We start from the raw sequence: 64,761 nt of genomic DNA on the forward strand, positions 1-64,761 counted from the left end.
GATGACAGCCTAAGTAAAATGATCAACCCAGAAAGGGATAAAAAAAGGCAACATCCATGACAAAAATAATTAGGAATGGGTTGGTAGAAAAATTGACCAATATTGTAATGCTTATATAAAAATGGAAAATGGCTATATTTAAACTATGATGACATTTGGTTGCTTTTACTTAAACTATTGAACAGGGTTACCAAAAATAGTATCGAAAATGTTAAGCAGAAAGGATGGTTTCTGAAAATATATAATTATCCATCATATTATGCATTGCTAAATATATGGATTTCATTGTTCCAGAAATGACTATTTTAGATAGCGGAGAGTAAATTTATCAATACTGCTATGCATTTTCTTTCCTCAGAGGCCTTGTGCTACTAAATGCCATTTGCTGAGGAACAAGAAGAAGAAAATGGCTGTTTGTCATTCATTTCTGAAGATTTGAGACAAATTATTGGTAATTAGTAGAGAAGATGTTTATTTAAAATGGTTCCTGGGCATAATCAGCATGGCTCTGACTGTTCTAAGAGCTTAGGTTGCCTATCAGTCTGTGACACATCAAGAAAAGATGAGTGCTAAGGAAGTAGTCAAGTTATTCGATGGATTAAAGAGAAAAAGAAACACTTTTCTGAAATTAGCACAGCATTGCAACTCATGAAAATATGCTGATCATAGCATAGTACCTGTGTAAAATACATAATAGTATTTGTATGGAGAATGTACATTATAATATACCTTAAGAGATGTTTACTACAATATTTTAATATACTTAAAGGTACTTGTACTCCAGCACATATTTTCATGAGCTAGAAGTACGTTTGCTAGATAGTTCAGCACAAACAGCCTAGACACAGTAATGGGAGTGAAAAGTACAGGTAGTCCTTGACTTACAATAGTTCATTTAGTGACCGTTCAAAGTTGCAATGGCACTGAAAAAAGCTACTTATTGCCATTTTTTCACAGTTACAACCTTTGTGGCATCCCCATCATCATTGATCAAAATTCAGATGCTTAGCAACTGGTTCATATTTATGACTTGCTGTGTCCCATGAGCTTGTGATCACCTTTTGTGACCTTCTGACCAGCAAAGTCAATGGGGAAGCCAGATTCACTTAACAACTGGGTTACTAATGTATCAACTGCAGTGATTCACTTAACAACTGAGGCAAGAAAAGTCGTAAAATGGGACAAAACTCACTTAACAAATGTCTCCCTCAATAACATAAATGTTGGGCTCAATTGTGGTCGTAGGTCGAGGACTACCTGTATATCACATCACAAAAAATGAAATCCAGCCAGTGAGAAAAATGGTTTGATTGCACTAGGTGTAACCAAGTTCTGCTTGCTGATGAAGTACAGTAAGTAGCACAGCAACTTTCATGACTATCAAAGTATACCTGGTGAATAAGTCAGGCTATTTTGCAAGAGACATTGAAATCGCCATTACTTTAGCGAAACCATTTCAAAGGGCAGTTCTGGTATATTGCTGAGTTGGAAATCATTTGCATAGTTTGCACTACTGTAACCTGCTATTAGGCTTAACAAATTTGGCAGAGGATCTCATTATTAAAAATAATTATAGCATTGCTAATATTTAGGTACATAGTTCTAATACATTACACTTCGGTAACTGTCATGCTTTTATAATAACCTTCAGAATTGTTTTTTCTATTACCAGTCTATTACTATGCATAACTTCCTAGTGCATACTTCAATTATAGCTTTCCCAACTAGGTGAATTAACAGGAGAGTGAGCATATTTTTGTAAGTTTCTCAACAATAGCTCTGGTGTAATGTTTTGAATAATTAAAAAATGTAGTAATCCAATATGTGCCATATTGAAGGACATTGGTATCTGTATCTTTATCTCTTTATCAATCAATATTACATACATATACTGTATATACATAAACATTGGATATAGAAAGTCTACACACCCTTGTTAAAATGCTAGGTTTTTGAGATGTTAAAAAAACAGACCAAGTTAAATCAGAATTTTTTTTCCATCTTTAATATAAGCAATTAAATTGAAAGACAAACAGTTTTTTTTTAGGGAGAAAAATAGTAAGAAACTAGAATAAGATGGCTGCATAAAGATGCACCACTCTTAAACTTCGTTGAAGCACCTTTTGGTTTATGACAGCATTCATTCTTTGGCAGTAGGAGCCTCTTAGCATGGTGCATCTTGCCTTGGGAATCTTTGTGCAGTATTCCTTGCAAAAGCACCCCAAATCTCTCAGGTTACAAAGACATCTCCTATGTACAACCCTCTTAAGGTGACCCCATATATTTTCAATTGTTCAGGTCCAGGCTCTGGCTGGGCCATTCCAAAACTTTGATCTTTTATTGAAGCCATTCTTGTGTTGATTTGGAGGTGTGCTTTGGGTCATTGTCTTGTTGAAAGGTGAAATTTGTCATCTTCAGCATTTTAGCAGAGGCCTGAAGATTTTGTGCTTAAATGGACTATTTGGAACTGTTCATAATTCCTGCACTTCCATTTCTAGTTGAAGAAAAGCTGTCCTAAAATATAATGCTGCCACCACAATTCTTCACTGTGGGTATATTGTACATTTGGTGATGCAAGTTTTTGCGCCATAGTTTTGGAATTTAGTCAAAAACTTGGACTCACCAGACCATAACACATTTTCCCACATGCTTTTATCAGGCTTGATGTTTTGCAAAATGTAACTAGGTTCAGATATTTATATTTATAAGAAATGGCTTTCATCTTCCCACTCTACCTCACAGACCAGACATGTGAAGAGTATGATGCATGTAGTACACAGCCAGTATGTTCCAGAAATTCCTGCGTCTCCTTTAATATAGCTATTGGTCTCTTGGCAGCCTCTCTGACCATTTTTCTTTCTGTTTTTTTCATCAATTTTGGAGGGGCAGTCAGTTCGTGGTAGTATCACCATTGTGCCATTTTCTCTCTACTTGTTGTTGAATGTCTTCACTGTGTTCCATGTTTATCCAATGCTTTGGAAATTTTCTTATACCCTTCTTCTGACTGGCATGGCTTTTGTTCTAAGAGGCAACTGAGTAATGATTTCTACCAACAACCAGTTCACCAAACTGCTCAGAAACTTAACAAATGGTTCTCTCGAAGTGGTGCAAACTGGCTGAATCCCACCACTGTGATAGATGTAGCAATGCTAAGTGACAGCAACATCAGAAGGAGTATGAGAAGCTGAAAAAGTACCAGGCCTTTAGAAGAAACTAGAGATAATGTGGAAAATAAGGGCCAAAAGTGGCCCCAGGGATGGTAAGAGCACTCAAGATTGTGACTCCTAAGGCCAAAGAATGGCTCAAACAGACCCCATGAACAACATCAGAGCTCTCTGGTAGAGAACCTGAGATTGAGGAAGACATATCCATAGGGGTAAGAAGATAATTCTTAAAAAGATTTATATGGCCACCCATCTTAAGCAGATCTGGGTGGTTCACAGTACTGTAAACTTTCCTATTGAAGCCTGGATTTAAAATTTTGAACCTCCAGTATGATATTACATGGATTGACCCGGCAAATCCTGGTCCTAAAGATGACCCATGTTTCATCAACTGTAAAGAAATTTAGTTTTATTCTCATGTGATAATTGCCAGTAAATTACAACTCAAAGCTTTCATCTCTCCCTCAACTTGCAAGGAATCTGTCATGCACACACCTTTTGATACTGGAAAACACCAATACAGCAATGTGTCCCATACATTCTTGTGAGAAATGCCAAGCTTAATAGCAATTTCCTTTGACCCAATAAGTTTATCAATGTTTTGCACCTGAAACTCTTAGGTTGCTGACAGGTCATCTGCTTCATTCTGGATCACACAAATCAGCTATTCCCAGCATTATCTTTACATTTGGGGGAGGTGAGGTGTCAGCAATGCACAGTATTCACATCAACATGCTGATTGCCATAAACAACCTAATTCGGTGGTGAATTTTAACTGGAGGGACTCTTTCAACTAGTGAAAATTTAACCATGGTGTGTTGCTTAAATTCACTTATGTTTACCCACTTCGAGTTTTCATTTCATAAACAATGCTCACTCATTTTTTCTCACAGCAACTTCACAGCAAGTGAAATAACAGATGCTAAAGAAAACGCCAGTTTTTAGCATAGTGATACTGTCATCCATAAGTGCTTTATAACACTGAAGGCACTACTTTTCATTCAGCTTTTATAGTTCACATAGCACAAACCCCTCCCTGCCCAAGCAGACTCTCAACAATTTACAACAGTTGTTACAAAAAGTATAGCAACTGCTGTTCACAATTGGCTATCACTGGTTTTGTCATTATAAATTTAAATTAACCTTCTAGTTGCTTAAATAGCTTACTCAAGAGGGAACAGGAAGGAACTCAACTCCTTCTTTCTCCTCTTATATCCAGCAATAAACTATATTTCTATTATTTTACTTCCTCCCTTCCTATCTGAATTAATGAAGGATACAAGAATGAGCATAAATAACCATGTTTAAGGCTGTTGCATAAGATACATCAGTTGCTAAATCTACCTTCTTTGACCCTTTAAGTCAATTAGTCAAGGAAGAACAGTTTGCACATGGAATTGGTGTAACAATTTCTCTACTTCATGGAACATATTTATTTTGGGATGAAGCAAGCTGCTCTGTACAAGCTAGGAGCATAAAAGTCTCTTAGAATATAGAATCAACCATTAGAAAACTTTTAAATATTGTAAACCCAAGCATCTCCATCTGCTTTTCAAGTGCTATAAAAGAAACTTTTTCAACGACCAATTTTTCTTATTTTTCTTTAAAAAAAAAAACACAAATATGTCATCATTTGTCAATCATTAAAACATTGAAGTACAATTTTTTTTGTGTGTATACCCCTCCCTCCCTCCACCCCCCACCCCCCCTCCTCCTTCCCCCCCCCCCCGACTTCCCAGAACCCGTACACGGTATAGAATTTTAACTAACACAGTCTAAAATCTATTGAGAAAAAAGAAATAAAGAAATTAATAACATTCTAGATTGACCTTAGCTTCTTCTTACTGAACTAACTTTAAACAATTTAAATCATTTCTGATCTTAAGCATAGGCTAACTGGAATTTCTTAGTCCCGTATTTATTTTGTATATAGTCAATCCATTTTTTCCAGTCTCGTTTATATCTCTCATTTGAATGATCTTTGAGATATGCCGATATTTTAGCCATTTCAGCTAAGTTTGTTACTTTCAATGTCCATTCTTGAATTGTAGGCAAGTCTTCCTTCTTCCAATATTGCGCCACCAACAGTCTTGCTGCAGTTATCAGGTGCAGAGTCAACTTGGTCTCTACCACTGTAAAGTCAGTACATATACCTAGTAAAAATAACTGAGGACTAAACTTTATCCTTCTTTTAAAAACATTTTGCATGACCCACCATATTTTTATCCAAAATGCTTTAACCTTTTGGCAGGTCCACCATATATGATAATATGTAGCATCGAGAGAACCACATCTCCAACATTTAGGCTGTACATTCGGATACATAGAAGCCAACTTTTTAGGATCTAAATGCCATCTATAGAACATCTTGTAAAAATTTTCTCTCAGATTTTGAGCTTGTGTAAATTTCACATTTCTTACCCAGATTCTTTCCCATGTATCCAACATTATTGGTTCCTCAATATTTTGAGCCCATTTTATCATACAATCTTTAACTAATTCTGTTTCCGAATCCATCTGTATTAATACATTATATATCCTCTTTATATGCATTAAGCTTTGATCTCTTATTTGTTTAAACAGATTATCCTCAACTTGAATAAAACCAATTTTTTGATCTATTTTCCACCTAGCCTGTAATTGCCCATACTGGAACCATGTTTGAATTACCTTCTCCTCTTTTAATACCTCTAAAGATTTTAATTGTAATACCCCCCTTTCCGAGGTAAGAAGCTGTCTGTAAGTAAATCTGTCCTGTTTTTGTGCTGTATTCATATTTTCAATTGCATGTCTAGGAATTGCCCACATGGGTATCTTGTCATTTAATTTATATTGGTATTTCTTCCAAACCCGCAATAAAGCATTTCTTAAAATATGACTTTTAAAGTTCTTATCCAATTTTTTGTTGAATAACAGGTAAGCGTGCCAACCAAATACCAGATCGTGTCCCTCAATGTTCAATATTCTATCATTGGTTAAATGAATCCAATCACTAATTACAGATAATACCACTGCATCATAATATAGTTTTAAATTAGGTAGTTTCAGTCCTCCTCTCTCACGTACATCTTGCATTATTTTCATCTTTACCCTCGGCTTCTTTCCTGCCCACACAAATTTGTTGATACCCTTCTGCCATTCTAAAAGGTTCGCATCTTTTTTAAGTATAGGTAACATTTGGAAAAGAAATAAAAATTTTGGTAAAATGTTCATTTTCACTGCCGCTATCCTGCCCAGCAAAGATAAGTGCAATTTCTCCCATTTTTTCATCTCTGTCTGTATGCTATGCCAAAGTGGTTCATAATTATGCTTATATAACTTCCCATTTGAAGTTAAAATGTTAACTCCAAGATATTTGACTTTTTTAACTACCTCACATCCTAGCATCACTCCTAATTCTTCCTTTTGTTTAATATTCATATTTATAGCTAATGTTTTGGTTTTTCCTAAGTTTATTTTAAAGCCAGACACTTGACCATATTGATTAATCGTATTCATTAAAACCATACTGGATTCCTGCGGTTGTTCCAATATTATGACCAAATCATCCGCAAAAGCGCGGACTCTATATTCTTGCTGCCTAATCTTGATCCCTTTTAAACCATCCAAGCCCCGTATTTTATTCAACAATACTTCCAAAGTTATAATAAACAATAATGGGGACAAAGGACAACCCTGTCTTGTACCTTTTCCAATTTGAATAGAGTCTGTTAAACTTCCATTGACTATGATTTGTGCTGTTTGCTGTTGGTATATTGCTTTAATTGACTGTAAAAAATTATCTCCTATCTGCATTTTTTGCAATATCTTCAACAGAAATTGCCAGTTAACTCGATCAAAGGCCTTCTCAGCATCCAAAAATATAAACGCAGCAGGGATCTGGTTGTTCTTTCCCAAATATTCTAATGCATTAATAATTAATCTGACATTACTTTTCATCTGTCTCCCTTGTATAAAACCTGTTTGGTCCGTATGTATCAATTGTTGAATGACCAACATTAACCTATTTGCTAATATTTTAGTAAAAATTTTATAATCTACATTCAGTAATGAAATGGGTCTATAATTTTTGGGTTGAGTAGTATCTTGATCTTCTTTGGGTATCAAAGATATAAACGCTGTCTTCCAAGATGGAGGGACTTTACCTTCCGTTTGAATCATATTAAATAATTCTCTAAGAGGTTCTACCATTTCTAACTGTAAGTTTTTATAGTAAACCGCTGTCAAGCCATCTGTACCTGGTGCTTTCCCTGGCTTTAATTGCTTAATTACCTGCAGGATTTCCCCCGAGGTTATTGGTTGATTCAATTTTTGCCTGTGTTCTTCTCTAACTGAAGGTATTTTCTCCTTGTCTAAATATTTGTCTATGTCTAAACCATTAATTTTATCCCCTTTATACAGTTCTGTAAAAAATTCCCAGAAAGCCTTTTGAATCTCTTCCTGTTGGAACACCTCCTTCCCTCTGTAAATCATTTTAGATATATTTCGAGTTTTCCTTTTTTTCCTAATCTGATAAGCTAACCATCTGCCAGGTTTGTTTGCATTACAAAAAGTATTGTGTTTTGCATATAATAAATTAGTAGCTACCTGGTCAGAGATCAACATGTCAAATTGAGATTTTAATATGTTAATAGTTTCCTTAACCTTTGTATCGTCTGGTTTCCTTGTTAACTCCAGCTCTTTTCTCTTAATTTCCTCTTCCAGTTCTGTTCGTTTTAACCCTTGCTTATTTCTATGTGTTTTATTTATATTCATCAAAACTCCTCTCATATACGCTTTGCTTGCATCCCATACAAATTCCATAGATGTACCCTTATTCATATTCAAAACAAAATATTCAGATAGTAATTTTTTACAATCATTAATATAGTTTTCATATCTAAATAAATTTTCATTCAGTCTCCAAAACCTTCTTGCCTGCACTACCCTTCCCAACTCCATCCAAACTGGGTTATGGTCCGAAAGGACTCTAGCTGCAATCTTTGTTTTCTTGACCCTAGAAAGCAAATCATTAGTAGTTAGAATAAAATCAATCCTTGAAAGGGATTGATGCCTGTCCGAGAAGAAAGTGAAGTCATATTCCTCTGCATTTCTTTCTCGCCAGATATCTCTCAATTCAAAATCATCCATAATGTCAAAGAAGGATTTGGGTAACTTTGCTCGCATCTTGGTATTTAGGCGGGAAATCTTCTTATCTCTCTTAGTGTCTATCACTCCATTCCAGTCACCCAATAGTATACAGGAACTATAGTCCCACTGTACTAATTTAGCATGAAGATTTCTATAGAATCTATCTTGCTGTTGATTGGGTGCATAAATTCCCAAAAGTAATGTCTTTTTCCCTTCTAAGATCAAGTCTAAAGCAATATATCTTCCGAAGGGATCTGCTTCTATTAATTCAGCTTTCATATCTTTTCTTAAGTATACAACTATACCATTCTTCTTTTCCATAGCAGAAGCTGCAAAATGTTGACCAAGTTTTGAGTTGATCAGATATTTTTGATCAGTTGACTTGATATGAGTTTCTTGCAAACAAATTACATCGTTCTTAAACTGTTTAAGATAATGAAATATTTTCTTCCTCTTCTGTGGAGAGTTCAGTCCGTTGACATTCCATGTTAAAATCTTAGTTGTCATCTTTGGTTGGTTGAAGCATTTTTAGAGCTTCCTGCACGGCCTGTTTAACCTTAGGTTTAGCTCCTCCCACTGCTTCCAGATTTGTTGTTGTAGTTCCTTGATCGATGGCCGATAATTGTTGATACTGTTGCTTCTTAGCTTGTTTCTCCATACGTCTAGTAGTCATGCGGCTAGGTCTTGGTTCCATAGCACCTTGCACTTCTAGAGAAGAGAGATGCTCCATCTTGTCTGGTGGTTGTGTAGTTTGCTGTCTATCCTGTCCTTCTTGTGGTCTTTCTCTAGGTCCAGATGGTGCAGGGTGTCCAGCCTTCAATATATTATAATAAAAATCTCGGGCTTTCCATACAGAGTTGAGGCGGTACCTTTGCTTATCAAATGTAAATATGATGCCGAATGGTGCATCCCATCTATACTGTATCTGACGGTTTCTGAGTTCTTCGACCAAAAAAGCGTAGTCTCTTCTGGCTCTTAACATTTGAGGTGGTATCTCTTTCAAAACAGCCAGGTCTTGACCGCCAATTTGAAGCTTAGTGTTATAAGACGCTTGCAGTACCATATTTCTGAACTCTCTTGTAGTAAAATATATAACGATGTCTCGAGGAAGCTGCTTCTGCTTTGCCAGCCAGGAGTTAACGCGGTAAGCTTTGTCAATTTGCCAGCCTTGGTTGGTCCCTGGTCTTCCCATCAGGCGGTCAAAAGCTTCCGATAGGATCTGTTTCAGGTTCTCCTGTTTCTCCTCACGCAGCCCCCTTACTCTTAATGCAAGCTCCATTTGTCGGTACTGTATCATAATAATTTCTTTTTCAGCATTTTCCACTTTTTGTTCCACCACCTCTGTTTTCAATGTCAAGTTAGCATTGGCATCATTAAGAACCTCTAGAGTATCTTCCACTCCAGAAATATGTTCTGTTAATACAGTTACAAGACTCAGCATGTCGTCTCTAATTTTATCAACCTTAGCCTCAAATTTCTCATACAACTCCTGTTTAAGTCCTTTTATTTCACTTTTAATTTCACTTTTAATTTCTTCTTTCATTTCTTTTATTTCCTCTTTTCTCTCCTCTCTATTATCTCTAAATTTATCTTCCATTTTAATTGTCTGTGCATTAAGAGCCTCGCTTAGATTACTCAGAAAAAATTCTTTCGTTAATACATCCCCAGCAGGGGGCGTAGGAAGCGGAGGCTGCAGCTTTGTGCCAGGCACTGAGGGTGTACCCCTGGAAGTAGAGGGTGAAGACTTCAAGTTAATATTTGGTTTTGAGGCCATTTCAAAATTTGTCTGCCTGCAGTTAATAAAACTCTATCGCCTAAATATGCAGCTTTAAGTAAAGAGGCTTTTATTTTGAAGTTTAAGGCTTGGCAAAACTTTCAGTGAGTAAACATTGTAACAAGACCGTTCAACAGATTCATCACCATTTAACTTCCAAATAACAAAGTTAATGAAGGAGTAAAATTCTTCTATTGTGAAACCAAAACATTTGATAAGCTATCTCTTTTGTTTTGAATTCTTTTGAAGTCTTGTGAAGATTAGCAAAAAGTGTTCGTTATTACCGGAGAAACCAGCCTGCTCGGCGCCATTTTAAAAGCCTCTGAGTAAATAATTTTTCGGAGGAGAAAAAGAGAAGAAACTAAAATGTTGATAAGCAATTATTGTCCTCGCAGTAAACGGATTCAGCTCGTGATAAGATTAAATCAAACAAAACTTAGAGCAGAGTGGGAGAGACCTACTTTGTCCTGCACAAGGCAGTTTGAAGTTCCCAGCACGGACAGCCGTTCCGACCAATTTTTCAATAACCAAATATGATAGGGAAGGTCCCTGAAAGTATTTTCTAACCCTTTTCTTTGGTTAAAAATAGTTTTTTTTTTTTAAATCAAGGCCACAATATTGGGGGAAAGTTCATCCCATCTATTTTTATGATAGTTTTGTGATTTCTCTAAAACAAAATCAGCTATAGATGTGGAAAGAGATGAAAATGCCCACCTGTCTTTTTGCTCAAAACAGAATCCTATGAAAAGCTGCTGCCTAGTTGCCCATACACGTTCTGTCCCTTTTAAATGCCCACTCACAAATTTTATTTGAAGGAAATTACAGGGTCATTTTAGTAGGGTTCTCCCATATTACACTAAATTGATCAAGAGACATTGCTGAAAGCCTTACTATTCTTTTGCAAGCAAGACGAGGCAACAAAGAGCAAATCTTTCCCAACCATGATCCTTTTGCTTATTTTCCCCCATTGTTTCCAAAAAAAGCCAGATTATAATTCTCTATGATGTTTAGAACCAACAAAGAAGAAAATTAGATGGTTTTAAATCACAAATTTTGCCAGCATATTTGTAATGAGGTAGTGAGGTCAAAGAGAGCAAAGGATGTTAACAGAAGGAAAGAAAAATGAGATTCCTAGAAATGGCTTTATATATTCAATTTAAATCTCCCAACATATTTCTCCTTCCTCCTAGCAAAAATTAAATCTAGTTCTTTAATTAAACAAGGGGATGTGAAGGAAAAATCTCTACCTAGTAAGTGATTCTTGAAGAAAAGAGTTTTGCAACAATCTTGTCCTCTAATTCACAGATGATCATTTCCTATTGACATCTTTTACTGTATCATATATTTTGGTCAATACTTTGTGTTAGCTGCTCAGATCTACTCCTCACAAAACTAATAACATGGAAGTGAAATCCAACCTTATATTGTCTCTCCTGCCAATTTAAAATGTTGCCTTTTCATCTAGCCAAAATAGCTTAAATCACATAAGGTATTTTTTTATCAGACTACTTACCCATCCTACATCGCAAGAAAATTCTGGAATTTCTACCCCCAATTTATTAACTGCAAAATAATTCAGAACTGTTTGCAATACAACACAGGAAAAGTCCAGTAGTCAAGATTCCTTCAAATCATTAGCATCTCCTCCAACAGAGATTTAATTCAAATATGAGACAAACATATCCCAACTTAGTCAGGATCATATTTTTTTACAAAACACAAAACAATACACATAATTTCCATATAAAGGCATCAGCCTCCATGTCCCAAGCAAAGTCTGTGTTCTTTGTAGAGGAAGCTATGAAGTCCTGAAGCTCCATCCAATATAATCTTTTATATACTGCTCCAAAAGGTGAAAAGGAGATATACAAGGAAGCTGTGGTTTTCCCATCCTTGTTTCTCCTCCTTTTCTCAACATGTCTGTAGCATTTCATGGAGAACTCTCTTTAATATAATCTTGGGTAGGATCCTACCGGAGGCTGCTACTGCTACTGGCTTGTGAGCTGCCCACACCTGGATGTTCAGGGCTATGGCGGTTCTATTAAAAAAAAACACCAAGACACAAATAAGAAATTCCCGAGGCAATAAAAATAGCCATGTAGATTTTCTTGGCCCAAAAAGCTATCTTAGATCTGACACCAAACTCTAAGCAAAGTACTTAAATTTGTTGTTTTACAATGAACTTATAAATATCAAGATCAACAGCTGAAAACTATTTCCCAATTACCTTCTTTTTCTTTTTCTCTTTTTTCTTTCTTTTCCGTTCAGGATCATCTTCTTTCTTTTTCTTCTTTTTCTTATGATCAGAATCTGAGGGTGTTTCTAGTAAAATAAGAGAACAATTAAAAAAAATATTTGCTCTAGAACAGGGCTTTCAAACTCCGGCCCCACAGGCTGGATGTGTCATGTGCTGGCCACGCACATGCCCAGTTTAGCAAAGACGGGAAATGTCCTGATACGCCATCTGACGCCGCCATGACGACGTGAGTTTGACACTCCTGCTCTAGAAGCAAGGAGTGACTTAATTTAAGCTATCAGACTGAAAAATTCTATATCGGCAAGATGTTTGTGGGGGCATTATTATTATATGTCCTAAGAAATAGACTTCTCACCTGGAGGAACAGGGTCTTGGGTTCGGCTCTGCTTATGTTTATGCTTATTTTTTTTCTTAGGTGGCTGGATGTGCATTAAGCGACATTGTTCTGGCAACTGGTGTAACAGAAACAGAAAGGCACGTCAATACATGAACTTATGAAGAAAACATATATAATAGACTTACAGGTGTATATTTTTTTGCAAGACAAATAATATTCCCCATCAAAATTTCCATTAGAATAATTTCTACTACAGATAATACACAACAGTCCTCCCTTCACAATGGTAATTGGGACCAGAATTTCCATTGCTAAGTGACGTGTTTGTAAAACATGACAGCAATTCTGGCACTTCTGATTGCTGTTATCACTGGGTCGCCATTTGCAACTTTCTGCCAGCTTCTCCATTGACTTCGCTTGTTAGAAGATGGCAGTGAAGGTTGCAAATGGCAATCACGTACTGTGGGACATTCTGATGTCATAATTGTGAGCTGGGGGCCATGACGTGTCGGACACTATAAATATAAGTATGAGGACCAGTTGTAAGTAGCACTCATTCAGCATCATCATAAATTTGAACTGGTATTGAAGGAATGGTCATTAAGCAAGGACCACCTGGATGTTCACTTTGTTTAGTGTTTGTGTCTATTGCAAATTAAGGACTTCTGTGCTAAAGCAAAATTATCCCTAATCTAGATTTTTGTTGCTTCCAAAAATACAAATGCAGCACTGCAAAGCCTTCTGGCTTCAAAATGAGAACCAGCACAGTATAGCAGTCCAATATTGAAATAGAGCGAGGAAGACTCTGATGAGAACCTCCCCCCTCAGCTAGATAAATTTACTTGGGTGACCTTAGACTAATCGCTTTTCCTCGACCCAAACTTTTCAGATTGTTCTGAGAATAGAGAAAATCAGGATATAAATCTAATGAATAAATACATGAAATGCAGACACGAATCCTCTTATGATCAGATCTCTCATAAACTCTTAGGAATACTTACCACAGAGAATTACCATTTTTGACCAATCCAATTGCTATGACAAATATATCAACAAAGAAAGATTTGCTGGTTGTTTGAGATGACAATTTTAACAAGGATTTATCATTTTCTATTGCTTCTATTGTGAACCACAACTAGACATGTTGTGCTAATATAGCCACTGTGGTTACTGTTTCACTGTACTGTACAAACTTGATGGCTCAGTATATCATATGCTGAGACCCTCTTTGAGGGAAATAGGGTTTAGAAATAAGAAATATAAATATGTAGATTCTATAAATATAAATTTACCTTGGAGTTTAGCTAGAAATTTTTACTTGATACCAACTTTGCAACAGGTGAAAGAAAGATTCAAGAATTCCTTTTTAAGGATAATCTGTTTTATCCTTTGCCTGAAACTTCTTCCTATCTCCAACCTTACTTAAAAGTCTATTCTGATAGAGAAGTTATAACCCGTTATTTTTTGGGAGGGTGGACAGTGGTTACCTTTAAGTCAGTCTTTATTCCTGGTAAATATATAGATATTCTATACATATTTTCTGGCAACATTTTCAGAAGTTGATTATTGTTGCCTTTTTCCTAGGATTGAGTGGTCCCAACTTGCTTCCACAACTAGGGTAGAAGGAGAATTCAGGCTTCCTCGTTCCTAGTCAGTACCATAATCAATAGTCACATGCTATAAGCCAGTGATGGGTAACCTTTTTGGCACCGAGTGCCAAAAGTGGAGTGCACATGCGTGCAGGAGTGCCGGTATCCGGAAAAGAGCAGCTGGCTGGTGCGCATGCACCCAATGGAACCCGGAAGACCAGCTGGTGACATCGTGTATGCCCACACAGAGAAGGCTGTGTATGCCACCTCTGGCACGTGTGCCATAGGTTCGCCATCATGGCTGTATGCCATATTCTAAAAGATTCCAGTTCACTTGTTTTTGGAGGCTGGCAACATATCCATGCTGAATTCCTTTTTTAAAAATGTACAACATAGTCAATATCTCATAAAGTAGACAACGTATTCAAGATTTCTGCACTGTAGTCTCTTTCTGTCATTTAAATTACTTATCTGCATCTAGGTTGTAATGTAATTCCACAAAGATGTCCACTACCATATGGTTGATAATCAATATGCTTGGTGAATTTATATTCAGGTTCTAAACTTGATAATTGTCAGACCTTAACCTATAAACCTGTAATATTCTTAGTTACTAGTTTGGCAAGTTTCTTTTTCATTCGAGGCATCACTGTGTGTTTTGTTTATAATAATTAAAAATCTTCTTTAGTACAACATGTCTTTCATCCAAAGCATAACTCACCGGGCCAGCATGGAGACGAAACCCTGTTAGCATGGTACCAGTGATGGGGTTGAATGAGCTACCACAGATGGGAGGTTTTTCAATTAAAGAACGCAAACTGCTGTTATCATGTGAGCCTGGCAAATCAATCATTCCTGGCAGGTCAGGCAGAAAGTTGCTGAGTTTCTCTTTCACCTTTTTGCCACAGAATTTATTGTAGGCATGCTCTAAGTTGTAGTGGGTGATCAAATTTGTGCTTCCCGTTAGTTCTGTGGTACCTGGCAAGAAATGAACATTATAAAATAACAATGTTACTGATTATTTTGCTTAAATTAACAGCACAGATATTTCTTTTAAGAAACTCCTAAAGTTCGATAGAAGCTGATTTTGAAACCAGATCCTTTCTAACAACAATAATGATACAAATCATATTTTATATGTCTGAAATATTAGCAGTGAGAATGGAATTATTTAAAATATTTACAGTCTGGCCTTATCCATAAGATCGTTTGATGCATTATAATCAATAAAAATAAAAAATTAAAGCTAAAAAAAAACCCAAGTAAAACATACACCACCTTCCTCATTTAGTGAGGCTAACCTGTTTCTCAAATTGGAAGCAAAATGCTTACTAAGTGAGAATGTGACTTAAAGAGAGATGCTGTGAAGATCTCCAGTGGCTACCATATCGTTTAGATAAAGCTCTCCTGTGAAGCAATGCCAATGGTAATCTCACTCTGGAATGCATTGTTGTCAGGCACACAAAATTTGGTTGGATTTTTTTTTTTAATTGCCATCATATTTGCAAAAGGTCGCTGAGGTAGTCACTTAAATAAGTGGCTGCATAAAAAAGTGGCAATGACAGAAAAGCACTCTAGAAATAAATGGTCTAGTCCAGTTAGCAATTACGACCCAAATCCCAGAGTTAAAAATGGGTGGATGATGTCTGGGGAACTTCTAAAGCCAAATCCATTTTAAAGAAGTCTCCCCCACAGCCCTGGGACAATGAACCTGCTTCCCACTGCACAACCCATAATTGACCCCAATATCTATGTTGCTGAGACATTTGTTAAGTGAATTTTACCCCATTTTACGACTTTTCTTGCCACAGTTGTCAAGTGAATGACTGCAGTTGCTAAGTTAGTCATAGAATTGTCAATCCGGCTTCCCTGTTGACTTTGCTTGTCAGAAAGGTTGCAAAAGGGGATCACAGGACCCCAAGACACTGCAACCGTCATAAATATGAGCCAGTGGCCAAGTCAAGTTTTGATTATGTGACCATGGGGATGCTGCAACGGTCCTAAGTGCGGAAAACAGTCCTAAGTCACTTTTTTCAATGCCGTTGTAACTTTGTAACGGTCACTAAGTGAACTGTTGTAAATTGAGGGCTACCTGTAGTCCTGCTTACATAAGTGGATGCATCCCGAGAAAATGACTAACTTGGCAACCCAATGCACATTTACTTTCAGTGCTAGAAAATTTCATGGTGTCACGCCTGCCTACCAGGCATAGCATTTAAGGTGGATTGTACAATTTAGGAGGGCAGATTCTTGATGGGCCACGCAATCTTGTAGCCTAATGAGTCACAAAGAAGCAACAGTTGTAGGAGGAACCAAACGGCCACACTCTGCTTTTACCCTCCCTCAAATGACACAAAACTCTCCCGCCACGGTTCCCACAAGAAACCTCGATGGCTTTTAACTCGAGGACGCCGAAGATATGCAAACGAGGCCATCGCGGCTCGTTCAGTGGCCCGAGCAACTGCCAGTCGCGCGAGTTACCACCCACTTGGCACTTCAGCCCAGCCGTCAAGCCTCTACAGCGGCTGGGCCCGAGTTCCCGCAAAGGCGGGGCAACTGCCCATCAGTCGCAGCGAGCCATTCCATTGGCACATTCCGTCGTGACGTTTAAAATCCGTCAAGCAGCACTGACCAAAAAAAGCAATGCCCGCCTCTAGGCGGCGGTTGGTTACAGAGCTCCTGAAGCCCCGCCCCTACAAGCCACTACCTGGTAACTCGCGCATTAGGTAGAAAGGACCGCTGGCTGCCGCCGCTTTGCGTGCTGTCTCTTCTCCGACCGGAGTCACAGTTGGTACAGGAGGCTGTCCAGTACCGGGTCCTCCTGGTTTTCCAGGGCCAAAGCCTAGCGCGGCAGCTGTTGTCGACGGAGGAGGTTCTGTCCCTCCGAAGAGAGCAGAAAAATTCTCCATCATCCCGGCGTGCTTTGCGCAGTCTCCTCCTATTGGCTTCGCATCCGACGCTTTTCTACGTTTGCTCTGGCGTCATTGGAAGGCGGAGACCCATCCTCTGCGTAGGATTGGCTAACTTACCTGGAATTCGACTATATGATATGATAGGTTGCTTAGCAGAACGACACATTTTTAAATGGCGGAATTACGTCAATGCGTCACGTCAGAGAGCGAAAGCAGTCCCTTGGTTGCCATTCTGAAGAGTTTCAGTGCGATATTCTCCTAGCCAATAAGGACGCCGCGTTGTCCACGTGGCTCCGCCTTCCCTTTGATTGACGTTGTCACCCACCGCTCAGTCAAAAGCAAAAGAAGGGGACTCGGTGGGTGGGCGGGAGGCCGTCTTGCGACGGGATCTCGGTCGGCGTGAGGTGAAGATGGCGGTTTTGGCCCCTTTGTTAGCCCTATTCTATTCGGTGCCCGGGCTCTGCCGCTGGCTGGCGCAGCCTTATTACCCTCTCTCCCTCCTCCTTTCGGCAGCCTTCTTGTTGGTGCGGAAGGTGCCGCCGCTATGCCACGGACTGCCTAGCCAGCGGGAGGACGGGAACTCCTGCGACTTCGACTGGGTAAGATCGGCCTGCGGAGACCCAGGGCCGTTCCTCCTTGTGGGTTCCATCGGTTCTTGTGCCCCTTCTTCGGCATGTGCCTCCTGCAGGCTTTTTCATGCTTCGGATTCCCGGGGCTCCCTCAATATTTCACCCAGGAGGGGTAAACGGGAGGGACTTCCCCAGTGGTGAAATTCAATTTTTTACTACCGGTTCTGTGGGCGTGGCTTGGTGGGAGTGGCAGGGGAAGGATATTGCAAAATCCCCATTCCCGCCCCACTCCTTGAGCCAGCCAGAGGTGGTATTTGCCGGTTCTCCCAACTACTCAAAATTTTCGCTACTGATTCTCCAGAACCTGCTGAATTTCACCCCTGGACTTCACCCCCCCCCCACCAACCTTCTTAGGGACACAAGCAGAATCCAAGCAGCTGATGCTTTCTGTGTTAGCAATGTTTAATCAAAAAAACCTATCGCTTTAAATTTATTTCTTATGAGAAGAATTTTCCAACATCTTTAAAGGTCATGCAGTCTTTAAGCATGAGTGCAGAAATAATGCTCTGCCTCTGAGAAGTTCCTCTGTAGAATCGGACAGTTTTCGCTTCTCACCTCCAGAGATGTGATCCTTAAGCTAATGTAGTGGTGGAGATTTTCACCTGTTTTAAATTTCTAGTACTGTGTTTAGATTTTGGGATGTGAGTGTGGTCTTCCCTCTTTGTACACCATAGTAAACGGAGACCTATTGTGCAATTCATTCAAATTGGCTTTCTTCAAGTGGATTTTGTCTAAATGTGTGGAAAAAATAAGTTTCCATCATCCCTAGTGAGATTGCAGATATTTGGTTGAGGAGGCTTATCGCTGCATGTCTACAAAAGTTTTAAAAAATGTCTTTGGGAGTGCTTTAAAAGGTTTGTTTAATCTCAGGTTTGGAGTAGACAGATCATCTCTATAATTCTGTATATACATGTCCATGTGAAGAGCCATACATGAGTTACTTTGACACATAAATCAATGTGATCAATATATTGTGAAGAAGCTCTGACTTGTACAGGAACCAGCTAATGGTTTCTGTTTGTAAAAGCAAAACCATATCTTTTCAGTATCTTCAAAAATTAATTGAAGTCTAACCTTTGTCATGTTAAGAACATTTTGAAAGTTCATAGTGAAAGGTTCGATATACACAAGGCATGCATCTGCTAAAAAAATCAGCCTATTATGAACAATAAAGTCTTGAAAACAATACCAATATCATAATACCCTTATATAGATTAATGATAAGGCCACATCTGGAATAATGGAGGTGGAGAAGGTACAGAGGACTTTTATTTGTTAAATTTTTATGCCACCCATCTCCCTATAAGGTCACTGGGCAGTTATCAAGGGACTATCTATTAAAGAGCGGGAGCATCTCTATGAGGAAAAGTTGCAACATATGGGACTTTTTGGTTTAGTCAACATATTTAAAACATTAAAACATTTAGGGATAAAGTGGAGGACAAGCTACTTTCTCTCTCAAAATACTAGAACTAGCAGTCACCCAATGAAATAATCTTGGAAGAATCGGGACCAACAATATTTTGTTTATTCAATGGGCAATTAAACTTTGGATTTCATTATCATCAAAAGTGGCTGCTACTATTAGCTTGGCTGATTTCAAAAAAAGTGTTTGCTCAATTCATGGATGTCATGGGGATCAATGATTTAACTTTGATAGTAGTGTGAGTGTCTCTGAAGACCATCTGCTGATAGAGTAATAGATTTGTTTGTGCAGATAGTTGGCAATGTGAGATCGGATTGCTGAATTAGTTGGAACAGAAATCTAATCCAACAGTTTATATTCTAAAATTCATATCATGCTTAAGAGGCTGCAGAAGTAAGCTAACATGATTTCTCATGAAACATTTTATGATCTGGATGTTTCTGTAAACATAATATTTTACTCTGCAATTGCTGAATAAGTGGTGTAATGTGTAGGAACATTATTGAGATAAATTGTATGATTTAATAAACCTTGTAGTTACTGTAAAAACAGAAATGTCTCAAAATTGCATCCAGATTATGTAAACAATTTAATAAATACCCCAAATATATTTAGATTCCAATATATGATATTGCAGCTATATTCACACACTGAAAGATTTACACATCCATCTGCTTGCTTTGTGGCCTTTCCCCCCAAAAATGGACAGCTGTGTAATGATACCAGAGATCAATTTGCAGTTGCTATACTATGATGTTGAAAAAAGGTTTGCATTTAATTCTGTTTTTGTGTCTAGGTAGGTTTTTTTTAACTCTTCCCTTTACTCCTATTTATTCCCTGAGTACCCAGTTTTGCTTTCTTTTTAGCGGGAAGTGGAGATCTTAATGTTTCTGAGTGCCATTGTGATGATGAAGAATCGCCGATCCAGTAAGTAATGCTATTCGTGGATAGGGAGAATATCTACCATTCACCTGTATCTCAGATTCTTGGTCTTTCTATCTCCACAGAAGCAAGGATTTTAGATCTAGAATTTTAAGAATTATTCAAAGACAATAAGATGACGTTATAGAAATCTTAGCTGGATTGTTTTCTTCCTTTCAAATGAATTTAATCTCCCAGGTTATTAGATGAAGACTTTTTCAGTCCCCTTACTCATGACTCTTCTATGAACTGGGGAGGAATGTACAACTGGTTAGAATAGGGGGGGGGATGTGCACTTAGAATATGAATCTGCAATTCTAAACATATTTTTATTATACAGCAGATGAATTTTAAATTGACATTTTTGAAATATTTAGAAAAAACTTCAAAGGTAGGTTTATTTGTATTAGAAGTTGTTCTAATGGATAATCAGACTGCTGAGTAAACAGCTGTTGCAGAATGGAATGCATGTGGAAACTTTATGACATGGTCTTATCTTTGTACAGTAAATAAGACAAAAAGCTGCAAGGCACCTGCTCTCAGAACACAGTGCCTTAATTTTCTCGGTGCATTCCTATTAGAGGAAGGGCTTTAAAAGGAATTTGCTTCATGTATAGGTAGGAACAATATAAAGACATGTGCTAAATTTTTACTTAGTCCACCGCCCAGCGAAGTCCTTAATTTTTTTCTTGGCAGTGGAGGTTGTACAAATTAATTTATCATTATTGTGAGTTATAGCAGTGCAAAATTTGAGGATCTCAATTGTCAAAAATTATAAAAATATGATGTGATAAATTGACTTTCAGGTTGTTCCAGCTTACCATAGGTCATTACTTGACCCAGGAGTGTTTTATAATATCCTGCTAATCATCTGTTTTTTATCTCTGTTTCACAAGTCACTGTGGACCAGCACGTGGGGAACATCTTTATGTTCAGCAAAGTAGCCAATGTCATCCTTTTCTTTCGTCTTGATATCCGGATGGGGCTACTGTATCTCACACTCTGCTTAGGTGAGGTCTCTGGGATGAGGCTCTACTTACATTCTTTGGGTAGGGATTGATCCCAGAAATAACTGGGCTTGAGCTTAAAAAAATGTTCTTAGCACCCTGATCTAATGCATGGGATTTTGATTGTAAAACATTATTCTGGTTTTTCACTTTGTTTCTCTCTCTGAGTTTCTATCATGATTCCTGGTGACAATAGGATAAACTTTCCCTGATTACTCTGTCTAAAATATCCAGATATTGTCAACCTATATTATATAAAAAGAAACACAACCTTTGTTTCACCAACCCTCCCTTTCTATTGCTTCCCTGTTGATTCCACATGCTTTGCTTTTTTTGTTCCCTAACTGCCTTCCTGCCCATTCACTTTCAGCCTTTTTAATATTTCTTTTCCAATTTCACTCATTTACCTCTAGCATCTTCTATTGCTTCCAACCCACCCTCTCAGCAAATGCAAGACTTTTATTAATAAAAGATATTATAAGTTTGAAAAAATACCACTCTTTAATGCAGCAAAAACCTTGCATGCAGATACAGTGTGCAAAATTTAAAAAATGAAAATGTTTTTAAAAATTAAATAAAACGACTGTGTCCACTTGTGGAGCATGGCTATCAAGATGTGTGACTTCCTCATCGTAGCTAGTGCTCAGATCTGCTTCTTGTGCGTTTTCAGTGTTCCTGATGACTTGCAAGCCCCCTTTGTACTTGGGTCCAGAACACATCAAATATTTCAGTGATAAAACCATAGATGTGAGTATTTTGGTTTTTGGAAGACCACTTGTTTTGGGAAGAGTTGGGTAAATTTCTGACTTCTTTCAGCTATCAGAATGTATCATGTGGAGTGTTCATTTCTGCGTGATGAGCAGGCTATCAGCAAGATCCCTCTTTTATAGGAGGAACTAGCCCGGGACAAGCGAGTGACCTGGATTGTGGAATTCTTTGCTAACTGGTCGAATGAATGTCAGTCATTTGCTCCTATCTATGCTGATTTGTCTCTCAAGTGAGTGATTTGCATTTGATTAAATATTCTGAGAAAGGGAGATTTTGGAGATGAAGCTGAGACTCATGTACTTCAGTCAGTCATAAATAAAGCACTGCCTGTGGAACTCTATAAGTTATACTTGTTTGCTTCATACTGCAAAATATATAGAGGTTATCTTCTGAAAATAATAATTTAAGGTCTGTGTCTGTCCTAAAGCATTGTTTAAGGTACACCCATTCCCCTTCTTCCAGCACTCTTATCTTTAATGTGTCTTGCAACATCTAGTTTTACTTGATTAATGCACTGATGTTGGATTTAAGACTTTTTCCTTTGCTATAATAATCACAAAACAGCATCTTTTTCAGTAGTTATAACTACATTTGAAAAGTTTGAAAGATCCACAATAGCTATGACTTACAGTAATAATAGTAATGAGATGTACTTGGTGTGCCTGGGCTACAGCTAGGTAGAATCGGAGCAAAATATATATTGGTAGGTGAGAAGAAACACATTTTTAGGGGCAGGCTTCTTTTCTCTACTCCACATAATCTCATTCTAAGTAATTTTAGGGAAACCATATTGTGCAAAGAAGAAAGGAAGACCACCAGTTATCCTCAAATTAGGTAGCTATTACAGGTAATAGTAATAGTTACAAATTAGTAATAGTTACAAATTAGGTAACTGTCAACTTGCAACAGTTCGTTTAGTGACTGTTGAAAGTTACAGTGGCACGGAAAAATGTTACTTATGACCATTTTTCATAGTTGCAACCTTTGCAGAATCCTCATGATCATGTGATCAAAATTCAGATGCTTGGCAACTGGTTGATATTTATGACAGTTACAGTGTCTTGGGGTCATGTGATCACCTTTTGCGACCTTCTGACAAGCAAAGTCAATGGGGAAGCCACAGTCACTTAACCCTGGTAGTAACTTATCAACTACAGCAATTCACTTAACAACTGTGGCAAGAAAAGTCATAAAATGGGGCAAAACTCACTTAACAAATGTCTCACTTAAGAACATAAATTTTGAGCTCAATTGTCGTAAGTTGAGGACTGCCTGTACTTATCTGGCCTCACCATTTTAGCCCACCGTATCTAGATAGGACAAGTGGGACTTGAAACAAGTATTAGTTTTTAATACTTCATTCCAACCTCCCCATTCCCAGTCATGTCTCTTTTGTTAATCATTATTCCATATCCCCCAAAACATGCTAAAGGAATCCCTGAGAATTCACCATGGCATCACTGGCCTTGAATCTGCCTGGATGCCCTCCAAATGTCTCCAGCAAGCATGGCCATACCTGAGCATTCTGAGAATTGAAACCACCATACCCGGCAGGCGTCCTGGTTAAGAAAGACTGCTTCAAGTAGTCTGCACTCCTGTGCACCATTTCAAAGACAAAATACTATATTGTTTTGGTGAATGAAGATAAAGCCACTGGGTTACTGGGACAGTAACACAGATACATTGGTCTTTTTTAGAATTGAGGTTACTATACTGAAATACTGAAACAAATTATTAAAAAGGACTCATAGACTAGGCTTTGTAGTTGAATAAAAGCAGTATTGTTCTTGAGAAAAGTAAATGGAAATGAAAAGTACTTTTCCTTGTGGAGATTTTATTGTGATGTGGGGGAAAGGAACAGAGGTTTAGAAGGAGAACTGATAAAAATGACAATAATTAATCTATTATCTGTTTTGGATTAAAATTCTGGATCAACCTGGATGTAAGCCTTCCTATTCAGCATGTTGTTTACTTTTATGCTCTGGTTCTCTTTTGATAGCTTTTGGCTAAGTGAGGGGTCAGCAACCCGTGGCTCTGGAACTGCATGTGCCTCTTTCATCCCTCTGCTACAGCTCCCTGTCGCCGGTCAGCTCCACAATTGATAGGATTTTCAGTTAGGACAGGTATAGGAAAAAGGATGCCACACTAGGAGGAGACTCTATGGTGGGGGAACCGGATTTCTGGTCTGCTCCAGAATTGAATAGGGGAATTCCGGTTGGGACCTTTGTGATTCTTTGAGTGTTTAAGGTTGCTGACCCCTGAGCTAAGTGTTGTAGTGCATGTTGCTTCCAGCAATAACCAGCAGATGGCCACAGTGTAGTGTTTTTTTTTTTCAGTCAGAAAAAAAATATCTTTGCTTTCCTGGTAATAGTGACTGTAGCTTAAAGAAAAAGAGTAATTCAGTTCTTTAATGTACACTTCCAGTTAGACTGGGAAAACTCTTGTCTAGCTTAGGTCAAATTTATATTTGTTCATAAATCTTACTGTGTGACTTAATGAAAATAATTTGGCTTAATCTGGATAAGACCTCAGTGAAAAATTGCCTATCAGTTGCATATCAATGAAGAAAAAGGGAAGAGGAGGATAATTGTTGTTATTACCAAATATTTTACTTGCTGGCATTTCCATGTATATGGTAATCACTGTTATATTTTACCAGATATAATTGCACTGGATTGAACTTTGGAAAGGTTGATGTGGGTCGCTACCCTGACGTCAGCACCAAGTAAGCCTTCAGTCTCTATACGTATCTAGATGCTTAGACAGAATGCCAGATTTGTAAGAAAGAACATTGGGAAGATTTACTTTTTAATAGCTGGGCACTGCAGAAAAGGGTGGACATTGGTTGGTAATTCATAGTGTAATTGGTTAGATTTGGAACTGCAATAGAGATAGCAGGCTGTACATAGTAAAACATACATTTCCAATTAACACATAATTATGGATACTATAATACCTGCAAATATCAAGATTTTGGTGGGTCCAAAGACATGTTCCTGGCCTGCCTATTTGTTTATGAGGCCAGAAAAGATTATTAACTTGAATAGACACTACTTTTCAGAAATTATTTTTGAATTTTCATTCATCTCTTCATAGGTACAAAATCAGTACTTCTCCTCTCACTAAGCAGCTGCCTACACTGATCCTTTTCCAGGGTGGTAAAGAAGTGATGCGCCGGCCACAGATTGATAAGAAGGGACGAGCAGTTTCTTGGAACTTTTCTGAGGTATTCCCTTTAGCCATAGTTGATAGTAAGCAAAAATCTGTAGTAAAATATCTGATAAATTACTAAATTATTGAAGCTGAGTTGTTGTCACATTAGGAACTAGAGGTTGGCACGAAGCAACAGTCATATATCTTTCTTTTACAGGAGAATGTGATCCGGGAATTCAACTTGAATGAGCTATACCAGAAAGCCAAGAAAATATCCAAGAATGCAGATGAGAACTTTGAGGAAATTTCAGAACAATCTGCTATCACAGAGCATCCTAATGGGGAAAGCAAGAAAGACAAATAGTGCCTGTAAGACTGGACCATAATGATCTTACTGTTAAGCTCTCCATTTCTGTTTCCATCCTGACATTTCTCCCAGGATGTCATGCGAAGACTGCTTCCACCCGACAGTGACGGTGCTGGGAGATGTGTGTAATCACTAAGATATTTATCATTCTGGGCTCTGCTGTTGGCTATGGAACTCTACATTTTCTTTTGTATTTTTGTTCCAAATTTTCTTTCCAGGAGTCACTACTGATATTTAAATGATAGAACCAGCCAGAGAAAATCTTGGTGACCTCCTCAAGGAGAGTATCACTGTGGAATGCAGGTTGCTTCTCTGGGAATTAGTAGGAGCTGCTAAGGAAAACACTGTAATAGGAGGGTAAATCTATTTCTTGTTTTAATCGATATGATTTCAATGGTAAAATTGGAAAAACCCACATCTCACATGAAATCAACTCCATTTACTCCAGAAGGCTTGCTCTGAGAAGATATTGGCATTTCTGACCAGTGTTTTGCTACCGCTACCCATTGCCCTATTATTATTGTGGTCATTGTTATTGTTATTAAGAAAGGTCTTGTGGTATCTTGTGGTCTTTTCTCTTTAGAAGCTAATGGGCAATAGTGGAATATTTGCTGAACTTAAAGTTGTGCCAGAAAACCAGTGGCTAATGTACAGCTTTAAAAGATCTCCTGTCTTTTATAGTAACAGCTGGTAGCTTAGTGTAGCTGTTTGATTTGAAAGAGCTGCCGTTTCTATCGTCCATCTAATATTGCACTAAACAGGGTTTAACTAATATGGCAGATGTTCTGGGACTACATTGGCAGACATTCCTAGCCAGTGTGGCTATCTGGGTAGAGCAAGGGTTGGGCAAGTCTGTCCTAGCGTTTTTAGTTGCTGCACTCCGAAGATGGAGGGCTTGCCTGTAGATGAAAACACTGCAAATCAACACGGTTCATCCATGTTCATGCTTCCGTTAATGGTCTTGTACAGGTGCCTTTAATAAATCTGGGAGTGTTGTATTCCTGTGACCTTTTATTGATTCATTAGATTGTTGGTAGAGTTCCTGCCTTCATGGTTTGACTTTGGCTTATTAAAAAAAATACAGACTTCTAATGTTTAAATCAATTTGTTCAAGGCTCAGCTCATTCTTTATCCAGCAGCATTTTTAGGCTTTCATTTTTTCTGTTAGGGTACATTTATAGAAGATATGCAGAAAGCAAATGAGATTCACATTGGATGGGTTCACACCTGCGGTGGAATTCAAAAATTTTTACTACCAGTTATGTGGGCGTGGCATGGCTTGGTTGGCTTGGCTTGGTCGGCGTGGCAGGGGAAGGATACTGTAAAATCTTCATTCCCACCCCATTCCAGGGATACTGCAAAATCCCCATTTCTCACGATATACTGGGATTCGGGAGGCAGAGAATAGATGGAGGTAGGGCCAATCACAGGTAGTATTTACTGGTTCTCCGAACTACTCAAAGTTTCCGCTACCATAGAATATTAACTCCTTAGCATCGACGCATGTTAATATGATACTGGATAAGAAATACTGAGTCATTTCGAAAAATCCTTTCTTAGCGAGCACCTAGAAGCCAAGAAGAACATACGTGACGAATTTCAAGTTTGTAGGCTTTACAGTTCTGGATATTTCGTGATGAGCGAGTGGTATTTGGCTTTTATATATATAGATTTCACAATATTTGTAGCCCATCTCATTCCTAGCAGATTACCAGGTTTTGCATTAAAAGGATTAACTAAATCCTGGTTCTAATCCTCCATCTATTTAAATAAGAATTCCTGTTCTTAGTAGTATGGATTCTGCTGATTTGACAGGTCGAAAGACATGTTTCTTTCAGAAGTGCTAATGCCCTTCTTGTTCTCAGAATATATAACAGTACAAAAACAAAACTGTTCAGTGGCAAATGAAAGAGATGTGTTATCTGGGATCTGATGTTATTTTAACAGAGGCAAGGAGCAAGTCTTCTTCAACCACCCATCTCTTTTCTGGAGGAGACAAACAGGATGTTCTTTTTGGCCCCAGAGATAGGACTAGAATCAACTGATGGAAATAGCAGAGTAACAGATTTCAGCTCAATGTTAGGAGAAAGAGTTTCCACAACACAATGACCCATAAACAATACTCCACGGAACAACATTCCTCTGAATTCTGTATTGTCTCAATCCTATTAGAATTTCAAAGTATCTTGGGCATCTGGCTTTTTCCACAGGGCAGCTTCTAGCCCTGCTTACTGATTTATATGTTTTTCCAATATGAGCAATCTTATTAACTTGATTTTAATTAATTATTTATTTATATCTCACCTTTACCATTTTGTAAAAAAAATAACTCAAGGCAGTGAAGATATCCACCACCTCTTATTTTCCCCGCAACTACAATCCTATGGGGTGAATTGAGAGAATGACTGGCTCAAGGTCACCCAGCTGGCTTTCATGGTTAAGGCCTGACCTGAACTCAGTTTTATGCTCTAACCATTAAACCAAACTGGCTGTTTGTCTTGTCTGTTATTTAAACTTTCTAATAATTTATATGGACATAAGCTATAGTTGCAGTTGTAATTGAGCCTTACAAGTCAATTGCTGATTTTGTACATCAATTCTCATTAGTTTGGTTAGTTATTAAATTTATTGTATGAACTCAGCCAATAAGTGGGGTCTGACAGAAGGAGATTTTCTCAGAAGGCAAATTATGTAGTCTCCTTTTGTTAGACTGCTGGGCAGCATATCCTACAGGTAGTTCTCGACTTACAACCACAATTGAGCTCAAAAATTATTTTGTTAAGTGAGCATTTGTTAAATGAACGTTGCCCCATTTTATTACCTTTCTTGCTAGTTGCTAAGTGAATTACTGCAGTTGATAAGTTAGCAACCCGGCTGTTAAGTGAATCTGGCTTCCCCATTGACTTTGCTTGTCAGAAGGTCTCAAAAGGACCGTTGAACCCAGCAACAGTCATAAGTATGAACCAGTTACCAAGCATCTGAAATTAGATCACTCGATCATGGGGATGATGCAAAGGTCGGTCACAAGTCACTTTTTTTTCATTGCTGTTGTAATTTTGAACCGTCACTGAATGAACTGTTGTAACTCGAGAACGACTTATACTGCAAGATTCTCCAGGGGGCTGCAAGTTGGATTCAATTATTGTCTCTTGCAAAGCTGAGGGCGACCCCGAAGAGCAGAAAAGATACCTCCGTGAATGGAGCGGAATAACTACCGCACAAACGAAAGATGCTCAAAGAGCAGCGGAATGCAGGATGGTACCTTCTCCGGAAGCGCCAGTCCAACCCGCAGTGCAGCCCCTTTAAGTGACAGGCGCCGCTACCTGCCCCGCCCACCAGGTTAGACCGGCCGGGATTCTGACTTCTGTCTACCCACCCATAGAAGAGTCGCCGCCTTTGCTAACCCCCACTCCCCTCCACGTGCAATAGAACACGCGCCCAGCTAAGACAGCAGCCCTGCGAAAGCCAGTCGTGATTGGTTGTTACGGAACGTCACTCAAAACGCCCCGTCTGGCGGGCGGGCGCGTAGCGGCCATCTTACGAAAGGGTTTGGCGCGCGGGTCAGTCGGGAGGCGCGAGATTGTGGTGGCTTCGTCGCCGCCGCCGCCGCCGCCGCTTTGGAAGGTGAGGCAGGAAGGCTCTTCCCTATATTTGCCCGGGGAGGGGTGTGTGTGCTCTTTTTTCTTTTGCGGGTTTTTCGTTAATGCACCTCATTCCCTTCCACTCCAGCGCTAATGGTTGAAACTGCGGGAGATTTCCTTTCTTGAGCATAATAAGTGCCCGCCGTATGGGTTGCAATAAAAAAGCAAGCAACGTAGCTTCGCTTTTAGAAAACCTGGAGGTTGCTCTCTTATTAGTCGTATTCTTTGGCTTCTCAGTTTAATTATCCCTCTAAATCTGAGAGCAGGATGGATCTCTTCCCCGCAATTCCAGAGCCGCGATGTTTTTTAAATGCTTTTTAAAATGGTTTTCTTTGCAAATTTATCTGCGGTTCGTTTTTCTGTCTTCTCCAACGAGGACCGATTCTGTTCTGCTTTTATTTAATGGATATTGCCATTTGTCTTTATCGTTATCAAAGATGATTCTGTTGTTTCTGTCCTTCTCCGTTGCATTTGTATCCATTCATCCTTTTTCTCCCAGCGCTCAAGCATCTCGTCCAGTGAGTCCCGTATGAATGAATGGGAATTTGAACCCTGGTCTGCCTAGCAAATTCCAACATTATCAAACTAGGGGTCTCCTTTGCTTATAAATTGGTTAGACAAACCATGATCATTTATAATCTTTTTTTGCCTTGCTTTCTCTTTTGATGAAAAGATTGTGGGTAACAACACACACAAACCCAATACGCTCTCTGCTAAAAATTGAGTGATGTTTTTAATACAGGTGGTCCTCTACTTATGACCACAATTGAGCCCAAAATGTTTATTGTTAAGTGAAACATCTGTTAAGTGAATTTTGCCCCATTTTACTACCTTTTATGCCACAGTTGTTAAGTGAATCACTGCAGTTGATAAGTTAATAATATGGTTGTTAAGTGAATCTGGGTTCCTCCTTTACTTGTAAGATCACAAAAGTGATCACATGACCCCAGGACACTGTCATATATACAAGTCAGGTGCCAAGCATTCAAATTTTGATCATGTGATTATGAGGATAGTGCAACAGTTTTAAGTGTGAAAAATGGTCCTGTCACTTTTTTTCAACATCATTGTAACTTTGAACAATCACTAAGTGAACTATTGTAAGTTGAAGATTACCTGTACAATACTGGGTTTCAAAGACTTTTTAGTCATCCTGTAATGGCATCAGGGTGTGCTATTTGTAGCTAATTCATATTTTGCTGTTAAGAGAAAAGTCATTGGTATAGCTCACTAGCAAAAGCATGGAGAAAAATTGAATTTCATTGCCTACAATCAAAGTACACTTTGATAGGACTATTGAAAATCCTGGACCATTGCAGCCAGTAGTTTGGAGATCCCTAATTCCCCCATTTTTTCTCAATGTAAAACTACAATTCTCATAATTTTCAGCCAGCCTAGAAAGTTACATTTCAAAATATCTAGATGGTTTTGGTTGGGAATTGGGGTTGACAACATGAACTAAATAAGGAGTCATATTCCTTAATTGAAGAGCATCACCAGGCTTCCCATGGCATGAAAGGGTCTGGAGATTTAAAGGCCTCTAAGCATATATTAATTCCTATCAAGTGCTACTAAATAAAATACTTGAGAGGAGGACAAAAGAAATGCTGATGAACTCTGGCAACACTTTTTGCATTTCTGAACTCAATAAATCAAGGCTGTTTGGCTTTTTTTTTCTGGATAGTTCCAGGCAGAGCATATGCAGTTTTTCTATCTACTCTTTTCACTTTCCTGTGAAAAGACAAAAGGCAGAAGATACAGTAATGGATTTCAAATGAGAGTTATCATCAGTAAATCAGACTGATTGCATAATAGATAAACATTCTCTAAGCATTCTTTCTTTGATGTGTTCTTCCCAGAAAAATCTACATATACTGAAATCTGTAATCCAAAAATACAAATGTAATATTCTTTCTTCTTGCCTTCACTTGCAGAATGCCTCCAAAAGGGCGGAAAAGGAAGGCAAAGATCCCTCAAGCAGAAGCCTCAGTATCCAATGGAGCGGAAGCCAGTGATGTGAAGAAGTTGCCCAAGATCCAAAAGACTGAAGGATCGGGAGACCTTCATGTGACCATTGAACACTGGTAAGAGATCTGTGACACATTGCCTACATATTGAGATAAGGGATCAGTCATATATCTTGTTTTAGAAAAACCTTTTTCCCCATTCTGAAAATAATTATTGGACATGGGACAGGTATTCAGTAAATAATAATAATAATAATAATAATAATAATAATAATAATAATAATAATAATAATAATAATAATAAATGAAACAATGGAGAACTGAGTTGGCAGTAGGGAATGAGATCTACGGAATGGTTAATATCAAGCGAGGAATTTTCCAGGGTGATTCACTTTCACCTCTTCTCTTCATCATCGCAATGATCCCACTATCAGTAATCTTTTAAAAAATGAAATTAGGCTACCAAACAGCCAAAGAAGCTGAAAAAATTTCGCATTTACTATATATGGATGATTTGAAACTCTATGGAAAGTCAGAAATAGAAATCCAATCATTGACAAACACAGTCCGAGTATTCAGCACCAATATTTCAATGCACTTTGGCATGGAAAAATGCGCCATTGTATCCATAAAAAGGGGCAAAATCACTGCATGTGAGGGAATTGAAATGCCCAATGGCCAATTAATTAAATGCAAAGAAAATGAAGCCTACAAATACTTAGGCATTCTGCAATTGGATAACATCAAGCATGGAGAAGTAAAAACTGTTGTCAGGCGAGAGTACACCAACAGAGTTAAGAAAATTTTGAAATCTAAATTGAATGGTGGAAATACAATCAAGGCCATAAATACCTGGGCAATACCAGTTATAAGATACACAGCTGGTATAGTTAACTGGACACAAGCTGATTTGGACATTTTGGACCGAAAAACCAGGAAACTAATGACAATGCACTACAGTTTACATCCACATGGTGATACTGATAGACTATATCTGCCCCGAAAATCAGGTGGCAGAGGATTATTACAAGTGAAGCAAATAGTTGAAGAAGAAAAACATGCACTGGCTGATTATTTAAAAGAAAGTCAAGAACATCTATTAATTGAAGTAAAGAACAAAAATCTATTGAAGGTCCAACAGACGAAACAAGAATACAGAAAAGATGTGATAAAATCAAGAATGAAGAGTTGGCAGAACAAAGCACTGCATTGCCAATTTCTGGAAAAAATAAAGGATAAAGCGGACAGTGAACAAACTTGGTTATGGTTAACAACAGGTACATTAAAGAAAGAAACAGAGTCACTAATCCTGGCTGCGCAAGAACAAGCTATCCGCACAAATGCCATTAAGGCCAAAATCGAAAAATCCTCTGATGATGCCAAATGCAGACTTTGCAAAGAAGCTGATGAAACTGTTGATCACATACTCAGCTGCTGTAAAAAAATCGCACAGACTGATTATAAATTGCAGCACAATTCAGTAGCGCAAATGATCCATTGGAATTTGTGCAAAAATTATAATATTAAAACAGCAACAAACTGGTGGGAACATCAGCCTGAAAAAGTCACCGAAAATCAGATGGTCAAGATCTTGTGGGATTTCCGTATACAAACGGACAAAATACTGGTGCATAATACACCAGACATCACACTGGTTGAGAAAAACAAGGTTACAATCATAGATATTGCAATACCAGGTGATAGCAGGGTCGCCGAGAAGGAACATGAAAAAATCGCAAAATACCAGGACTTAAAAATCGAAATTCAACGACTATGGCACAAACCAGCAGTAGTAATTCCAGTGGTAATTGGCACACTGGGTGCTATTCCAAAAGCACTGGAATTACAAAAATTGACAAAATCACCATCAGTCAAATGCAAAAAGCCGCACTGCTTGGATCTGCACGCATATTACGAAGGTACGTTGCGACGTCCTAGGCCCCTGGGTGGGGCCCGACTAGTAACCAATGCCAAATCCGGTGAAACAACTGGCCGCTGTGATACAATTGTATAATAATAATAATACTATGGTATTATAAGTCCTAGGCCCCTGGGTGGGGCCCGACTAGTAACCAATGCCAAATCCGGCAAAACAACTGGCCGCTGTGATACAATTGTATAATAATAATAATAATATGAATTTAACTGATTGTATTTGTTGTTGTATTTGTTGAGGAAAAACAAGTTTTGTGGAGATGGATGGATTTTTTAAAAAACTGATGCATGAATGTTGGTAACAGTTGCTTAGAGCTGCCTTCTCTTAGGTGTTCCAGGAATTCTAGAAATTGGAGCCTCAGTAGATCTGGCAATTCCTAGCTGGAGACATTTTAAATACATGTCCCCCAAATAAGAAAGAATGCCGTCTGATCCTATAAGTACAATAAATGTATTAAAACAGATTTAAAAATAAATTCTGCTGACCACGCAATAGAAATACATTTTTAGGTCAGAAATTTTCTAAAGTTTTGAGGTTACTGAACCTGTTAATTTTTTTAAAAAAAGAATCCTAATCAAGAGGCAAAACTCTTAAATCAGGAAATTATTTGGGTTTGAGGGTGCTAATAGCTTTTTACTATTAGTTTTTCACAGAACCCCATCAATTTCTCATGGAACTTTAGAGTTCTACAAAATAGTTTTTTTTAAAAAACAACCACCACTATGCATTAATTGATTAAACCCTGTAGCCTGCATGGAATCTGTTTTGAATCAAATATTTCATTGTAACAGTGGGCCTCAGTGCACTGAACTTTGCATGCAGTGAACCAAATTGCTGCAGCTAATTATGTCTTCTGCACATTGATGTTAATGATACAAACTCTGTCATTTAGGAGTTATATGGGCACAAATGTATTCCAGAATGTCTTTTATGTAATGACATAATGCAAATGTCAGTTTGGGCAACATATCGCCTGTGCCATATTTTTGAGTTTAATGGACATGTGTAAAATAATAGACAACTACCCTCCCTCACCTCCGAATAAAATGTTGAAGTAAAGTCTTTGTTACGAAATAAAAAGAAAACGATGAGATGTATTTTTAAATACAGTTGTTCTTTTTAAAGTTCCAGGGGCTTTTAAATAATAGTTCACACTCATTCTGTAGTATTAAGATTTTTTTCCTTGCTTTTCTTCAATACTAACAGTAAAAGCTGACGAGTCTTTGGACGCAGAGCTGAGGCTGTCAGCCAAGAGCTGAGCCTGGCCTTTCCTGATATCCTTGTGGAGGTCAACCTTGAAAAACCCCGGAGAAATAGCTTTGAAGTGGTTCTCTTGAAAAAGGATGGCACCAGTGAGTTATTGTGTGGCTTATGGGAATGGGACGGATGAGATTGTGTTGGACTTGCAATCTCAATGCTATTCATTGCTTAGCTAGGACTGTCAAATATACCAGTTGGTTTATTAAATTAACCCAATTTCCTAGATTATAAAAGCCATGCCATTTAGGGTTGTTGGCCCTGGGTCATTCCATGTCAAGTAGTCTGATTTCAGAAAAATGCCCTGCTCGACCATCATGGATTTTGATAAATTTTGTGTGAACATGCACACACGTCCCCAATGAACATTGGTAAAGTGTTGGTTTGCTAATGCAATACTTGCGGAGATACAGTCATTTGTTTGACCTCATACCGCAGCCTTCTACAGTATGACTCTGAGGTTTCGGCAATTTTGAGACATAATATCTCCAGCAATATTTTGTTGAGAGAAAATAAACCTGGCCATCTTGTACACCTTTTTGTGCTCTATTAAACAAAAATCAATTTTTTTTAGAGATGAACAGTGTCTGGCTGTAAGTGGCCACATTTCCTTTGAAGGTAATTAGTTGATCAGTGAAATCAGTTGTTTACAAACCATGTGACTGACCTCTTAGCAGTATGTTTGGGATGTATTCACATTGTATAATCCAAGTACTGTTGGTGATTGCTTGTGTTAATTATTTTTAGAGATAGAGCTATGGAGTGGTCTTAAAAAAGGGCCACCCCGCAAATTGAAGTTCCCAGAACCCAGCAACATCGTTGAAATGGTGAGGTGCAACTTAAACTAAAGTCAACAATGATGAAGGAGGAGCAAAGTGGTAAGTTCACATCCAGAATGGCTGTGCGTGTGCGTTGAAGTTCCCTGTGGTTGAAAGGGCAGGCAAGGCTGCAAACACCCTTATTTTGATCAACCGTAACTTCAGGCACCAGTCATAACTGACTTTGTTTAGTGCCACCGTAATTTTGAATGGTTGATGAATGGTCATTAAATTGGCGATTGCCTGTAATCTGTCCAAATAAAATGATGTCTTGAACCCTATCCCAACCAACTGGTTCCTATACAATATTTGAAGAAATGTACTTGGGAATGGGGTCTGGATATGTAGTATCCAGTACCCATCATTCATCATAATACCTAAAATGAGTCATAGCCTTCTGCCGATTACCTCCCTTCGACCGATTAGATCGCACAGATTGGGCCTCCTCCGGATCCCATCTGCCAGTCAATGTCGACTGGCGACTACACAGAGGAGAGCCTTTTCTGTTGCAGCTCCGACCCTGTGGAACGATCTCCCCCGTTGAGATTCGTACCCTCACCACCATGCAGACCTTCCGCACGGCCCTTAAGACCTGGCTCTCCCAGCAGGCCTGGGGATAAGTTCTTAAATTACCCGCCCGAGTGTTGACTGTTGAATGCAAGTTGGTGTTTTATTATTTATCTTGTTTACTCACTGTTTGTCTTTTATTATTGCACCCCCTTCCCGTGATTGTAAGCCGCCCTGAGTCCCCTCAGGGAGAAGGGCGGCCTATAAATCTTAATAAATGTCTAAATGTCTAGTTTACACTTCTGGAACCTTAAGTTCTGTATTCTTATACTGTGGGAAGCTCTCTTAGGTTGTATTATGGATAGCCATGTGCATCTGTACTGCGTGGTTTAGAAATAGAAACAAAACCATTGTACTCCTGGAAGTTGTAAATGGTGATATTGAACTGGGGAGTAGGATCTGTGGCTAACAGGATTTTTTTGTTTTCTGCAGCCTCTCTGACTGTCTGTTTGTCCTGTGAGCTGGAGCATTTATGATGAGATATGATGAAGTGGGGTAAAGAAACTCTGGTTGTATCTCTGAAACTGCTGCCCCTCCTTTACAAGGAAAAATGGACCATTTCCTGCCCCATCATCCTTTCAAATTTTGTTACTTCTTGGAACATTTGGGGGAAGAACTTTATTTCCAGTAAAGCTTAATTGCCTCCCCTATCTCTTGTTTAATTCTGTCCTGTGAAATAAAAGTATCATGAGATTGTCTGTCATGGCAGTTTAGTGTTGTCTACTGTTTTGCGAATTAAAGTTGCACATCTATATTCACATGTCCTGTTTCATCTGCTGAAGTGTTAAACTTGCACATAAAACTCCCAAGCATACACATGACTTCTGAAAACATTTCATTTTTTTTTTACCATTGCACTTTCATCCCTCCCATGGCTTCAGATTACAATGCTAATATTTTGTCCTGTACTTTTTTCCCAATAAAACCTAAATGTGTGCTTGTTTGCTAGTGGCATTTTAGAAGTTATAAGTAAAATCTCTACAGTATTTGGTTCCTTGCTCTCTAGAATTGAATACCTGCTCAAGATAGTTAACTTTACTGTTAATTTCTAGTTTACTATGCTGACTTTATCAATCTTCCCTGTGCTTGCCCAACAATTTGTATTATTTGTGTGTATTGCATTGTTTTATTTCCTTTAGCTATAGTTAACACCACAAAATTGGGGGGCTGCAGTGTAAATATGATGCAAAGTACCAAGAAAACTTAACAATTTTTATTTGAACAAGTTACAACTCAATATTTATTCCAGTCTTTGTGCCATCTACTCTTCAGAATGTTCTGCATACATGAAGAGCTTTGGGTTGTGAGAGAAGGAAGTATTTGGCACAGCTTGGTGGAGGTATAGGTCATTGCACTTGAATACAGTTCTCTGTGAAGAAGCTGCAAACACAAGGGAGACGGTTTCAATGAAAAACAAGCAACTTGGCAATTATTCTCAAGCCTCTAGGGAGCCTTCTCTTATTTAAAATACAGAAAGTCAGCAAGGCACTTAGTTCCCTGTATCTAAATTCCCTATGTTTAAATACTGCAGGCCACTTATCAGGAGAAAAGTCAGTTCAATTCAAGTGGGCTATCCAGCCAAAAGTAGCAGGAGAAATGGGTGCTGCTTCCAGCAACATTGGTTTAAGGAGAAAGAATTATCATTTACAGCAAAGCATCTACTGCTGTAAGTGGTGTTGAGTTGGTACTATGTGATCTCCAGTAACTGGGAAATAAAGCAGTGAGATCAGCAGATCCTCTAGTTCCAATCTGACCTTTAAACAAAGGGGGTGGGGGGAGGAATTGAAGCATTCAACTGAAAGAGCCAGTACAAAGAGGGCAATTCTTATCCTGTTTCCATGTCTTTATATTGCCTTTGAACTGCTAACTCAATGTAGTAGCTCCAAGCTTGGGACTGAATTTTTATTTCCAGGTTTGATTAATTCACTAGCCATTAAATAAAACATTTAAAAAATATTGAAGGGAAGCAAAGGACTTAACAGTTAAGGACAACACTGTTTCACAACAGCTCTTCCCCGAAAACATAATTTTGTCCTATGAATAGTCGCGCTTTAAACTCTTGACCAATGTTTTAAAATCTTGTGTTTACTATAAGCCAATTACATTATGATCTATAAAGGAAATTAAATAGAACACACTTGTGTAAAATTATTACCGGCCCCAAGATGTCTCTCACAACATAAAACATTACTTTTCACAGAAGTAATGCTGTATATTTCCTATCCCACAAGAGGCTAGAAGGACCCCAGCATCCTGGAAGGGTGGCCTGTACGCAAAGAATAGATTATACCAATGTCACGGTCATGATTTAGTGAGGCTGAGAATTGGTGATAATGAAGCAGCCTCTCCCCAATTTGATTTTAAAGGGGGCTTTTCCATCATCTGATCAAAATACTCAAACATATTTTGGAATCTATTAATTGCGGCAGATTCCTTACTATTTGCCATGGAATTTTACGTGCAATATTGTCTGGTAGCCCACCTCACCAAGTAGTCAAAGTAATTCCTTGCCACTACTTGCACTCACTAGTTCAGAACATCCACTTCAGTTTCAGATATAGGAGAAAGATCTGGCCGGACACTTTCAATATTAAGAAAGAAGTCCTCTATCCCAACGTCTATAGTTTCTTCTAGGCTGGCTAAGAAAGATGACAGCTTGCAGTCCACGTGCTGCACAGGGTTGCTCAGAACAGCTTCAGTAAGTGACTTTGTTTCTTTATCTGAGATTCCCAAATCGTAAGTTAGAGGTCCTTGGTCATCACCCGTCCAAGTATCAGACAAAGGCTCAGCAATTTTTACAGTCCCATTTGTGGATTCAGACAGCTGACACTGAGTTTTTGCCCAATCCCCCAGTTGGGGAGAGGCTGACCTGGACAAGGAAAGGCAGTCACCTTTAGGCTCAGGTGTTACAAGAGGAAGACAGTTAAGGACAGGGTCCAGCAAAGAGCTCCCATTTGTTGAGTCAGCAGCTTCACTACTTTTTATCTTGTCCAACTGTGGATCTACTGTACAACATCTCTCTTTTTCTTCAATTCCAACTTTCCCTGGGACATTCTCATTTGCCTGGGGAGAAGCACACAGGCTTTGTGTAATCGTGGTGCTCTGGATTCCCCCAGTGGCATCCTCATCAGCCAGCAGCAAGTCTAGCATTTGTTCCAACTCTCCAGCTGAAGCAAGGCTATCATACTGCTCCTCCTTGACCAGATGATCCAGCACAAATGCCTCCATGTCACAATGATTCCCAGCAGCATCAGCTCCTTCATCCAAGGCCCCCTTCTTCTCAGGTAGTTCTGGTTGTTTTATCACACTCTTTTCAGGACCCGGTGCAGCCTCAGCAGTTGCAGGGAGCAGTTTAGGAGACCAGGCCAACTGCTGCACATCTACTTCTAGTTTAGGATCTCTGGGTTGAAATTGGGAGCCTTCAACTTTCAAAGTGTGCACACCATTTTCCCCCACTGTCGGCTGCACAGCAGGCGATTCATGCACCACTTCCCAACAACTGCCATTGATAACTTTTCTGAGCTTTACCCGGCCTATGTGACCTATTTCTTGGGGAAAGTTTGGGCAGGATGCTGGATCACTGGAGGTGCGCTTTCTGCCTTTAGTTTTTGGAAGAAGAGGGGGGCTTCTGAATTCACAAAAATGGTTATCATCTTCTTTTTTAATCTCCTCCTTGACAGGACATTTTTGTCTCCACAGACGTTTAACAGACCTTGGTGATTTGCTGGATGTCACAGTGCAATGGTCTTTGGTGGCACAAGACGTAGACAGAGATGGCAAGGAAAGCTTTGGACGGCTGAGCTTTATCTTTTTTGAATTCTGCAAACTGGCTCTAGTGTGTGTATCTTCAGCCTCAGTCTCCTTTCTGTGCAGACTATCATTCTCACTGCTGCCCATTATATTCCTTATTGTGCCTGGAGGGCGTTTTTTAACTTTTGTTTTCAGGGGATCAGCAGTAATAGTTTGGCATTTTGAAATCTGTTTGTCACTACTCAGCAATGCTGTAGTAAGCTTTTGCTTCTTTACGTCCTTCTGATCAGTACTGTTGTGGTTATTTATTTCTTTGGAGCCTGGTATAAAATTACTGCCGGGTGTTGTTTGCTTGCCTGCAGCTACCCAGGATGTCAAGCTACCTTTAGAAGGAGCAGAAGAATGAATTAAACTTGTCTCTGATCTGGTCATTGGACTGGTTATCTGCAAACAGTTCCTGTTTAATCGCCGGCCCAGGTTTTTTTTTACTAACTTTCCTCCTTCTAACTGTAAAGAATCAAGTTCTGACACCTGAAGCTGTCGTGCAGCTGCAAGAATATCCTGAGCTTCTTCCCGGGACACCTCCATTTCAGATGTATAGAGGAAATCTACCAATTTCCGCAACGCTCCAATTTTCAGCCCCCGAATTTCCAGCACCACCTTGTGTCCCTTGGGGGGCATTTCTCGCTCCAACTGCTCTGTGAAGAAGGGGCTGCAGGCCGACAGGATGCAACAATGAGCTGGAATGGCTTCTCCTACAAAGAACACCATTATTAGCAGGTACTTTACCAGTGGACCATCAATTTTGACTGAAGATGTTCTCCACCGGCTAGCCTTGAAATTCTCCCGCAGTCAATATATAATGTCGGGAAAGTGAGAATTGTACTAGGTCAGGGTAAAAACATATCTTGTCCTAAATTCTACTCCCAGGGCAGCTAACCAGAAGCACTTTAGGAAGACTATTTTACTCGCCCTAGCAAGAAATGGAAGGAGCATGCTAACTCAAATGCACCCTGAAGCAACATCTCCCCAAGCAACCGTCTTTGCTCCCTTTTTCTGACAGAACAGAAGTGCAAAGAAATGGAAGGGCAGAGTATTAGAGAGGAATCTGGGCTTCAGGGTAGATGAAAGAGCCTGGTCCATTCACCAGTTATTGCCATAAGTATTAAACTGCTTTTTTCACACGTTAATTTAAAATAGTTGTACTTTTAAAACAAAGTTACAAGAACAGGGTTCCTTGCAAGGGATATTTTAGCTCACTCTTCCTTTTACATCAACTTACTGGGTAGTGTTAACGTACATATTTTAATAAACAAAATCATACCTGCATCTTTCTTAACTAAATTTGTTTAGAGTTCTTAGATTAGTAAGGCTTCTTTAAGGCAAATGCTTAGCAATTTGGTCTAGCTATTTGGGGACAATTGAGTAACAAAAACAATTGCAAACTGTACAAACTGCCATTATGTATTTTATTCACAATTAATAAGATATTAAACAAATCCATAGGCATGCCCGAGGTAAAATTAAGCACCTCAAATGGCTCCATAGATTTCAATGGAAGAATTCAACACAAAAACAAAGAACAAGTAGCAATGACAGCACTCCAAATAACTTCCCTGGATCTATCACAAAATTATTGTTTTTTGCACAATTTCACTGTGGCTAGATGTTTCAAGTGCCAAGGCTTAATACAGGTAATCTTCAACTTACAACCACAATTGAGCCCAAAACTTCTGTTGCTAAACAAGACAATTGTTAAGTGAGTTTTGTCCCATTTCACAACCTTTCTTGCTACAGTTAAGTGAATCACTGCAGTTGTCAATAACAGTGTTATAAAGTGAATCTGGCTTTTCCATTGATTTTGCTTGTCAGAAGGTCACAAAGTGACCATATGATCCCAGCACACTGCAATCTCCCAGCACACTCCCATCATAAATAGGAGCCAGTTGCCAAGTTTCTGAATTTTGCCTACATAACTATGGGGATGCTGCAACAGTCAAAAGTGTTAAAAATGGTCATGTCATTATTTTTCAGTGCCATTATAACTTTGAATAGTCATTAAACAAACGGTTGTAAATCAAGGACTACCTGTACTCTAGTCCTATTCAGAACCCAACTTCCATATTGCAAGCCACTTTACTTAAAAGGGATGGAAATGAGGGGACTTTCCACCTCTACAGATAGTTCTCGACTTACAATCACAATATTGGTCACTGAGCAAAGAAGTTATTAAGTGAGACCAGTGACGTGCAGTCAGGGGAGGCACAGTCTCACCACTGTCATCATGAAAAGGAAAAAAAATGTAAAAGGAAAAAGGCAAGAGCTGAGGTGAGGCTAGCTAGCTGTTGCCTCACCGTGAATGACTGCCTAACTGTTTAAAAAAGCCTCTAAAAGCGCCCTCTACTATGAGGCAGGAGAACTGCATGCCTCATCTAGTCTAGTTTGACTTCTAAGGTGTTTTATGATCGCTCGAGCAGAGTTAAGCGAGAGTTAAAAGCCTAAAAAAAATCCTGAGGTAGGTGAGGCACGCAGTTCTTCTGCCTCATAGCAGAGGGCGCTAGTTCTTCCTGTGACTCAACACTACCCCTCTTCCCTTTTTCTTCCCTTCTCGCTTGCAATACAGTGACAATAAAGGGGGAGCGCAGAAATGTACCTTTATCGCTTCATTGATTTCCCTTTTTACAGGATGAGCCAGCTTCCTGCTTCTTTTATTTTCTGGAGGTCTCACTTCTTTCTCCATTTCTGCCATTTTTTATTTTATTTTTTTGTTTGGTGTGCATGCGTGTATATGTGTGTGTGGCGCACACGCATGTGTGTGTATCTACTTTGGTGGGGATGAAATGGCTGCTGGTATTATTTGGGGAAAAGCTTTCGGGGGAAGATTGTGGAGAGGAAGGGAGGGAGGACGGAGGTGGCTTTTAGCGCTGATTTGTTTCCCTCTCTTTTCTCTCATTCTTTCCCTTCAGCTCTCTTTCATTTCTCTCTCCCTCTCCCCTTCTCTCTCTAATTTGTTTCCTTCTCTTTTCCCTCTCTCCTATTCTCTCCTTCCAGCTCTCTCTATCTCTCTTTCTCCCCTTTTCTCTTTCGTTGCGGGGACAGCAACTCCTTCCGCTGTGGAGAAGAGCCACACTGTGCAGGAGACTCCTCAGCACTAGATTCAGGTCAGCACAAGCCGCAGCCCTCTTCATGTTGGCTCAGGAAGGAGGGGAATGGGACTGCGGCTCGTGCTGACGAGTCTAACGCTGAGGATTCTCCTGCACAGCGTGGCTCTTCACCGCAGCACAGCCAGGTATTCACTTCTCAGTGGTGGCAGCAGAAAGAGTGGCTGTCCCTGCTGCCATGATCCCGGCCCAGAAAAGTATTTTGCTTGCACGCGCAAGGAAAAGATGAAAAGAAAAGGAGAGAAAGAGGGGGGGGGGGGAGAGCAATGAAAGAGAGCTGAAGGGAGAGAATGAGAGAGAGAGAAAATAGGGGGAAACAAATCAGGGAGAAAGAAAGGAAGAGAAAAAGAAAGAAAGAAAGAAAGTTTATCAGACCTATGACGAAAGCAATGGCAAGCTAGATCTCTTGCCAAGAAAACAGTAGTTTGCCAGAGACACAAATTGGAAGCAAGTCTGATTTTTAAAAAATAAAATAACAGAGATGGCAAAAAATGCATCTGAAAATAAGATTATTTATGATTTTGGATAACGTATTATATTGTCAAACTCAAAAGGTTTTTGATACTTAATTGTCATCATCATCATCATCATCATCATCATCTCTCTCTCTCTCTCCTCCCCCTCTCGGAGGGACTGTCAGCAGGAACAAGGAACTCCTCGGCTCCTTGCTCCCCCCCAAAAAAATCTCTCTTTTTTTTGTTGTTGTTGGCCACTGGTGGTCACCGCATACGGTCCTTGGCGATATGCTCTTGCCCTCCACCCCTTCGAAACGTGCAAGAACGGGACAACACAGCGCGGATCCTTTTATTAAAACCCCCTGTATTACAAAGGCATTTTAATAAAAAGATTGCAATGACGTCAGTGCCTCACCAGCCATAAACCTCACTGCACGTCACTGAGTGAGACATATTATTGCTTCCCTCAACCACAATCCTGGCACTCACAGTTGTGGTCGTTAAGCAGACAGAGTGAAAGTGCTGCCTGCTTGCAAGGCTAAATCCCCCTGGCAGCTTTCAGCCAGCCCTGAGATGAGAGGGGAATCCTCTTGGCAGAAAGCAGCAGCTTGCAACCTTCCCTGCTGCCGATTTTCCCATTAACTTCCACAATGGATGGAGAGGAGGGTTTATCTACAATCCTGAAGATTTGAGCTCTGTTCCTACAGCCCAATGAAGGAATCCTCCCCCTTCCTCCATCCAAGGCTCCTTATGCAGTGATGCAGTGGTTAGAATGCAGTATTGCAGGCTAATTCTGCTAACTGCCAGCAATTCGATCCTGACCGGCTCAAGGTTGACTTAGCCTTCTATTCATCTGAGGTTGGTAAATGAGGACACAGATTGTTGGGAGCAATATGCTGATTCTGTAAACCATTTAGAGTGAGCTGTAAAGTACTATGAAACGATATAGTGCTATTGTGTCTGCTTAACAGCTTGAGAGATTAATTAATGACCATATGGAAGTGCCTGGATTGTGATCATCAAGCTGAACAGTTGGACAGGCATTTCGCCTAATGACTATTTTGCTCAATGAGTGAAATTCTGGTCCAATTGCAGTTGTAAGATGAAGACTATCTGCATTGGCAATTTGGTGGAAGGACAAAGCATTCAAAATTCCATTCTTCCTCAATCTAATAGCCTATGGATATGAGGGATTCTGGGAGTCACAGTCTGAGGTGCACCAAACTTAGTGAGGTAGCAAAATGGATTCACAGGCAATTTCATATTACTTTAAATTTCAAGGCAAGTCATGGCACTGAAAACAGGATATTCATCATATTCCATATTAAACTATTCCAGTAACAAAATGAATAGACATTTTGAATAATTGGAGAACTATGCATATCCTATAAAAGGGATACTCTGCACTAAACCAAAGCTATTGCTCCTTTCTATCCAACAAAGCATGATAAATATACACATATACAGAAAAACATGGGTAACGCATGAAAAAAATGTATGAGACTGAAAAATAAGGTTCCTCCCCCCTTTAAAAAAAACATGTTGCATATAGGCATCTACCATTTGAAAAATTTTTAGGACTTGCAATACTTTAAAAGAAATTCAGCCATAATATCAGAACTTGATCCACTCTATTTATTTTAGAAACCTATCTCTCAGACTTTAGAAAAATTAGTACCTTCTGCTTGTAGGACAACATCACAAAATAAGTCAGCCCTTTGTTGGCGATGGAGTTGTAGGAACAGCATACGGAGTAGACGAGAATTCCTATATAGAATCTTGGGATTTGTAGCTGAAGAACTCATGGTAACAGAACTTTCCCTCATTGTATATCAGATTTCTATGAAATAAACGTTGCCCATGTTAGCCTTGCTCAATTCTCATCGAACAGAATTCAATAGCATTTATTTCAACTTAATTCAGAATTTACAGTCTGGTGGCATACTACCCAGCAGGAAATATATTTACATTTTTGAACTGCCTAATTTGCTCAGTAGGAAATAGTCTTATGGATTTTTCAATCGCTGTTGATCATATTAAACAAAAGTCCTAAAACACAGGGGCAGAACAATTCAAAGTACAGGTATCATTACATCTGATATGTAATTGCTACATTAGCAATCTTGCTAAATGTCAAACTTTCTTCAAAGCTTTATGAAACAAGAAACAAGAAGGCACTCTAATTCAGAAATTCGATTCTAATTCAGAAACCTGGCATTCCTGGAGTAATAAGTTGTTCCAAAATGTGTACCTTGACATAAAACCATATTTAAAATTTACATAGAGGAGTTTCTTCCTCTCATCATGCAGTTATGTTTCAAACTGTGTCTAGTGTGGGGAGGAAATGCCACTGGTGGAAGATACACATTCTACTGTCAGGGTTGTAGTTTATCTGGGGCAGGAGGCAGGGGCCAGTAACCTCTTAGTGCCATGATGGCAAACCTATGGCATCAAATAAATGTGGCTGGGGGCTATTTGGAAAGAAAATTTCAAAGAATTTAAGGGATGAATAAAGGACCCAAGGAATTTGTAAAGTTTAAACATTTTACCCCAAACCTACTAACAATGCAAAAAGGAACAAATATTTAACTTCATATACTGAGGACCAAAATAGGAGAGAGACAGATTGCAAGTTCTGTATTAACTTATAGCTTACAGAAATCACAAATGAACAAGAATATGCATATAATTCAAGAAATCAGAAAAATGTCAAACTCATCAAAATCTGTTTTTAAGGTAATCCTGTAACAATCAAATTAGATAAGATATTCTCTAATTTATATAACAGACTAGTTGTGCAGAATACATTTTTTAACCTGATACTTCAGTAATAAAAAAAGTATTCCTTTCTATGTGAAGTTATACTATTGTTAAATGATGCCTTCAGCAAATATGCTAAACCATTTATTTGTTGGGGTTTAACATCTGAATTCAGCCATCTATTTTTTCCATAGTTAACCAAACCATGGCTTAACACATGTTTCCATTCGTTGAACACATTTACATAACAGATCTTCAGAAGTCTGGCATAACCTGCAAATAAATGACCTATCCAGTAATCCAGAACCAAAAAAGTCAGTAATTAAGCCTTGCTCTGATCATAGTGAAAACAAGTCCCTCTTGCTAGTGTTCCAGCCATCTTTCCAGCTTTGAAAAAATTGCCTTCGCTCACCTTCTTGTTCCTCTCCTCCTGGACACTGAGAGTGAGGAGAGAAAGGGAAGCAGAGATGGCACCAGGTAGATACTCTCAAATTAGCAGCTGTTCTATCTTCCTGCCTATGTCCAGTAGCCAGGATTATCTTCAAAGTAGCTTTCGTTTCCAAATACAGGTTGCATAGACAGTCCCAGGTAAGTTAAGTACCCAATAACAAACCTTAAATATAAAGCATGGCTAAGGAATTTTATTTCAGCTACATTTTGACTCAAGTTCAAGGTTTACATGCCATAACTTTCAATAACATAGCTCAATAAGTCATGTAGATTTATATCAGGGGTCTTCAAACTATGGTCTGTGGGCTAGTCCTCTGAAAGATTCCTTCCAGCCTGCCTGCTCTTCCCATGCACTGTGCTCTGATCCTTTCTAAACAGCATAGGGAGACACAGCAGGGCTGTAAAGGTAGTCCTTGGCTTATGACCACAATCTGAGATCATTTATGCTGCTAAGTGAGAAATTTGTTAAGTGAGTTTTGCCTCATTTTACTTTTTTTGCCACATTTGTTAAATGGACTGCACCTGTTAAGTTAGTAACTCAGTTGTTAAGAGAATCTGGCTTCCCCATTGACTTTGCTTGGCAGAAAGTTGCAAAAGGTCCTGGGACACCACATCCACCATAAACACGAACCAGTTGTCAAGCATCCCAATGTAAATATCATGACCATGAGGATGCTGCAACAGACATAAGTGTGAAAAATAGTCATATTACTTTTTTAATGCCGTTGTAACTTTGAATAGTCATAAATGAACAGTTGTAAGTCGAGGACTACTTGTATTCACCACTGTTTAGAAAGGAAGGTAGGATTCCTTCAATTACTCCAATGGGGGTGGGTGTTTGCAAGTCAGCTGGAAGATTGCTGGACGAGGAAGGGGAAGAATCCCTTTAAAATCTTTCTTATATCATTTACCAATACAAGCATGGCATTGTTTCTTTGTAGTTGGTACATCCCCCCCACCCCCGGTTTTGTAAATCATATCCCACTGAGCAAAATAAAGCATTCATTTAATTAATTTTTATTTGCTCATTTATAAAATTGATTTTCCCCTGGGACCTAAAATATTTGCAAATATGGCCCTTAGACTGAAAAGTTTGGAGACCCCAGATTTATATCAATGGTTATTTGGTTTAGTCAATTGGACACTACTTATAAACTTCTTTCTTTATAACTTGCTTTTTCTAAAACAAAACAAAACACAGCCACCATGTCCCTCCTTCCAAATCCCATTGCCTGGCATTTAATTGGCACCTGAATCTAGACGGTATATTATTTGGATTTCCTTGCTGGTAATGAAGTTTATAAATTGCATGCTACTTGAAATAAAATTTCCTTTTCCTTTTTCAGTTGTCTGGCAGTATCATTGTATAAATCCTCAATTTATCCTTATTTAAAACTGCTTCTTTTTTAGTCCAAGTTGTCTTACCTGTTATTTTAAATGTATAGATACTGATATGCTATGACTTTTTAGTTTAGGGGCTCCTTATTTCATATTAGATAACTGATTCGAATGCTGTTATTTATTTTACTATTTTATTCCATCACTCTCCTGCATTTAAGAGATTGTAAATAAATAATAATAGTTAGTGAATGAAAACTCCTAATTTCTTCACTATCATAATTTTTATTGTCATTTCATTTTTCCCTCCAAAATCCTCTCTTAATACTATAAACTATTAAAGAAAAGGAAAACGTTCCAGCTCTGTTGCTAATTTTCATTCCTCCTTTCTGTAGCAATTACAAATGAGGACAATCTTATATTTCCCATCCTGCCTTTCTGCATACATGTTTCCTATATTCTTGTTGTAAGATAGATCTAGCAACCCTTTAAACAGTTCTAGAGCTGTTTGCAGGTGTAAATTCAGCAAAACCAACAGCTATAATTTTGCATTTTTCCTGTCATTCCTCTCTTAATTGGAGCCCATTCACTAATAGGAAGCAAAATCTTCCAGACAAATGTAATAATGGTCCAAATCTCTTTGCTCATATTTTCATTTTAAAATCAAGAGAACTACTAGTGGGCATTAAGCAGCACTTATCTAGATTAATGCTGCAACCCTGTATATGCTTACCTAAGAAAAAGATCCATTAAATTAATTTCCAGTAAAACATTTATATAAATGCACAACTTTTGACTTTCTGGATAGAAAAAAAGTCCAATAATAATTTGCGTTACATTTTTTAACCAAAGGCAATAGCTAATTATGGATGTTGTTTTTCACCACTACCCAAATACCCATAATAGCTTATTTTCTATCTAAAAAAATGTACCTTACAGCTAACCAAGTACAAAATTGCCCCACAAAATGGTACAAGGAAAAGCATCAGTGAAAACGTAAAATAAATGGCTACATGATAATATACAGCACCTTTCCCTTCAGGGATGTTGGATTCCAACTCTATCATGTTATGCTGAGGATGATAGGAGTTGTAGTCTGACATACCCAGAAGGCACTACTTGGGGAAAGACCGGTTCTAAGTTACCGGACAAGAGATTCCATTTTCACGAATACTCCTTTGCCTCGACACAACTCCTTCCCCACGTATAACTAAAGAAGACAGTGGTCCATTTCCCTACTCGGCTCTCTGGCCATTCATTCATTCGTGGAGTCCCACGGAAGCTTTTCCCCACCTTCACTGTGGGACCTTCCCTTTCACGTGCTCCCCAATTCCCACGCGAGCGTGGGTTTGCCTTCCAGCCGTGACCGACACACGGACGGCGCGGCGCCGGCGACACTCGAGAGTGTGGATACCCGCACCAGCCCCTCCCCAACACCCACTCGCGCCGCGCCGCCTGGGCAACGTTCCCCAGCAGCCGAGCAAAAGCTGGAGGGAAAACCGTACCCGCACGCGCTGGCCACGCCCCCTCCCGCCGCCTCATCTCGGAAACAGCCCTCCCATTGGCCGGAATTACAGCCATTAACGAGAGAGGAGGCTTTTGGCGGGAGGAATCATGGCTTTAAAAAAAAGCGAGGAGAGAGCGAGCCAAATCGAGGCTGATTTTTTTTTTAAGCCCTCTCCTTATAGTAGTCAAAGCTCCGCTTAGTGACTGTACGGAGTGACGAATCCATAGCAAAAGTAGCTTTGTTTGTTTGTTAAAGGGGCGTTCCATCATTCCCGGTTTTTAACCACAGTTTAGGAATGGGCTCCAGTTCTTTGCGGTTCCTGGCTATTTCTAACAAAGAAACTAAACTGACAATAGTAATTATTGTCTAATAACGTATTGAACTTGTATGCCACCGACTCTATATCTGAGAATTACAAGAGGTAGAAGAAAGATACCATCTTTCTTAAATCGCTGCAGATCAGGAGGAAAATGGGAAAACCTCCAGGAGAAAAAAATGCAACCATCTGCTTTAAAATTAGCTGATGCAGTTCAGTGTGTGCCTAAAAACAACATTGTCATCCATTTAAAATCAATCAAGATTATTCCCTTTGATATGTTGGTAATATGTTAGAATAGGGATAAAGCTTTTGTCTTAAATACAATTATTTACAAACAGAATACAAGCCAGTTTATGACTTAGTGGAAATATGAACATATCCACTTTTTTTAGTTTTATGGCTACTGAACTCAATTTTTCTTCTATTTCTCAATTTAGACAGCAAGTTATAAGATGACATTTCCTTATCAGTTTCTCCCCATAAATCTCTGCTCGCTGGGCATAAAATCTGCACACTTTAATTATGTTGTTGCATTTAGAAAGGAAAATATGTGTGTGTGTAATCTTTCCCTTTACATTATTTTTAAAAAGGCAAGAAAGTTTTTATGTATTAAACCTATTTGCTGCCCATCTCACCTAGAGGGAGTTTACAATCAATACGCAAGATTTACTTTTCTTATTACAAAGGAGGGTGTTGTGGGAAAAACTGAATGTTGTAGGTATTGACTTTTTGACATAAAGCATAAACATATGAACTGATCTGTAAAGAAGATAGTGGAAAGAAAATGTACTATTATCCTGTATGGATATGGTATACATTCCTTTTTTTCAAAGTTTTCAGGAAGAGTAGACAGAAACTTCAGGGAGAGGCTTCCCTTATCTCCCTTCCCTTTACTATCCCAGCAAAAGAATTGGCATTTCTGTTTTAACATAAAACAGGCTGATTCCATAAACATTTTGAGGGTTATGCCACTGAGTCAGCATGCCACATAATATCTCCTAGTTAATGGGATGCATTTTTGTACTGTATGTATATAAAAGATTTTTCACTTCAGGGATCATACAAGCAACCAATGGTTGAAATAATTATAGTGGATACAATTGCAATAAAGGCATCATACCCATCAATGCTCAATGGTGATTAGCAGGCTGATTTCCTTGCTAAACTTTACATGTTCCTGTCCTCTACCATCCTCTGGAGTCCTTTTAAACTCACACCTACTGCTTCAGTGACTCCATCCAGCCATCTCATTCTCTGTTGTCCCCTTCTTCTTTTGCCCTCAATCTTTCCCATCATTAGGGTATACTCCAGTGAGTCCTTCCTTCTCATTAGATGGCCAAAGTATTTGAGTTTCATCTTCAGGATCTGTCCCTCTAAAGAGAAGTCAGGGTTGATCTCCTCTAGGACTGACTAGTTTGATCTCCAGGGGAGTCCAGAGGATTCACAGGAGTCTTCTCCAGCACCAGAGTTCAAAGACCTCAATTCTTTGGCGCTCAGTCTTTCTTATGATCCAACTTTTACAGCCATACATTGCAACTGGGAAAATCATAGCCTTGACTATACACACTTTTGTTGGCACTTTTGTTGACTACCTGTACACAAAGATATATGTCAAGTTATATAACCCAAGGGTTTCAGTGTCTGAACAAGAAGTAGAAAAGAAATAGAAATAACCCTTGCTTATCAACCACAATTGGGACTGGCAGTGGTAGAATTGTGCCAAAAAAGCTCACAACTATTTTATTGTTAGATGAATCACTGTGGTCATTGGTTGAGATATGTGACTGACTTGTGATTTCACTTCTGTGTTCTCCATTAATTCTGCTTGCTGGAAGCTGGTTGTGAAACTTGTAAATGGTGATAACACAATTGCAGGACACTACAATGATCGTAAATGGACATAAGTTGTGAATTGCCTGAAGTGAAATCATATCACCATGGGACACTGCAATGACTGTAAACGTGAGGATTGATCACAGAGCTATTTTCTTTCATATGTCATAACTTCAATTGGTCACTAAACAAGGCAGTTGATAAGCAAGGACTATCTATGGAAGTTTTAGATAGGATGTTGAATATGATTTTGTGCTCATTCCTGGAATATGATACAATATAATTTATGAGCGAAATGCAAGGATTCACAGACACAGCTTATTCAAAAGGAACAAGCCAGCAAAGGAGGAAGAATGGTATTACTGGTATATATGAAAAAAGTGTATACCCCACCTGCTTGATGGATCACCAGAAGATTGTTAGAAAGAAAAAATTAAAAGCTTCTGTCCTAATGACGCAGGGATATATTGCTTCTAAGAGAGCAACAGTTCTTTTACTTTTCATTCTTGTAATCCAATTCCTTTCCTCTAAAAATAATAATAATAATAATTATCAGGTCAACAATGGGAAATTTCTTTTCTATATAAGACAGCATTTTTTCACAAGTCCTCTCTCTGGAGCCCTTAAGGAGCAGGAGCACTGTATGGAAAACATGGGGACAGAGCCAAAACCATATCAGGACATCCTTGTCATGGATACCCTCTTTTTTTCCTCTTTTGCTTTCTCTTTTTGACATCCTCTTCTTTCTTTTTTTTTAAAAGAAAGAAATAGTTATTATCAAAACGTTGGTCCCTTAAAGAAGTTTTCAAAATTAAGTCTGGGGCTACTTACATGAAATGCCAGCAATTACATGTGGCACTTAACAGCCATCCATTGCATACCTCTGTAACAAATCTGATTGACAAATATACAAAGCAAATAAACTCTTGAGTGCAGTTACATGATGACTATTACCACCACCACTAAATAACAGTTTAAACATAGTAGGCCATGGGAGGGGGGGAGGGATAAATTGAACCTGGAAATCTATTTTTTCTATCTAATAGCAACACTTTAGTTCTCAAAACAATGTCCTTTCTTCATAGTGGAATCTGCTGTCATTGCATTAAGAAGCCAGACTTGAGAAGAGATCAGCAAATTGACAAAGCCATGATTCTTTTGTATATGCCAGTGATGATGAACCTTTTTCACTTCAGGTACCAAAAGCATGTGTGCACCCACCCCCATAATTTAATCCCCCATACGCTGTGCCCCCTGCACATGCATGCACGACCCTCCCCCTGCTGCCCCATGCATGTGCGCATGGCTTTCTTGGAGCCTGGGGAGGATGAAAATGGCCTCCCCTGCCCCGCAGAGGCCCTCTGGAGGCCAGAAACAGCCCGTTTTCCGACTTCCAGTGGGCCCGGTAGGTTCGTTTTTCGCACACGCCTTTCTAGGAGCCTGGGAAGGGTGAAAAATGGCCCAACACGCAAACTGGATGTTCAGGAACGGACTTCTGGGTTGCTTGTTGGACCGTTTTTCTCTCTCTGGAGGCTTCAGGACTCAGGAGGCTTCCCTGAAGCCTCCAGAGGGCAAAAAATGACCGAAAATCAAGGCCAAAAATCAGCTGGAGCTGACAGGGCAACATCTCGCATGCCCTCAGAAATGGCTCTGCTTGCCACCTGTGGCATGCATGCCCTAGGTTCATGGGTATATGCCAAATAATCCTACCAATAAACACTGTAAAACTCACTTTGTTAGTTTCCCCTAGAGAACATTTTGTTCATGTCCTTTATGTATCATAATCTTAACATCTTTCTCAGGATTAATTATAATGCATATTCTTACTTAAACTTTTGGATGAGGTTTTCGGTAATTACCTTCTGAAGTTTAAGTTTTAATACTGTTGTAGTATTATTTTATCTACCTCAATAGAAAACTGTTCCTGAGATGAATTAATAAAAACTCCCCAACAGATGGCACATAAGCTTACTTCACACAGAATACTCACCATTCTTCAAACAGAAAAATTACACACTATGGTCTTTCCTGCGAGGCCTCATTCTTAATACAGTAGAATCATTTGCTGTTATTTTTTAATTTTATTTTAAATCAAACATCACCTTCCATTAAACAGTGTGTTGTCTGGGTACATATGTTTTGTGCAAGCAATTACAATTTAGAACCATATTTATTATTTATCTATTCATTTACTGTTTGATTATTTCTATAAAGGTAGTTATGTATATTGTGCTGCCATAAGGGTTTTCTGACTCATAACAGCTAAGTGGGTCAAAAGCAGGTACAGGCATGAAAATAGAAACAAAACAGTAGCGTGTGAAAAGAAGAGAAACTGAACTCACAAACATTAACCACTTACTGAAGTGCAAGAAATACACTATTAAGTCTTGTGGAGACTGTTCATATGGTGAGAATTTCAACAAAATTGATGGATTGTAGCACTACAGAAGCAATTGTAGACAGAAGATAGAGATATTGGCATGTTAAAGCAGCTTGAGTTTAAATGTAGCAGAATGTTATTGCTGTTCAGTTACAATTGAAAATATTTATAAAATTCAGGTGGAAGCTGCAGCCATTGAACCATTAAGTCAGTGCAAAATAAGCTTATTTTAATATAACAACTCCCCCTCCCCATACTATAGCCTTAGAGAATGCTAGCATCACAATCTAACAAAGTATTATGCTTTTATTTACTTTATATCTTACTTCCCTGTTTTGATCACTATTGAAGATAATGTATAACAGGCCAATTATACTATTTCTTGGTAATCAGCAAGCAACAACAATAGATATAGCAGCAAAATATTTTTAAAATGCCAGTAGAAAGATAATTCCTATTTTCTGTTTTATTACAATAATGATGCAAATCTTAAAAATAAACATTTCTACCTTTTTTGCCCTTATGCAAAATGATAATAACAACCTTGAAAAGACATTTCTCCCTACAACTTATGAGAAATATCTACTGCGTGATTATTAAAAATAATAATAACAAGTTATTATTAGTAATAGATAGTAATAGATTCTCAGCATAAATTAACTACATTTTTATGTCCAGCTTCAAAAGGCTGATTTTTCCAAACAAGACTGAATGCATGTTATAGTTATATGAGGATGTTTTTAACTAAGGTAAATCCTGTACTCAAAAAATAATATGTTTAAATTTGGTTAAAGCAGAAACATATTTCCAAAACAGCTAAATCTAACAGATGAGGTAAGAGAGCAAAACAAAGTAAGAGCAAAATAAATGACTTATACCATATTTATATATCCATCATCTTTATTATTATTGCTATGAGGGAAGACTGGAGGATTAATTAGGGGGGCTTAAAGAGGATGGATGTCCCCTTTATTTACAACCAAACTGCTTAATTAACCTCAGGAGATGTCACTAGCAAAATATTTAAGACCATCCGTTGGTTTTTATGGGGTTTTTTTTACAACAAAGATAAAAATTTATGTCGGTCAGAATGGTGTTTTATTGACAGAAGCAAAGCTCGAGAAAAGGATGATAAAAAAAAATCTGCCCAAATTACGAAGCTGAAAACTGTCCGAGGACATAATAATCCTGCCTAGTTTTGGTTTTGTGGTTGAAAATTTTTTTAATGCACTTTACTCACATTGTAAAAGGATACATGGAGAACTTTTAATTGGCTCAGAAAGGAACTTTTGTTTTTCTTCTGTTATTCCAGTTTCTGCTGTTCCAATGACTTTAAAAAGTTGAATTTATTAAACTAGATTGTTATAATCATACAGTACAGTGATTTACAAAGCACAAAATAAAAAATAAGATAAAAACAAAATATTAAGAAACAGCAAGCAAAAAGAGTAGAAAATGTATATTTCATACTACATAGTTTTATATATACACACACATGTAATCATAAATACCACATTTTAATATCCCTAAACAATATTCTATCTAAAACTATTATAATTCTTTCTTGATAGAAATAAAAAAGAAGGGCATATGTGAATAAACCAGTAATTAATTACAGAATTCATGGCTATATTCATTTTTCAGGCTATTCTATTTTCCGCATTTTTAATTCAATGATTCAAAGAAAGATATGCTTTAGTTTTCCAGAGTGCATACTACAGCTATACCCTGGCCCAGAATCAAACTGGGATTTATATCTTTATAGTAATTGCATGTTGTATCTCTTGGTAAAATGGACAATGAAGCTACACTAGCATTAATTATTAAAGACAGAGGTACAGATTATTTAGAGACTTTTACCCAAATAAGAAACTCAGTGGGTATTATTACAACTGTGTGTGTGTGTGTGTGTGTGTGTGTGTGTGTGTGTGTGTGTGTGTTATGGTTAAGAATTCTCCAAAACTATCTAGAAGCAACTTGATTAGTATAATGCAATTTTAAGGGAATGTGGTACAGTAATACTAATTATTTACTTTTATAGTCAGTTCCTGATAATTAGTTTAAATTTTATATCATGTAAGGTTCCAAGTTGATTCGTTAATATGCTAAAATTTCTTCTTATCTTTTAAAAATATTTTAAAGAGAGGTTGAAACCATTCTTCAAATATTGTAACTGTCCTTGACTTGAACAATAATTGCATTTATTTCATGTGGAACTAAGTTGGAACTTCTGACCAATTTTTTACCACATATATTCAGTGGAAATAAATTGTCTATCAATTATCTTTAATCCTCTCAAACCTCCTTTCTTTCTATTTCTTGACCTTTATTTATTTAAACCTGATCAAAGAATGAGAGAAGAATCAAGAGTGTTAAAAATCTTTTTTTCAGTATTTTTAAATTTCTAAGTTAAGTTTAAATTGTGATATTTATTTCTCAATATTATGGAGGAATAGTATTTCCCTAACAGATTAAGAATCTAGCTCTAACCTCTACCCACCGAACAACTGTTTAGTTACCAATAAGTTAATTATTTAATTGGAAAAGGTTCAAATCATGTTTTAGGTTTGATATACCGAAGTTTCTATCATATTTTATTTATACTACCGGTATATAGACTGCTTGTTACTAGCATTTATGTGTGCTTGTATACATACAAACACACACAAACTCATATACATGCCTCAGCAGGTGGCAGCATATGGATGACATCATTTATGCTTAGAAAAAGTTGGGTTGGATTGAAATTTACTAACAGGGAAAGTTGGATTTAATGGAAGACTATTAGACTACTACCAGAGAATCACAGGGCTAGAGGCTAGTAGAAAGGAAGTCAGAAAAAAATACCCAGAAGGGGAAAAAAAGAGGACAACCTGGGTTCATGTTGCCAAAATATCTGTATATATAAATATATTTATGGCACATCAGGAGTTGAGCTCAATTCAATGGACATTTTATTGCTTATTGATTCTTCCATAGTAATACTCATTTATAGATGTCAAAGTCAGATCTTACCCAGGGATGTATGATCTTCTGCTACAGCTGGAGGGTATGGTGTGATTGATTAATGTATGTCCGCCTTTCTTAACCTAACATCCCTTAGGTTTGGACTTGACTGTCCCAGGAACTGTTTGCTTCTGCTTCTGCTGCTGCTACTACTTTGCAAAATATCAGGTTGGGCTGCCATACAACATTTTTGTCAAACTGTGACCTTCATAAATAGGTCATTTAATCAAAGAATATAAGTGGATCTCTCTCCTACAGTAAAAGAGCCTTTTGTTTTACTCACATTAAAAGAGTTTGCTTAGGAAGTTGGTTGATTGGAAAATGAACTGCAGCAGTAAAAAGCAATTGTGATTTTTGTTTTGCACATTTGGCAAATGCCTGTAGATAGCAGTTTAAATTGAACACTTAAAATAAATCAATATGTTGCAGGTCTCAAAGCTCATTTTGATGAAATAACAATGATTTTGAGGCTCATCTGTGATATGTGAATCCTTTTGCTTAATGAATGAATGAATGCAGGCTGTTATACAATGTGATCTTTTCTGTTTGTACTTTGCAGCAATTGTGATTTCTGTCTCATGCCTTATATGAGGATGTGACGAGTTGGAAAAAATGCAAACAATGTTTTGACTAAGTTTGTCGTTTTCTCCCTCTGAAGTAATAGATTATTGGGTAATTGGCACCAAACTTCATTGACCTTCTTTTATCTCTGTATATTAATATAAACATTTATTTATTATTGTTTCTTTAAAAAAAACAGTCGAGACCTGACATAGCTATAATGCAAATACATACAAAACCTATGCATACAAGTGCTTAACAAATAAAAAACAATAGAAAAAGAAAGTAAAGTATAATATACTATTGTAGCAATTAATAGTTGCAATTCTATAGATTTATCTAATATAAATATTAAAGTACAATTTACTTTAATATTACATTTATATAATTTTATATTACATTTATATAAATTTCTTTTTTTAACCCATTGTATTTTGTATAAATGAATTCTATATTTTATTTCACTTGCTCACACAAAATCGATACCTATAGGCAGTCTGCTGTCAGGTGGCAAATGTAATTAAATCTTCAATTCATAGAGTGAATGGAGACATATATTTATATTTCTAAAGTTGGGGTGTCAGTCTTTTAGCCATAGTAAGGGCACGTACATTCCATTTATGCTGTCCACTTATCAAATGTATAAAAAGAATGGAAAGTAGAAAATTGACAGATAACAGATAAATGGTTAATAATAACAACTCTATGGTGCATTTTTCTTTTAGCCCTAATATTCTGTAAGTTGTATATTGTTTTTCCATGAAAAGATCCATGGAATCTGATGTGATCATAACTTTGGGTCTTCTTCCACCTGCAGTATTCTTGTGTCATGGTTTGTTCAGTTTTTATTTAGTGCACAGCATTGAACAAACCAAATTATTGTGGTTTAATTAATATAGCATAGATAAGCAAACTACAGGACTGAGTTGCATGTGCCAAATTATTCTTGAGGTTTAACCACTTCTTGTAGAGGATGGTTCTTGTGCATCATGATTATTGTCTTGTCCAAATACAATTTTTAATCAGTCATAATAAAATCTGTAATTTCAATAGACAAATCAGTCATCAATAGATATATAGAGATAAACCATATTTACATACAATTGAAAAGAAACAGTAAAAAAGTTAAAAAGAAATCAAAAGGGCAGAACACACCCTCTCCAGAATCTATACTCGTATAAGAGAATTAATATTAGACACAGTAGCAAGCAGGCAGAAAACTACTCTAATCAAGACACTCTTAAGGAGAAAATACATACCCCTACCAACACTGACAGGGCAAGCTACTGTATATAAACAGGGAGAAATCCTAAATTCAGTAGCACTGATGATGTTACCTGCTCAAGGTAATGAAATGTTTACAAGCAAACAAGCAGCAAATAACCAAAGAGCACTAAGAACTCCATAATCTGTAATTTGTACAGTAAATTATAAAACCAAATGAACATGTCCTGCAATTCACTTAAAGAAACTTTATGGAGTAAACTTGCTTTTGAATTTGCTTTGACAAGCAAACCAAGTATCACAAGCATGTCACTTGACATCCTTTTAATGTTTTCTTTGCATAAAGATGAATAATTGCCACATAATTACTTATATTTCCTATGTAGATAGTGTTGTGTCTACATGCAAATTGTCACTGACTGAGAAATCTGGTCAAGCAATTATCTCTGAAGAAATATCACAATTGCTCTGTGCAGCCACTTAATTAAAATATTGCATTGTGCCTTTTTAATCAGCAGCTTCTTAGTTTACATTTATTTGATACTGGGGCTAAAATGGGACCATTTTAACCTTTAATGGCTGATATTATTAACTACTGCTTTTCAAAAATTGGTTCTTAGGCTAATGAGTGAAAAGAAATAAATATGATTCTGGATAGATAAGGATGGGATGAAACAACCAGTGACTGTATTTGAACAACAGATTTAGCCTCTACAGTATTGTTCACTATAGCTTCTTACCTCCACACCTCCATAATAATTGCACTGACTAAGGCAACTTCAGTGAAAGAAATAACAGCAGAAGTCAAGCTGAACTTGAAGAGTTCATACAACAAAAAGCCAAAGGGGAACAAAATAGTAATAATAATGATGATGATGATATACAATTTATTGACATCATGGTAACAGGAGATGCCAGGGTCAAAGAAAAAGAACTAGAAAAAAACACAACCTAGCCATCGAAATTACCCAATTATGGATGAAATATGTAACAGTGATACCCATTGTCATCGGGGCACTTGGTGCCATGTCCAAGAATTTTGCAAAACACATCAAGAAATTTCAGCTTCCTGCAATAACACCAGCAGAACTGCAAAAAACTGCACTACTCGGAACATCTTATATTTTAAGAAGGTACTTGGTTGATACCTAGGGCGCTGGCAGCAACCCGAATCAACCATTAGCACCAGTCAATGGTATTTGTGATGCATTTTTGAATGTTCAGTTGACTGAGTTTGATGTTTAATGAATAAAGTATAATATAATAAATACCAGATATCACAGTTGTAAAGAGCCAAAGCATATAGTTTATTGATATCGCTGTATCAAGAGACGCCATAGTCAAAGCAAAAGAACTGGGGGAAAAATCATAAAATATCATGATCTGGCCATCGAAACTAAACAGATATGGATGAAACATGTAACAGTGATACCCATTGTCATTGGGGCATTTGGTACCATGTCCAAGAATTTGGCAAAACACATCAAGAAATTGCAGCTTCCTGCAATAACTCGAGTGGAACTGCAAAAAACTGTGCTACTCAGAACATCATATATTTCAAGAAGATACTTGGTTGATACCTAGGATGCTGGCAGAAAACCGTATCAACCATTAGTACCAGTCGCTGGTATTTGTCATGCATTTTTGAATGTTCAGTTGGCTGAGTTCCATGTTTAATGAATAAAGTATATAATAATAATGTGGGATAAAAATGTTGTAAATAAATAAATTAATGCTTAGTGCACTCTGTGAACCCAAGACTAGAAAGTGACTTTTCATTAAGAAACTATTAGCCTAGTCCAGGAAGGACGGCTTCTAGCCATTTTTTTGAGCCAATGGTTATTTATGCAAAGACCAGTTTTTCCTGCCTTCCTGGAGGAACTAGGAAAATTCTACAGGTGTTTTGCTACTATTCTCTGATCCCTCCCTGTAATTACCTCACACGGAGAGAATGTAAGCCTTGTAATTAAATTAATAATAAAGGAAAGTGGTATAAATAGAAGAGATCAGTTGTCCAGATTTTTTGTAGCCCAGTTTGGCTGCTCCTGCTCCACAAAGCCCCACCTTTCGGTAAATGGCAGGTCTCCACTGGGCCCAATTTCATAGATGGATAAAGAAATCCCAGCACATGTATTCCTACTGCATCTTCACCGGACACCTTGGTTAAGAGATTGTGGTCTGACAAACATCCTGATAAAAATTGGGACAAAAGTTCTATTAAATAATGAATTTGCACTGAGATATATGTGATAGCAATAAAGATGGAAAATTAGTTGGAAGAACTTCTTTGATTTTGTAAAATAATTTGACTTATAAAATTGTACATGAGAGATCTCCTGCTAATCTTAATCCCAAATATTATTCTGAAAGTCTAAAGCAGTTGCAATATTTAGTTTGAAGGGAGGGAATGTAGGTGGTCCTTGATTTACAACTTCAGTTTAGTGACTAAAGTTCCAATATTGAAAAAGTGACTTATGACCATTTTTCACAAGACTGTTGCAGCATCCCCATGGTCACAGCATGTATTTATGATGGCTGTAATGTCTCAGGATGTGATCATAAGGTTGCAAGCAAACAAGTAAATGGGGAAGTCAGACTCATTTAACAGGTGACTAACAACAATGGCAGTGATTCACCTAACTGTGGAAAGGTCATAAAATGGGAAAATCGCACCTAATAAATGTCTCACTTAACAACAGAAATTTTAGGCTTAATTGTGGTCATAAGTCAAGGTCTACTAGTACTATAGAGAACTTTACCTCTTAATATCTACTTATTTGCTAATCATATATAAAACACCAATCCTTTTATGGTATGTGGGACATGAGTACATATGTATTTTTGTTCATCAAACATAGGAACAAAATCAACTTGGACTCTTTCCACTTTTGTACTTCTGATGGCTCATGGTGCTTACACACGCAAAAAAAGAGAGAGACAAAATACATGTTTAAAATTCCAAAGAAAATTTAATTGAGTTTAGGACTACAGCCTAATTTTCTATCTTGAATAAAGTTAATTGTATTTCTAATCCATTTTCCTATTGCCTTACAAAACGTTGCAATTTGTGGTTAGCGAAAAGTGCTCTATTCACTTCAATAAACGGATCTCGTCCTTGGAAATAAGTACCATCTTTAAAGCGCTGACATCTCACTGATAGTGACCTTTTTTTTATCAGTTTGAGCGCTTTGTCACAGTGCTCAAAATGGCAAACAAACAAACAAACCCCTAAGTAGAGAGAATCTTCAAACAACCTGATTTATTACAGTACTGCACAGCAATCCTGACCCATAATAAAAAAATACAAATTAAATATTGAGCAAGAATACAGGCTAATCAGAGAGACAAAGAAAACAAATTGTCTGCGCTCTGAAAAAGGGTGTGAAGCAGGAAAGAAAGAAAAAAATCTCTAGTCACTGTATCAATTAAATCAGTACAGATTTAATTACAGGACACGCAAAATGAAATCCTTTCACTTGATGATCCCAGTGCTGCCAAATCCCCCCCTTTCGGAATTCGACTAAAATATCCTCTCCCCTCTTTTTTTGGTAATTAGGGAAATCCTAACACAATAAAAGTTCTGAAATCTCATGTTTTCGTTACACGCCTCATTTCTTGGGGTGAGACGGGGCGTCTGTACGCAGAGGAAGCGGAACAATAGAGCCAACGAAACCCGCACGGTGGACTGGTTTCTGACTAACTCTTTTAGGATTGCGCAAGTCTGGCTATAATTCTCGGGAAAAAAGCCTCGCCGAATTTCTTCGGGGCCGATCGCAGAACCACCAATTCTGAGCGTTGAAAGGTAAAAGCGTGAACAAAAGTATTTCAAATCCCGGATCAGAGAGGAAATAGAAGTAAGTGAGTGAAACATGTTGGAGCCTGAACTCTTCCCCGTGGAATGGAATGTTGCTTTTTGTGAGAAGATTCTTCAGCACGCTGGAATTTAAAAAGGAAAAATAAATCGGGCTTCTCTCTTTTTTAAAATGATTTTAAAAGTTCTTTGCACATTTCTCCTGTCATTTTTTCCCCTATTTTCCTTTTTGTCCTTTTTTTTTTAAACAAAAAAAAAAATCTACAATGGAGTTTCCTATTGGATAGCCTAGGATCCCTGATTGATGGCCGCCTCCCATTGGATCTGTGCGGGAGCTGACATCACCTCGGGAAAGAGGGGCTGGGCAGGACGCTCCGTGTTGTCGCCGCCCGCCTCCTCTGCCTTTGGCTGGGTGCAACTTCCATTTTAGGTGTTGGAACTGAGCAAGGGGGGGGTTGGGGGTGGGGGGAGCAGCGAAAGATCCCGCAGGAAAAAAAAAGAGAGAGAAAAGGAGGGAGGGGGGAGAAGGAGGAGGAGGGAAGCTTCACGAGATCCTTACTGCTTTCCTCCGTCTTTTGTCCGTGAGATTTTAAAGCTCTCGCCGATCAGAGATTTTTATCCTTAAGATTCCTTAGCGCTTTGTTAGGAAACCGCACGCTTATCTTCTTCTTTTTCCTCTCCTCCTCCTTTGCATTTGCAGAAGGACGACGGGACACCTAGTCCGGGGAGACTATGCGAAGTTGTCAACTCGAATGATTAGGATAGACCTAGCGGAACAGTTGGGATCATCGTGGCACTCCAAAAGGAAAAGAAAAGTGCTTTCCTTCCTCTCCGCCGCCCTCGTCCCGATTTTGTTTTAAACCCTCCCAGGGGTGGAGGCGAAGCAAACTTGCTTCCCCAAGCAGCCGCGGAAGGGGGACAGCCAGATTCCCGGAGAGAGCAAAGCGAAGGGGGAAAAGCCCAAGGTAAGGGGATTTTGTAATAATAATTGCATCTGACTGCCTCTCTCCGCCGCCCGCCCGCCCCTCTCGCGCCTGACTTCTGATTGGGCACGGAAGATCCCCCCCTCCCTATTTCGGGGGTCGATTCTCTTCGTTGCCCACCCGGGTGATCCCTCCCCCCTTTCTTTCTGTGTTGGGGGGGGGGCTAAGGGGAGGGAGCCAAGGAGTTCCCGGGAAGCGGATCGGCTTGGGTCTTCGGAGATCTTGCTGGGGAAAAAAGAAGGGAGCGGAGGAAAGAACGCGAGAGGGCAAAGATTGCATCGGCGGCGCCGTCCTGCAGCGAAGGGCACAGTGCGGGGTGGATCCCGTTTCGCTTCTCCCAGGTGCTTTCGAGTGGGTTAGGGGGCTTCTCCTGCCTTTCGGAGCTGCTTTCCTGCTTCAAAGTAAGCTCCGTATCGAACCAGCAAAACTTTCCTCCTGGGTGGAAGCGTAATAAATTCCTCTTGAAAGGGTGGGGGTGGGAGGGGAGTGGGCCTACCATCCGGCATTGGGAGGTAACGGGGGTGGGTGGGTTGTAAAGACTTGGATTTGCGTCGGGTTGTCGTCTCAAAGCAACGTAATTATTGGGGGGGTATTAAAGTGCTTCTGTTTAAAACTCTGGAGAAGTTTTCCTTAGTTTGTGAATCTTGCAAATGCGTAAAGTCCCTAGGGGAGTTCTGAAGTGCCCATTTTACTTCAATTAAGTTAGACAAAGCTGCTTTAAAAAAACAACTCTGGAATGCCTTGCAAACTACCCAATGTTGGGTTATAGGTTTTTTTTCCCTGTTAGTCCTGAAATCTGCGCAGGTGGGTCTCCTACAGTTGAAAGCACCAAAACCTTTGCTACCTGAATTGTTGAAGTTATGAGTAATTTAACTGCATTTCCTCCTACCCCTCCCATTTTGCCCCTCCCCTGCCTATTATGCTCTCCAAACGTACTTTTTCTTTTCTCTCTCCCCCCCCCCAGTTCTCATTTTTAAAAACGTGAATTCCTTGGGGCAGAGGCCAGGTTTTGGTGACTGCTAATTGTCATGTAGATTCACAGGGTGTGGCTATCATTTTAACTTATATGATTTCTGTGGTGGGACTTTCTATTAAAAGCTGCTAAAGAAAGCTGGTTTGGGGTCCTGTGGAAATTTAGTTACTAAACTAAAGATGTTAAAAAATAGTGTAAACCCTTTTTGTAGCACATTGTACCTTACACAAATAACATGTTCAAAAGAGGACAGAGTTGAAATTTGGCCATTGAAGAAGAGGTAGCATTCCTCTATTGCCTATGTGCCATTTTACTGTTTCCATGTCCACATATTCTGTGGAATTACGCTAGAAACCTTGCTTAGCCACCAAATGCCTAAGAAAGAGCCTTTTCTCTGAGAAAGCAGAACACAAAGGCACTTCAAAAAACAGGGGAGGAGCTTTCTTCCTTTGGGTTTAAACCAACACAGTGGCTTGTGGATTTAGTAGTTGCAAAACAGGATAATAATTTATCTAAAACCCTGAAAATCTTGGTTTTCTCCCAGTGTAAACACATACATGTTAAAGAAAATCATATTCTCCCCAAACACAAAGGAAGCATCAGATTGGCTAGTACCTAGGCAACTTTCCG

The 64,761-nt window shown here is 38.5% G+C and overlaps 5 protein-coding genes and 1 long non-coding RNA gene across 12 annotated transcripts in view; 3 read left to right on the plus strand and 3 right to left on the minus strand.

Moving 5' to 3' along the window:
* Positions 1–11,610: 11,610 nt before the first annotated feature.
* Positions 11,611–17,250, minus strand: MED19 (mediator complex subunit 19). Its single transcript, XM_014056937.2, has 5 exons — positions 16,959–17,250; positions 14,973–15,229; positions 12,681–12,777; positions 12,296–12,390; positions 11,611–12,106 (listed from the first exon to the last, which is right to left on the minus strand). Exons 1-5 carry the CDS (start codon positions 17,161–17,163, stop codon positions 12,038–12,040), a joined length of 723 nt encoding a protein of 240 aa, XP_013912412.1. The 5' UTR covers positions 17,164–17,250; the 3' UTR covers positions 11,611–12,037.
* Positions 17,251–17,380: 130 nt separating this feature from the next.
* TMX2 (thioredoxin related transmembrane protein 2) lies at positions 17,381–26,538 on the plus strand. Its single transcript, XM_014056935.2, has 8 exons — positions 17,381–17,762; positions 20,085–20,145; positions 21,036–21,149; positions 21,817–21,893; positions 22,037–22,143; positions 24,574–24,639; positions 25,011–25,140; positions 25,285–26,538. The coding sequence occupies exons 1-8, from the start codon at positions 17,574–17,576 to the stop codon at positions 25,429–25,431; spliced, it is 891 nt and encodes a 296-aa protein (XP_013912410.1). The 5' UTR covers positions 17,381–17,573; the 3' UTR covers positions 25,432–26,538.
* Positions 26,539–28,948: 2,410 nt separating this feature from the next.
* Positions 28,949–36,323, plus strand: SELENOH (selenoprotein H). The gene is made up of 5 exons (XM_014056934.2): positions 28,949–29,058; positions 31,010–31,159; positions 34,185–34,330; positions 34,983–35,113; positions 36,053–36,323. Exons 2-4 carry the CDS (start codon positions 31,011–31,013, stop codon positions 35,081–35,083), a joined length of 396 nt encoding a protein of 131 aa, XP_013912409.1. The 5' UTR covers positions 28,949–29,058; position 31,010; the 3' UTR covers positions 35,084–35,113; positions 36,053–36,323.
* A 78-nt stretch (positions 36,324–36,401) lies between these two features.
* BTBD18 (BTB domain containing 18) lies at positions 36,402–48,932 on the minus strand. The gene is made up of 3 exons (XM_014056956.2): positions 48,828–48,932; positions 44,665–44,826; positions 36,402–40,125 (listed from the first exon to the last, which is right to left on the minus strand). Exons 2-3 carry the CDS (start codon positions 44,810–44,812, stop codon positions 38,147–38,149), a joined length of 2,127 nt encoding a protein of 708 aa, XP_013912431.2. The 5' UTR covers positions 44,813–44,826; positions 48,828–48,932; the 3' UTR covers positions 36,402–38,146.
* A 12,377-nt stretch (positions 48,933–61,309) lies between these two features.
* On the minus strand, positions 61,310–62,869 carry LOC106553858 (uncharacterized). The gene is made up of 2 exons (XR_001313889.2): positions 62,735–62,869; positions 61,310–62,300 (listed from the first exon to the last, which is right to left on the minus strand). It is a non-coding gene; the product is annotated as an uncharacterized LOC106553858 (long non-coding RNA).
* Positions 62,150–64,761, plus strand: part of CTNND1 (catenin delta 1) — a 69,612-nt gene continuing 67,000 nt past the window's right edge. For 4 of the 7 annotated variants that reach the window (XM_087714365.1, XM_087714381.1, XM_014072437.2 and 1 more), the window contains exon 1: positions 62,678–63,140. The gene's annotated coding sequence lies outside the window, so the exon portion shown is untranslated. Of the gene's footprint in view, positions 62,167–62,677; positions 63,141–63,319; positions 63,560–64,761 lie in introns of those variants that run through there. The other 3 variants (XM_087714370.1, XM_087714374.1, XM_087714386.1) reach the window with 3 other exon arrangements.

This window comes from Thamnophis sirtalis, unplaced genomic scaffold (assembly GCF_051295495.1).
Source record: "Thamnophis sirtalis isolate CommonGarterSnake01/CBP01778 unplaced genomic scaffold, rThaSir2_p1.2 scaffold_1, whole genome shotgun sequence".
Taxonomy (NCBI): domain Eukaryota; kingdom Metazoa; phylum Chordata; class Lepidosauria; order Squamata; family Natricidae; genus Thamnophis; species Thamnophis sirtalis.

What these genes read in the sequence shown, in the direction of transcription:
- MED19 (XM_014056937.2), bottom strand. Translation starts at nt 17,163, where the DNA reads ATGATGGAGAATTTTTCTGCTCTCTTCGGAGGGACAGAACCTCCTCCG. An exon ending in CCTAATGCGCGAGTTACCAG is followed by an intron (nt 15,230 to 16,958) that starts GTAGTGGCTTGT and finishes ATTTCTTGCCAG; the next exon opens with GTACCACAGAACTAACGGGA. An exon ending in CCAAGACCCTGTTCCTCCAG is followed by an intron (nt 12,391 to 12,680) that starts GTGAGAAGTCTA and finishes TTATTTTACTAG; the next exon opens with AAACACCCTCAGATTCTGAT.
- TMX2 (XM_014056935.2), top strand. Translation starts at nt 17,574, where the DNA reads ATGGCGGTTTTGGCCCCTTTGTTAGCCCTATTCTATTCGGTGCCCGGG. An exon ending in GATGAAGAATCGCCGATCCA is followed by an intron (nt 20,146 to 21,035) that starts GTAAGTAATGCT and finishes CTGTTTCACAAG; the next exon opens with TCACTGTGGACCAGCACGTG. An exon ending in TATGCTGATTTGTCTCTCAA is followed by an intron (nt 22,144 to 24,573) that starts GTGAGTGATTTG and finishes ATATTTTACCAG; the next exon opens with ATATAATTGCACTGGATTGA.
- BTBD18 (XM_014056956.2), bottom strand. Translation starts at nt 44,812, where the DNA reads ATGAGGGAAAGTTCTGTTACCATGAGTTCTTCAGCTACAAATCCCAAG. An exon ending in TGTTGTCCTACAAGCAGAAG is followed by an intron (nt 40,126 to 44,664) that starts GTACTAATTTTT and finishes TGTTCTTTGTAG; the next exon opens with GAGAAGCCATTCCAGCTCAT.